General features: G+C 43.6%; 2 protein-coding genes and 2 pseudogenes across 9 annotated transcripts in view; 2 read left to right on the forward strand and 2 right to left on the reverse strand.

Moving 5' to 3' along the window:
* The window catches only part of LOC147016745 (stabilizer of axonemal microtubules 2-like), a 15,025-nt pseudogene extending 12,977 nt beyond the window's left edge, over positions 1 to 2,048 (forward strand). The window contains exon 4 of the transcript XR_015049161.1: positions 1 to 2,048. This exon is cut by the window's left edge and continues 146 nt beyond it. The product of XR_015049161.1 is annotated as a stabilizer of axonemal microtubules 2-like (transcript).
* Positions 2,049 to 6,567: 4,519 nt separating this feature from the next.
* On the forward strand, positions 6,568 to 42,013 carry LOC147016746 (stabilizer of axonemal microtubules 2-like). Of its 5 annotated transcripts, none has more exons than XM_085845690.1 (4): positions 6,568 to 6,589; positions 12,938 to 13,117; positions 26,433 to 26,638; positions 40,473 to 42,013. In XM_085845690.1, the coding sequence occupies exons 1-4, from the start codon at positions 6,585 to 6,587 to the stop codon at positions 41,474 to 41,476; spliced, it is 1,395 nt and encodes a 464-aa protein (XP_085701816.1). In that variant the 5' UTR covers positions 6,568 to 6,584; the 3' UTR covers positions 41,477 to 42,013. The 5 variants fall into 5 exon arrangements, with proteins under 5 accessions (XP_085701816.1, XP_085701819.1, XP_085701814.1 ...); XM_085845688.1 differs by lacking the exon at positions 6,568 to 6,589 and adding an exon at positions 8,167 to 8,529; XM_085845689.1 differs by lacking the exon at positions 6,568 to 6,589 and adding an exon at positions 8,541 to 8,776.
* A 514-nt stretch (positions 42,014 to 42,527) lies between these two features.
* On the reverse strand, positions 42,528 to 43,389 carry LOC147016747 (histone H3-like; annotated as a pseudogene).
* Positions 43,390 to 67,794: 24,405 nt separating this feature from the next.
* Positions 67,795 to 72,089, reverse strand: part of LOC147016748 (methyl-CpG-binding domain protein 2-like) — a 59,518-nt gene continuing 55,223 nt past the window's right edge. For all 3 annotated transcript variants that reach the window (XM_085845709.1, XM_085845706.1, XM_085845707.1), the window contains 3 exons: positions 70,874 to 71,051; positions 70,211 to 70,311; positions 67,795 to 68,637 (listed from right to left, as the gene is read on the reverse strand). In XM_085845709.1, the coding sequence (XP_085701835.1) occupies positions 68,627 to 68,637; positions 70,211 to 70,311; positions 70,874 to 71,051 (290 nt within the window). In that variant the 3' untranslated portion in view covers positions 67,795 to 68,626. The remainder of the gene's footprint in view (positions 68,638 to 70,210; positions 70,312 to 70,873; positions 71,052 to 72,089) is intronic.

A 72,089-nucleotide genomic window follows, 5' to 3' on the forward strand; every position in this document is an offset into this window, starting at 1 on the left:
CCTTGTCCAGCTCTGAAGATTTTTAATGGCAAGTTTGATGGACAAACAGTATATAAGCTGACCTATGCTCCAAAAATAGTTGAACCATGGCCTCGCCGTGAGCCAGCACGCTATGAACCGAGCAGTAAACCCCTGGATGGCCTAAGTGTATACCGGAGAGATTACACAGGCCAGGTTGGGAAACCAGTGCAAAGTTTCAAACCAAAACCACAGATAGCAACCATTGGTGCCCCCTTTGAAGGGATTTCTGAGATGCGTGAGAAATTCCAAAGATAGCCAATACCCAAGCGTGAAGTACGTCCGACGAAACAATACAGGCCTCCAACTGACACCATGGACTTCAACTCAACATATAAGATGAACTTTGGTCCTTACAAGACTCAGGCTCGAGTCCCCAGCATGCCAAAATTTCCAACCTTACAAATAGGAAAAGGGCCTTTCAAGGGTCAGAGCACATACAAACATGACCTACAAGTGGCCATTCAGCTGACGTGACCCACTGCAGCAGTGTCAGAAGTTTCAACCTCCTGGAGGAAAAGTGGAAAAACCCTGACCACCGTCAGACAGCATTTTGTACCACACCCCCTCGTGAAGACCCAGAATTTGAAGCCACCAAATGTTGTCCTCAATAGTGAAATACCTTATGGTGGAACAATTACTTACAAAAAGGAATTCACCATGAAACACAAGGAAGTTTGCCTGGCAATGTACCCAGATCCACCAAGCTATGTTTACCATTCGGAAGATCCTCAGGGCCACCGTAAGTATCACTTAGTTTCCAACGAGGCGGCCAAAAACCACCATCTGCCTTCTGACATCACATCATCATCTCAGGAACATCATTTGAGACCCTTAATAATCATAACTTTACATTCACCATCTGGTGTTATGTTCAATCTTAAACAGATGGCAATTTGAAATGATATTTGTCACCCTGTAAATGAGTCTGAGTTTTGAAATGCCAGCTCGATTGGCTTACGCAAAGCAATCCATATGGAAACTTGTCTAGAAGTAAATCGTTTTTTTTTTTTTTATAACAGGTATTTTTTATGTTTTACGAAATGCACGGTCACATTAAAAACAAAATCTCACAAATTGGATTGCAATAATACTATAACAGAAATTCGAAAACGTTAAAATGTTTTAAATGATGGTGATTGCGCACAATCTTGAACACTGTAACAGGAGTTGATCATGATTCCTTGCCTATTATAGAACATGATGACACGTTAGCACTTTCGATCTGCACTGGTGGAGATAGATAGTCCTTTGATTTATCGGTATGAACAGGTTGATGTGCAAAAAAGAAAAAGAAAAATCAATGAATTCCACATTGTGGAAGTGCTGCACAACTGTGTTGAATTACACAGCATGTAGTGTGTTCAAACATATCCCAAGAAACAGCACCTTTTTGTGCACAGAGTCAAAGCTCATGGAAGACTGCAGAACGGATCAGGCTGCAACAGAACAAGATGAACAGTAGAGGGAGGGGGGAAACAGCAACAGCAGAGTGGAAGGCCAAAATGGAGGGAGAGTACTTGGACAAACAGTTGGTGTGGGTATGAATGAGGGGCAGGGGAGAATGCATACGGTGGACAAGATGGATACAGAAAGAAACTCTTCGGAACGAAAAACTGGAAATTTGGAAGGAGGAGGGGTTGGGGTGAGGTGGAAGGTGGTTAAGGAGGGTGGAAAAGATAATGGTTTTGGATTGGTGATGATCTGAGATAGTGGTGACCAGCTGTCTTGAAGCCCTGGAGTAAGGAATGACATTGAAGAGAATGTGGACGTTGGTTCCACAGATGGGAAAAAGGGGATCGAATGAGTGGAGGTGAGCAGTGATCCTGGATTTAGGTAGCTTCGCTAGAATGGGGTTGATGGTGGACCATGTGAGCCCTGCAGAAACCTTGAGGGTCTTAAAAAATAGAAATTAAATAATCCTCATATCCAGATCTTTACCAAAATCGAATCAATTCTTTGTTGTCACACACCCAACTTGTCCTCAAAGTTTCATCCTAATCCATCTACAACTTTTTGAGATATCGTATCTAAACACACACACACACACACACACACACACACACACACACACACACACACACACACACACACACACACACACACACACACACACACACACACACACACACACACACACACACACACACACACACACACTTTAGAGCTGAGCCAATATTTAAACCCAGGCTTGATAGTTTAGAGGGGAGTGTGTGTGTGTACCTCAAAGCCATCCTGCCAGCTCTGTGGGCAAGTACCCTGGCAAAATGACAAATTATTGCTGTATTATGCAGGAGCACTGCATCACCAGCACAGCTGCACCTCAGAAATTATGTAAACAGCAGAACAAACTCGTGAACGAATCACGATCCAGTCCACGTTCAAGCAGCTTCGTGATTGGGTAAAGCCATGTTGCCCGACCCTCCCTGTCTGGGTTCAATTTCCATGGCTGCTCAGAAATCTAAGATTGGTACCACCGGATCCATTTGCCTCGAGAAAGGCCATAATGTTGCCCCAACAGTTGTGTTTATTGGGGGTGGTGGGGGCAGGTGTAAGGGCCATTACAAAATGATACGTACACGGGTTGAGGTAGGGTAAAAATAAAAACTTCTGCTTTAGTTTTGTGTCATCATTTGATGACCCCTTTTACTAAAACAATAAGAACAATGGTTCCATTTAGTGTGGTTGCTGTGTGGTTGATGTTGTGTGTGTTTTTTTTTTTAACGAAGTCCATGCCCCCTCCCCAGGGAAGAAAAAATATATAATAACAAAATACAAAAACTACAAAAACTTTAAAAAAAAACACAAAACACTTTGCATTTTGGTATTTTGATCTTGTGTTGATAAATTCATGTGGTGTTGTTGTGGCACAGGCATGATGCGCTGAAGATATATATATATATATATATATATATATATATATATATATATATATATATATATTTTAAACCTTCAAAAATTCTCTGAAATGGCTGAACATATTGAGGTGAACTTTTCAAGTAAGACCACCTATCCATGAGGAACAAAAGGTTCTCCCCCTATGATATCATAGATCACATGGTTTGGCAGCTATATTGGATTGAAGGAAAATCTTTAAAATATATATTTCTCTCGAACCACTGCATCAATAGATGGTATTCCAAATTATTATCTTGTAGTCATGTGTAATACATGTTTTAAATTTCAACCTGATCGGATGCATGGTTTGGCAGCCAGAATTATTAAATTTTTTGAATCTGGGTTTTTTTTTTGTTTTTATCTTGCCAAAACGAAGTTTTTGCAAGATATGTTAGTGAGCTTGTATGTTTTTTTTTTGTTTGTCTGTAATCACGTATAAAAAATTCTGCAGAGCACAGTTATCATTGGAAATTTTTATAACTTAGCATATCAGAGGCCTATAGAGGTCCATTTCAGCGCATGAAATTTTGAAGGTCAAGGTCAAAGGTCAAGGTCACTTTGTCGCAAATCACGGGAGTCGACAAAACCCTTATTTTTTGAGTAATTTTGATCGGATAGTCTTCAAACTTCATGGGAATATACTTCATGGTCTGGCGCTCAGCTGATTAATTTTTGGTGGCGATTGGCCTTGACCTTCATGGTTAGCGCCGAAGGTCAAACATATTTGACCCCAAGGTCAAATTTTCAAGTTTTAGGAACCATATTGTGAAGAACCTCAAATTGAACACCTCGATATGTCAAGCTTGAGACATTATGACGTCATTTGGTGACGTTATGAGCAAACACATATTTTTATGGTTACTCTGTAGAACGATTGTCATCGGAATCTCTCGTAGGCAGATATTCCTCAAGGAGTTGCTCCTGGTGGATAGCAGCTCTGTTCACCTCAGTGTGACCTTAAAGAAGTCACACGTGGTCACCTTTTGGCAAGATACGGGTCACCCTGCGGGTGACATTGGTTTATTTTTTTTGATGAATAAGGCTCACTTGTTTGTGCCTGGATGGGTTTGATTGTCCAGAAGTAGCAGCTGAAACCCAAGTCCTATTCAGGTTCCTCCTGATGACTTAATCTTTGCTTTTTGCCTGTTTGGGTTCCTTCTGATGACTCCAATACAGCGCTTCAGCCTTCATTGTGCTCGGCTGGTGAAAAAAAAGCGAAGAAGTAGAAGTACAATTTGGCATTGTAACGATCTCCCCATTTATACTTTAGCAATTTATTCTGGCGTCTTTATCAGCCTTGGTAGTTACCCAAACATTATCAGCCTTGGTAGATCCAATCATGGTGGGTTAGAGTTTCTTCTTCTTCATTATGGTTCCAGTATTGGCTCGAGTGTGTGTTAAATGCAAACAAATTTTTATCTCCCGAACATCCATTGGGACCAGTAGTGGACATGTATTGCAAAGCAATTCTCGCTCTTTGTTAATTATGATTGCATTCATAGGTTACATGGTGATGCGAGTATTGAGGATGGGTTTGGGAACTTAACCAGTCAGGAGTTACTGGAATAATGCGTACATCCCCAGAGTTGCTGGGAAGGGATGGAAAGCTGACAGAACAAAGGAATAGCTGGACATGACAAAAGACAGGAAAAAGTAGAGAGGCTAAATACTGACCTGCCTGTGGTGTTAGAGGAACAGGTCTTGTGCTTCAGCCTCTTTAAATGGAGATACCAATAATGTTGAGAGCTTTACATGCAACACAATCCAAGAGAGATATGTGATGGTGGGGTGACATGACAGGTGAGAGAGAGGTAGATGGTGGGGTGATGGTGGGGTGATGGTGGGGTTCCATCGCATCACAAAGAGTAGTGTTACATTTTGCTGCAGACAAAGGCCCAATAAGCTGAGAGGAGTTCTGATTTTTCAAGGAAAGACTTGGAATGACAATACATGACCACTCAGTGGCTGGCTTTGGAGGCCAGCTTTGCCATATGGTCAGCCCAGGAGAGGTCATGACTGAGTGAGATGTAAGACTGTATCTCGTCCAGTGGCTGGCCATGGAAATTTATATCTATAGGTGGGCTCATTTTATGATCCTTTTTGAGTTCTGTTCTGTTCTTGCATACGGCAGCTATCATTTCTTGGAAGCGCAGCTGTGCCGCTGATACTGTGCCCCTCCACCAGGACACTGATACTCATTTCACTGACCTCAGAAGGATGACAGGCTGAGTCAACCCCACCTTGTGTTAATTCAGTGGCCGACAGGGCTCAAACTCAGGACCCTAAAATCCCAAGCCAGCCACCCCAACAACAAAGCCAACATCAGGCTTCCTTCTTGAGTAAAGGAGTGAGACTGATATTTTGCAGGATTGAAAGACTTGCTCCATTTATCACACCAGTCGATACTATAAGAGAGATGTTTGTCTGTGTGTCAGCACCAGGCAACGTCGGGTACCTCTGCTTGTATATACATACATACATAGTTGTATTTTCTGTCTGTCTGTCTGGTTCTCTTTTTCTAAACTCTAAAATCTTTCCACACAACCCAGGCAGACGACTGTAGTTGGACCTGTTACCAACTATAGTATATGAGAGTGCAACTATACCAACTATAGTATATGCAACTACAGTTCTAGCTGCTGTAGCACTTTTACTTGGGAAGGTGTGGGTACCTCTGCTAGTATCAAATAAGTTTCAGATCAGCAGAGTGTTACAGTCACTGTTTGTCTTCCATTGTGGGGGGGGGGGGGGTGGGCTGTGTCGGGGGGGGGGGGTGGTGGTAATGTACAACACATTGATGTCGTCTACCAAAAGGAAGAGAGGGTTTTCCAGAGAATTCACAAAGAAGTTATTGATGTCGATGAGGAACAAGACCTGGTCCAAGACATTACCTTGGGCAAGTCCAGCCTCCATTGGGAGATGAGAGGAGAGGGTTCCATTGATGGCATCACTGATGAATGTGTGGGTGGAAGAAATCAGAAAGCCAGGCATGAATGCAGTCTTGTGTGCCACAGGGCAGGCAGAGAGCTTGGCAAGCTGAGCAGGATGCCAGACCGTGTCGAATGCCTGAGATATGTCCAAGGAGACGGTCTTGACCACCTGATTTAGATGATTAGGGTCAGAGACGAGCAGTCGAATGTCCAGAGTTTAGTAACTGGGACAGAATCCAAACAGATGGACAGAGATCCAGGCTGTTTAAAAGAGAGAAGAGAATCCGAAGCATTCTCACTGGTGTGCAGCAGTGTTTGCACTCTACTGGTGGTTTGCTCGTGGTGTTCACGGATTTCCCAGTCGCGGGGAGGCAGCCAAAGTAGCTGCACTGTAGCTGTTGCTCTCCTGAGTTTCACTTTCATTCTGGAGTATTTAAACACTGCAGGAGCTCGAACATCCATAAGACATGGAGAACAATCGGATATTGGGAGACTTATTGTCGTTTGACTTGAATTATAAGGACATGAAAAGACAACGGCTTAGTGAATGTGGTGTGTATATTATGGCCTGTTGGATATAATGCATTGAACCTATTAGGATCCCTTTGAGGTTCCGTGCAGTGTCGAGGAGACACACACTCTGGGACCACGTGATATGTTTGTACAACACACCTTTATAATTGTTTACCTGGTTCGTTCGTTACACTGTTGTTAACAACCGCGCCGGTCCGGATCATAATGAGGTTTGAACATTCGTCGCTCTCTTTCACCTGTACATGTCTCGTTTACCTGTGTTTGTGGCTTGTACAAAACCGTGCTTGTAATTCCATTAATACTCGCTGTCCTTCCGGCCTACCTGTATAATATGTGTGTATATATAATCTGTATGATCGATCATACAGCCTGTCGATGTCATTATAACTCCCAGTCATGTTTGTTTCAACGTTCGATGAATTGTAAAATAATATTTATATATATATATATATATATATTTTTAATTGACGAGTGATCTTATTAAATTAAAATTGGTTGATATGTTTAATACATTATTATATATAATAGTGTTTTTTTTAATCACTTTTATAAATCAACGCAATTTCAGTGATCGTTATAATAATAATAACGCGTCGACCACCATCAAAAAATTTGTCATTATTAATTGATTATAATTGAGGTACATTAATTTCGTTTGGTAGTGTTTCGTGCGTTTGTACCTTTTTTATGGTGTGCATTAACTATTGCTCTGAATTTGGAGGCGCGGGCGGCGTGGCGCGCACGTGCTCCACCATTGATCAGTTGTCATGGCAACTGCGAAATTCCCAGCGGCGCACGACAAACACTGACAAGGTGAACCTCGCTCTGAGCAAATTAGCACGGCGCTTTCTTCTATCTATAATTCCAGCAATGGTGTGTGTGTGTGTGTGTGTGTGTGTGTGTGTGTGTGTGTGTGTGTGTGTGTCTGTGACCGCTGTTTCTCGACAACCGCTGGTCCGATCTAATTGAAACTTGCCAGGTATATTGCTGGGGACCCGAGGATGTGCCTTTTCAAGGTTTGATATTAATCAGACAAGTGGTTCCCAAGATATGGCCATTTATTTACCAAACCAATGACAGGACACGGTGCTATGACGTTACAATTAACGTCACAATTGTTTGTTTGCTTTTTTGTTTATTATATATATATATATATATATATATATATATATATATATATATATATATATATATATATATATATATATATATATATATATATATATTTGCACGTTCGGGCACGCACTCGTATATTATGAATAAATATATTTAATGGCTGCCGAATTTAACTCAGCCTTTTAAGATGGAGATTAGTGCATGCATGGAGTTGATGTAGATGTGGGCCCTGTACTGAAGACAGTCTTGACAGAGCACCACGGGTAAAGAAGCGATCCCGGGCAGGGACAGGTCGCCAGGTGGACTCCGTCGCAGGATATGGGGAATTTTAACTGAGCAGCCGTGAGAATCCAGGGACGTGTGCAGTTACCACGTTTCTTGTGGAGCGCTCGCCAAGTGGCTTAAGCACTCGAGCAAGCGCTCCATTCGAAACCGTTCATAAGGAACGGCAGGCTTGGCAAGCGCTAGCGAGCTGCTTGATAACTGAACACAACCCCGATTGGGGACATTGTAATCACGCACTTTAATTTATACGCACTCCTACACAAATCTCCTTCTCTTAGTAGATTAAGGGGCTGTATTTCTATTTTCACGGACGTCTTTATTTTGATGACGTCATTCATCCGGCACGTGGCGAGCGCACGGTAACTCGGGCGGCGCAGGTGGAGTGATTTCTCATTACACCGCTAAAAAAATCGAATCCATGATGCTTTAAAATGCAAATCGTTTAATTTCGTTCCCTCTAGCGGAATGAAATATAAAATGAAGAGTTTTGAGTATTTATCTGTTTGATTTGGTTCCGTTTTGTTAATTTATCCTTCCCGCTTTATGAGACTTTCTCACTACATTGTGACCCCAAGTTCCAATCCGCTTTTTATGTCCGCATGTCGGAGTAAGAGACGCCGCAGGGTTAATATAACAAAACACGGGGTTTAATGAGGCCCCACCCCCACGTGGACAAGGCGTGCTCGAGACAGGAAGCACGTGATGTTTGCCAACAACGGTTGCCATGGAAATGGCTTCATATTGAAAGGTAAACTTGAAGCGCGGATACAACGGCTGAACACGAGGGTGTGAGCAGGAGAAGGACGCGGCCAAGATGCGGTGTTAATTCCTGAAACATTGTATTCCTTCGTATTTGTAGACTATAAAAGCTGGGTAATATATATATATATATATATATATATATATATATATATATATATATATATTAGTGTAAAAACAGTGTCGACCTTTGGCGCGGACAAGATGAAGTGTGTCTGCAACATCTGTACTTGCGGGTGAGACGTTCGGCGAATCGAGCTTGCTTTGCCAGCAAACTTATAACTACAATAGTCATTGTAGCTTTCTACGTACAAGTCGTGGCATGACGGAGTGCCGTACTTCACACGACGTATCACGGCACGGCTCACGGCACGCTTGGGTAGTGGACACACGTCCCAACCGACTCGTGAGTTCTCGGCACGACTTGCGCATGTAAATGTCGCTTAAAGGAGCCTATTTTGTAGCACTTGTACTCACTTTGACGTTTGTGCGAAACCAGCTTCGTTTAAGCACGAAAACTCTCGTTTAATGCTCCAATTTTAAATCCACGCAGATTTTACAACTGACGATAATAAATTAATAACTAGCAACAGACAACATGATGTAATCTGCCGATTGTGACGGTCTATGCAAAAGCGGAAGTTTGTTTTATATTGGTATTTAAATAAGTCTTGGAGGGGAGTGAAATGCGTACGTACTTTGTCAACGAGCATACGTGTGCCGAATGTAATGGAGATGGAGTAGCGGGCCACGTGTTCCACAGATCCGGCTTCCCTTCCCCCCCCCAACTCACATTTATTAGTTTGTTTGGTAAGTGTCTCTCCCAAGGAGGCTGCAAGGAGCGTTGGAGCCTCGAGGGAGTTTGTGGGTGGCAAGAACGGTCCCTGACGATCCTCCAGTTGGACCTCCGCATTATGGTGTACGACATCTCCCCTCCAGCTCTGGGGAGACTGTCCCTCTGGGGAGTTGTGGCCATAGTTAGCGTGTGTGTGTGTGCGTGCGTGTGCGTGTGCGTGTGTGTGTGTGTGTGTCCTGGCCATAAGATATATATATATATATATATTTTTTTTTTTACCATTTGAGCTTTTATTATCAAATCTTCAACAAACCTAATGAGAATATGAAGAAAATAATTAAAAATTGGGTGAAAGTGGGAAAGGGCAAAGTCATAGCAATTATAAATCGCCCTTATTAGTCCCACCGCAGCTCTGTTAGGGTTAAAAAATAAACAATCGTTGAACAATCGCTTCTGCGTTTGTATATTTATTTACGTCGGATCTTCAGTATTTAGATTTATCTTCAGTGTGTCTGTCCAGGCCACAACATTTTTACCAATTGAGCTTTTGCCATCCTTTATGTATTAATTAATTATTTAATTAATTATGAGAATATGGAGAACACAAATGAATAAAGTGTACAATTTGTTTTTGAAGCTGGCGTTTTCCTCAAGTTTAGTTTTGAGAACAAAGCGGATGCCGACGGGCTTTGCATGTTGAGATGATTTCTCGTTGGGGTCTTGGAGATTGGTTTTTCTATCACTCAATAAGTACGTGTTCCTTGTGTCTTACCATGGAGACCCAATGGATGTGTATCTCAACACAATTGTGTTGCTTGTATTTATTATTTTCAAAACTATGCATCTCGAGTTGTCATAAATGAATCATTGTCATCATTATAAGGCTTAAAGTTGCTTGACGTTGCCTTCTTATTCTGCAATCATTGGTGGCGTCAGCTTCTACAATCCGTTGGATTTTAGGCCTGAAGACCATTTGCTCATCAATGGCTTTTAATTGGGACTATCAGATCCCACGTACCCACAAGACTCGATTACATTGAGATACACGTGACATTTGTGGATATACAGTATCAGTAAAATCGTGTCTCTGTATACATGTGAAGAACTGAGACAAGTAAAATAACCTTCAACAGAACGGGATGGACGTTAAACTGGATGTCCTGTCTGCCGGCATCAGTTGGTGGATGCTAAATATCCCACAGTGTCCTTTACGAAGAGTAGGTGAGCTATCTCTGGTGCCCTGAGCAAATTATAAATTCTTGCTCTAACCTCCAGGGGCCACTGCATCAGCGGCACAGCCACACCTCCAGCAAATGACACAACCAGCAGCCGTGTGCTGCATACTAAAGGAAAGGAAAACCAGAGCTGGAATTTAAAAAACGGAAAACTGTACTCGCACTTCAGTCTTTTGTTTGGAATTACAATTCAAGATTGATAGTAGTAAATTTCACACCACCAATTTGATTAACGAGACGCTTTCTCATCTATATTGTACGAATGCTTGAATCATTCTTGGACAGCAACATTCCTGAAATGCTCTTCGATGGTAAAATTGCATGTGATTACAAGTGAGAATTGCTTAGCAATACATGTACCCTACCGTTGACGAAATGCCCTGAAACTCGAACTTGTTCTGTAACTTATTGTAATAAAACCGTGTCCCAAGTTTCAGTTGAATATGTTAAAGGGTTAGTGGGAAAAAGTGTGAAAAACCACAGGTGGGACGGACGGATAGCAGACACACGGAAAGCAAACCTCGAGTCCCCTATGGTGAAACCAGAAGGGGACTTGTAACCAGAACATGAACAATTACATACGTATAAACTAGAAGGGTACACGGTAGAGTGCATACTTCCACCCTGTAATGCATGATCTACGAGAACATATCTGGCCCAATACATTTTTTAGATATCGTGTTGTATATATCGTTTTTGAGCCCTATCTCGCAATGGTGAAGAATTACTTTTAAAATTCTCGTAGTCGGATCCGGATCCGGATCTTCACTAAAATCTAATCAGTTCGTCCTCGTCACACACCCAACATGTCCACACAATTTCATCCGGATCCTTCCAAAACTTTTTAAGATATCCTATACACAAACAAACAGAAAGGGGTTACGGTGGCAGAGGTAATCAATTAAAACACAAACTCGCACATTTGCTAACACAGGGAGCTGCAGTCCGCAGATTATAGCCAAAGCGAAGTTAATGGCGCGCCATCGCAAATATACACGTTTCCCACCAAAAAGCATTGTTGAAAGATGGCAAAGGGTTCCACCATGAAAGACCCAATATCAAATTTTGAGATAAAAAAAAAATCTTCTGTTTTGACCCCTGGGACCACAAGTCACCACAACCTGGGCATGAACTGGGGGTCAAATCCAAAAAATAGTTCCACATTTCATGTGGCCCCAATGTTGATTGTATATGTGAAGTTTCATAAAGACTGTGCCTATAATTGCATTTTTTTTTTGGTATTTTATTAAAATCTTTGACCTCACACCAGGACCCCAAGGGATGGGGTGAAAAATGATGCTGCTCTCAAACCTTCTTACCATGTGATTATCATGACTACCAAGTTGGTGAATTTCTGCACAACCGTTTTGGAGGAGATAGTGTGACAGACAGACAGACAGACAGACAGACAGACAAACAGGCACGATTGCAATATCCCCCCCCGTTATTTATTTATTGATTTATTTTTTTAAAGCGTGAAGATAACAAGTGTTCCTTCAAGTCACAAAGTGACTCTAAATGGAACTTATGAAATACAATGGGAAAACATTGTTGATGAAACGTTCAAATAAATACATTTTGAAGCATTTTCAGTTTACCACGAGACTCAGTAGAGAACGTCAGAAATCCATTAAAAAGACAGTCTCTCTATTTCAAGCAGCTCGATTCAGTGGTAAGTAAATGGACGTGTGAGGTCATGTACGTGTAATATGCAAGGTAAGGTGCTATGTGTTCAGAGGTAGTGATAGGCAGGGTATGTATCATTACATAATGGAACATGCAATAAGTATTATAAATGTATGATAAGACATGAAAATCTCAATCAATAAGGTAAACTTTTCAAGGGAAGCACTTATTCACAGGCTGGAATTCACATGGGACTGCCAGGATTGCTGAGATGTACTCACACTCACCTCTAAGTTGTGTAGCCTTCTTTGGAATCTCTGCCCAGCTATTAAAAACAAGCTGTCGTCCTGGTGTTTCATAGGCAGGGTGATTCATCAATGTGTGTGCCATCCCTTGGATGGACGTTAAACTGGGCGTCCCATCTGCCGGCATTAGTTGATTGATATCAAAGATCCCACGGTGTCCTCTGCGAAGAGCAGCCGAGCAATCACATACACCGCGGCCAAAAAATTCCAAAATTCCTGCCCTAACCTCACATTTCCCCGGTCCCAAGGGAACGAAGTGCAAAAGGGTCAACCCCCAAGGTGGTCGTTCTGCCACTTATTAACTGGGCATCTGGATTAGTAGTCGTCACATTAGTAATTCACATGGATGAACCGCCTCAATGTATGGCTGGCTGGCATGAGGAAGCATGGGTTGGTATGTTCTAATGGTGTTGACTCGCACATTTTGTATTGCAGGCGACATCGCTGCTCGACCAAAACTACATTCATCCATGAAGGCACTGAAAAGCCAGTCAAAAAATCCGAGTACCTGGAGAAGTTTTCCAACCACATCTGGACCAAACCCCCCTCTCCAATTAAACCCAAGCAGGAATACAAGGGTAATGAAGGCCGAATGGAAGGCATTACAACAACCAGGTAGGCAATACTATTTGAGCAGGAATCACTGCCATCTCACATTGAAGCTCAGTGCCTGTTGAGATTTTTCTTTCCATGTTTATCAGCTAAAAGCTTGATGTTGTGGTAAATTTAAGCATTAGTAAATGCATGTAAATTAGTGATTAAAATTGATGGTTACATGTTATAAGTTTCGTTTTGCATGGATAAGTAAATTGTAATATAAACTGCTTGATGTAATGAGAATTTTGGCTTGTAGATGGTGGTATTGTACTGTAAACTGCCTGGTGAGATTCGTGAAACTGGAAGTTCTGGAACGTTCTCAAATGAAACTTTCAGTCTGGACGAGAATCGCATTGAACTAACGTACAGGTCAGCTACCACTTTAATGGATCTTTGAAAGTTGGTGACTATGACTTCTGAATGGCGTGACAATGACCACATCAACAGCATAACGTCTTTGAAACTTGTATTTCAAATAAACACACACAAAGTCAAACGAGGAAGTTCACCATGACATACAATGTCCAACTCCGATTCCCACTTTGGGTTGTTTCTGCCCAGTGTCTCTGTCCTGCCGGCTCAACTCGCGCGTGTTCACCTCGTCCACTGAGGCTGTTGAACAATTGAGTCTTGTCGCGTTGTTCTCTCTCACACGCTGGCCCATCCATGATTGAAGAGCTCAAAGGAATTCTTTCCCAACACACAACTGTAGTGTATTGGCAGGGAGCGTTGAGCGGGGCGTGGAGGAGTGGTGTGGTGGTCACGTGTCTGCAGGGCATATAGCTGTTCGCGTCCGCTAGGGGTTCATGGTAGTCTACAGTAGTGTACATTCGGACGGGCAATAAACAGAGTTCGACAACCCTCACGACTCTCCGTGCCTCACTGCCCTCCGGACATTACATTGGCGACGAGGCTGTTTCGGATCAACGTGTGCAGAGTGCCTGGTTTTCCTCGGTATTGACTTGGAGTCGTTGCCAGAGCAATTGGATTGTGGGGCGCACGGAGCGTCGGGAAAATCAGCGCAGCTAGCGCGGTTAGAGTTCGATCACCTGGCGAGGAGCCCAGGAAAGCGCATCGCGAGTTTCGCGCGCACGCGGCCGCACGCACAGTCTTCGGTGCGGGTCGAGTCCTGCAGCCAGACATCTCGCCGTCGCCTGCGAATTCGCGTCGAGTGAACGGCAGGACGGCTCGAGGATGGTGGAAGGTCAGGGCACGGCGCACGGACGAGTGCCGGTTTTCGTCGGAGACGACTTCAAATTGTTTTCGGAACAATTGGGGTGCTATTTCCACGCGAATGATGTGGTCGACGAGAGCAAACAGAAGTCGATCTTGCTCGCCTCGCTGTCGGCGGAGCATTATCGACTGCTGAGTGATTTAGTGGCGCCAGACAAGCCCAGTGATGATGGGCTGTCGTTTCAGGACGTGGTGGGGAAGATGAAAGCCCACATGGCGCCGGAGAAGTCAGTGCAGCTGGCTCGATACCAGTTCGTTCACCTCACGAAGGGTGCGGAAGAGCGCGTAGCAGATTTCGTGGCGTGGGTGAAGCATTCGGCCGTGGCTTGCAAGTTCACGGCAGAGGAGCGTCCAGCTCGACTCAGAGATCGCTTTATTTCTGGGCTGCAAGATGCGAAGATGGTGTCGGCGATTCTGCGAATGTCGACGTTACATTCTACTCGGCGGTCGAGACTGCTTCAGCTGTCGAGCAGACACTCACAGATGTCCGCGCCATCGCCGGCCAGGGCATGATGGGTGATTCCAACTGGGGCATGTCAGGTGACCCCGGGGTCCACGTGATGACCCAGGTTCCCCAGGCCACGCGCACGCCTTTCCGTGCGGGCCGGGGCCGCACCCTGCAGCGCGGCCGCGCGGGCAGCGAGATGAACACAAAGGGGTGCTGGGGATGTGGAGGACAGCATCTGCGGCGGGTGTGCCTGTATAAGAACACCGTGTGTTTGCATTGTCACAGGGTGGGACATCTGAAGCGTGTGTGTCGAATGGCGGGGGCCGCCGTTAAGGTCTTGGATGGCGAGGTGCGGGACGACCCCAGCGACCTGGAGCGCGGCCTGCAGCCTGGGCATAGCGATCCCGGCGGCCCGGAGCAGGAAATGCAATCGATGCTGAGCCTGTTTTCAATTGGTCCAGAGGTAACAATACCAATGACAGTGGAGGTCGAGGTGAACGGGGCACTGATCGTGTTCCAAGTTGATACTGGGCCGCGGTGTCGGTCATGGGCGAACGGAGCGCTCGTGACCTCCGCGGTATTCACCTGGTCGAAATGACCTTTTCGCTCTACACGTACACCGGCGAAGCGATTGCACCGCTTGCTGTGACAGACATATCGGTGATCTACCAAGGTCAAAGCGCCCTACTCTCATTGTTTGTGGTACGAGGGGAGGGGCCCGCCCTTTTGGGCCGGGACTGGCTGGCTCGCCTCAGGCTAGACTGGATGGCGCCAGCCAGTGGCCTTGGACGTCCCGTGCCGAGCCGATTAGAGTTTCGGCGGGAAGAGGAGGAGGTTCCTGTTTCGGAGTTCGTACCTCCAGGTGCACCTGTGCCTCCTTCGGGGCACGTACCTCCGTTTGGGCCCGGGCCTCCCTCGAGACCCGAGGGCGAGGTTCTGGCGGCAGGAGCCGCGACGATGCAACATGGGTTTCCGGTCATTGCTTCCGGCAACTACGATATACAGTTCCGGAGCAACGGGGGTCATGCCAGCTGCGACTGACTCTTGCGCTTGCGCTGCGCTCATGAAACAGTGCACACCCGTGTCGTTCAGGCGATTTCAGCGGGGGATTGGAGCGAGCCGGTCACATTCAAGAAGTTCGCGGAACGCGACGTCGTGACAATCAAGAGGCGTGCGCACAATGTGGTTCATAAATTGCTAATTGTTGTGTATTTGATTCTCGCGGCACGAGTGATTCCGCGTGACATTGTTAAAGCAAATGTCGACAGTCCGCGTGTGAGCATAATGTGTTTGGTTGGGATCAATCAATATGATGATCAATGTGATGTGAAGAACTTGCGGACGATCGTTGCGAATAAAGAGGTCTTTCTGATCTCCGGCTTCGAGGACAGTCCGTGGTTCGCTGCCCTCTCATGTGTGGGAATTATACTGGGGGAACGTGCTGTACGTGAAGGGAAGTTTGCTTCTGCGCAGACGATGTTTTTGCTGCTTTATGACATGGCTGTGCGTGCAGTGTACGCTGATCGTCCGTGTGGACGTGCGTTGAAGTCTCAGCTGGATTTGCTGCGGCCTAGGCGGTTGGTGGCAGGGGCGTTGTTGCGCCCGGGGCTGATGCGCGGTTTTGGTGTGGGACGGCTGGCAACAGAGCCGGCTGATTGCCTGGTTTGAGTCGATGGGGGGGGGGGGGCGGTTCGCTGTTCAGCGTCACCCTCCCGTTACTCTCGCGGGGGTCGAGTGTTATCTTCCCAAGGCCGCTCTCCCCGCTGCTCCCGCCAGCGGCGGCGCCCTCATGTCTGGCGGACTCAGCGTGTTTACCTGTTTCTGTCCGTGGGGGACGAGCAAGCTTGTCGGCCAGGGGCGCGCGAGGTTCGTCTGAGCATGTCACCTCGACCTCGCCGGGAGGCGTGTAAGCATGGGCCGCCTGGGGGCGCTTCTACAGTCTGCTGCGTTTGGAGTGCAGCTCACTCGCACCGGCGCAGTATATGATGTGATGGGGTCAGACAGATGAATTATGTGCCAGGTTAGAACAACGGCATTATTGTGACAAGTTGTGCAGATGTAGCACGTTTTCTTTTGTGCCATATCGTCTGGGAGATTTTACTTGGTTGATGTCGTTTTGTTCCTTTTTGCTTTTGTGTCGTAGTATTCTTTGCCAATTTTGCTTGTCATTATAGTTGTCATTTTATACTCATACTTTTAGGAGGGAGGAGTGTAGTGTATTGGCAGGGAGTGTTGAGGGGGGCGTGGAAGAGTGGTGTGGTGGTCACGTGTCTGCAGGGCATATAGCTGTTCGCGTCCGCTAGGGGTTCATGGTAGTCTACAGTAGTGTACATTCGGACGGGCAATAAACAGAGTTCGACAACCCTCACGACTCTCCGTGCCTCACTGCCCTCCGGACATTACAACAACCTTCATGAGTTTTAATCAACCTGATTGTAATCGGCTCCACACTTTAACAACCGCTCTGGGCATTAACACCTCGTTCACTCATGAGAGTTAAATCGACCACGGGGATGATCAAAACTTACGGCTTGTCACATATCACCCATCTCGATACACCTCCCTCTCACGGGTTTATATAATATCACAGAACAAACGCGTGCATTCAAGCAAATTCGATTTGAGTCCACACTGGAAGTTTCGACAAAACATTCCAGCACCTTCACAAATCTTACCAGGTCGTTTACAACAGTACAATGCTGCTATCTACAGTCAAAATTAGTTCATTACATCAAACAGTTTATACTACAATTTACTGACATGTGCTAAATGAAACTGAAAACATGTAACCATCGGGGCGCGAACCATCGGGGAAAACATGTAACCATAACATAACGGGGCGCGAACCACTCGCTCAGGGCGACGGGGCGCGAACCACTCGCTCAGGGCGACGGGGCGCGAACCACTCGCTCAGGGCGACGGGGCGCGAACCACTCGCTCAGGGCGACGGGGCGCGAACCACTCGCTCAGGGCGACGGGGCGCGAACCACTCGCTCAGGGGGACGGGGCGCGAACCACTCGCTCAGGGCGACGGGGCGCGAACCACTCGCTCAGGGCGACGGGGCGCGAACCACTCGCTCAGGGCGACGGGGCGCGAACCACTCGCTCAGGGAGACGGGGCGCGAACCACTCGCTCTGAATGACATGGTGCGGCAAAAGCGTCCACAGTGAGTGAAGAATTTGCTCAGAAGGACGTAGCGCGGTACTACTTTTGATTGTAAGGTGTTCGGCAAGTGGATTAAGCACTCAAGCAAGCACTCCAATTAAATGGCTGATCAGGAATGGTTGGCCAGGCTGTCGCTGCATATCATGTCGGATCCCTTTAACTTTAAAGCTGGTATTCACCGTGCACATAGTAGTTAATGAAATAAAATGAATTCATTCAAATAATGACAATGCAGAACAACCCTGGAGACACCGCAACGTTCAATTGCCCATGAAATATTCATCGTAGATAATCCGCCATCTTGCCTGCTCGTCTGTGCACGCGTCACATGGTACATCGGTTTGGGGTCCATGCAAACGTTCTAACTTTTTTTTTAACATCCATTTTTTACCAGATTTTCTTTGATCCCCTGTTGAGCACCTCGTGATACCTCTGAAAATATAGACACTGATCTGGCAGACGCTATGGATAGGCAGTCCCTCGGGGGACAGGGCGTGAGGTCCAGCAGTCATGCATTAAATCATGTAGCTCAATGAAGCTGATTAAATTTGTCACGTTCCTAAATTTTTTGTTCACTCAATATAATTCTCCAAACAGTAGTAAAAGGTAAGTTTAGTGCATTGGAAATTTCACATTTTCTTGTGTTTGTATGGACAAGGAGGGAACATAACCTTACTTGCTTAAAGTAAATAGGTATATCAGCTTAGTTGGAAGATTCATTATTTCTTTAAATTATCAGATTTCACAACAGATTTCGACACTGATTTGGTCCAGACAATAACTGATCCTCAAAACCGAAATAATATCTCAATTAAATACTTTAATTAGTCCGTGAGAGTAGATCGTGGGAAATTGCATCATATAATGCATGAAATCCTTCCACGTTCCAAATTTGAAAACTATCGCGCTTACAAAAGGGATGTACACAGTGATTAATAGATATGATGAACAAGCATTCAATAATGAATGAGGAAAGTGGAAAAAACTTTATCGTTAAGAAATCGTTGTGGCCTGTTCCAAGTCAAGGCATGGTTGAGCAGGCCAAAAAACATGGCGGCTTCAGACTCCAGCGAGGTTACCCAGGAAATGCCTTCAAACCCCAGGCAGCGTGGTCGCCAAGGATCGTGAAGGATATAATTAAATAAGGCCGTTAATTTTCTTAAAAAGAGGTGTTTTAATTAACCCAAACACCCAATATTCACTCTTGCACTTCCTTGGAATTTTCTTAATATGCCTGCAAAGTTTCAGACTGTTAGATTTTATAGTTTTGGGGTTATGGAGGAGACACACTGACACATTGACAAACACACATTGACATTTATTTGTGTCGATTTTGAATCTGGGTTCAGTGATTTAAATTAAACTTGGTCCAAGTATGTATAATGATGCAATAATGTGGGCGGAGGCATATTTGGCTACCGAAGGTTGTCATCCTAATCTTTTTTGAATTGATGAAAATTCAAATAAAATAGAATTTTATTTTCAAATTGTTTTGTCTCGCAGCTTCTTCCATCGTGGCAGTCTATCTTTCCCAATATTCCATTCTACTCTTTACGAAACACTTTGTTAGTTTCTTATTCTCTATTTTGACTCTTCCTTGGGTGTCTTTCTGTGCCTCTCTTATCTCTGCTTCATACATCGTTTTTGTTTGTCCTAAACTATCTCCATCTTTTGTGTTGTTTCTCCTGAAACCCAGGATATGTAAGAATGTTTCCTATATCAGATCCTCCACATTTCTGTGATACCTCATTCAAAGCTTGATGCATGAAGGAAAACTCTCCATCTGGGTTTCCTATCTCGTCTTGTAAAATTTCAAATACATTTTCCACCTTAATATATTGAACTTGGGTATACAATCTGTAAGATAAGATGTCAACATTTTAAGAACTGGTTCAGAGATAGCCAAACAGGATTGAAGATGGTCAAGTAATATATTGTTACAGCCCGGGGTTCGGGGCTCGCCACAATGGGAAGGACTTGAGTTTCTCCTGAACACCCGGTCCTGAGGCAGCTGACCACAGATTACTCTGCGGTCAAACGGGCTGTAGTTATGACACAGCCGTAGCTGCATAACTTTGACTACTGGCTTAGCAGGGTTACGCTTTGATGTTTCCACGATACCTTTCTATTGGCACAGCAACCTAACTTTAGCCCATGCCCTCAGCCCCACACCTGGTGATCTTCTGCCAAGGGGAACAGATAGGTGCAGCACTGGCTAACAGAGCAAAAAAAAAAATCATCTGGGGTACAACTTCTCGTCTAACTCTACTTGTACACTGTGTCGGACCAATGAAGGAAAAGACAATCGAGACAGATTGGAAATAACAACCAACAATTATTTATTTACACATACCAGCAATCATTTAAAAGCAAGTATTTACAGGCAAGAAAGCAAAAGGCACATAAGAGCAGATTGAACAAACACATATTCTTTCTTATATAATCTTAATTACACAAGAGACATTGCCATCATTCAATCAGGGGAGAAGAAGACAAGAAGAAGAACATGAGAAGTAAAGTACGGAGAAAAGAAAAGTAGGGTCCACTGTTTTTCCCTCACCTCACACAGCCCAACGGGGCTGTGGCAGTCCAAATATAGTGGGGAAAGGATGGGGAAGACGGGCAGCGATGCCGTGTGATGGGACATGCAACCGTGTCTCTGAGGCATCCAGACCCAGTAGGCAAGTCCTCTCTGGCATGCAAGATATGCGACGGCAAGCAACTCGCTCAGTTTCTGCTGGGCCCCCACATCCAGCAGCTCCCCACAAACCAAATCGTGTTCTGGGCTTTCCACACTATCCTTCTTTGCATTATGGGCTTTCTGCTCCTTGCAGGACAAGCTTTTAGGACATGGACAAGCAATGAGCTCCTTTCTGCCTGCAGGACATTGCTTTTTTTCTCCTCTTGTCTCTTGCACTCCTGTCCTTCCTCTTCCTCTCAGGATCTTGCTTTTTTCACGTCTCAGCTCATGCGAGCCTCTTCCTAATTGGTCCACTTCCTATGTGGGTGGGTCCACAATGCAGCTTGTGGAAAATGCCACATCATTCTATGGGAACTTTCAATGCAGCCCCCACTCCCTCCCTCACACGTAAGTATTCATTGTACGGTCCCCACTGTAACCTGCCTGCAAGATGTGCCGCACCCCAACATGCATGGGAAAAGCACCGCACCTCTTGCCACGAACATGCGTGTGAGAATGGACACAGTCCCATGCGGTGAAGGTAATTTGATCGACCCGAAGGATTAATGACCGCAGACAGACCAAATGCACCCAATTAAAACAAAGCGCAAATGACTTGAAAATGGAGAGGGACGCTGCTGAACCAAGGGTGGAAGGAACGGCTGTGGGTTGAAGGTAAGACCGATGGGTGAAGGAGGGATTGTCAAAATGATGTTTGGTGAAGGGGATTATTCGTGGATTGAGAAACGCAGAGGGGCCAACAGACCGATGGTGTAAAGGAGGGGTTGTTGAAAGGAGCAGGTGGGAGTGGTGGGGGAGGGGGGAATGGATAGATGGGGATACAGGAAGGATTGTTTAAATGAGCCAAGAAAACAAATGGTCTTGAGTGGTGCCAATAAAAGTCCTGACTTGGTGGGGGAGGAATAAATGGACTGATGGGGTAAAGGAGGAAAGATTGAGAGGAGTAGAGGGGGCGGGGGGGAGGAAATGGATTGATGGCGTAAAGGAGGAAATATTGAAGGTAGCGGAGGGGGGGGGGTAGGGACGTTACGGACTGATGGGGGTTGAAGGTAGCGGAGGGTTTGGAATGGGCCGATGAGGTGAAGGAGGAAAGATTGAAAGGAGCAGAGGCGGGGGTGGGGTGGGGGGGGGAGAGGTTGACATTACACTGGGGAAGCACAAACTAACCAAAGCATGCCATCCGAACAACCCTTAGACAAGGGGCCAGGAACTATCTACACAAAGACAAATGAAACTAGAACTGCCACTTTATAACTGCTGGCAGTGATGACCGGGTACCCAGTCCGTCCGCCTTTGACACAACTGATACAACATGAGACTTAAATCATAGTCGCAAAGTTTCGCATTCATCGGATAAGCGGTGCCAGAGAAAACATTATTTAATGGTGATACAAACACAGGCCTGCTACGAGACGGCGCGGAACAGACGAGTTACGAACCGGGCAGCACAAAGCGTTCAATTTCCTTATTACTGGCGAACAGATTCAAATAATTAAATAATTCTGGCTGCCAAACCGTGTGACCGATCAGGTTGAAATTTTAAACTTTTGTTTCGCATGTCGGCTAAATTAAAATCTGAAGTTTCGTATATATAGAAGCAGCGGTTCCAGAGTAAACATGAATTAATATTTATCCTTAAATCCAAGATGGCGGCCAAACCATGTGACTTGTGATGTCATAATTTTCACCAAATGTGCAAACACGATCGGAGACGATAAGTGCAAATTTTCGCTTCGCTTGGTTAAGCAGTTCCAGAGAAAACATTATTTAATATTTTTCTTAAAACCAACATGGCTGCCAAACCCTGGGCCCGATCCCGTTGAAATTTCAAACCCTCATTCCGCATGACTGTTCCACCATAAAGGTGATGTTTCACATTGATTGATGCAGTTGTTCCAGAGTAAACATTAATTAATATTTTTCCTTCAATCCACTATGGCTGCCAAACGTTGCGTCGTACCTCAAAAGGGGGTGAGAACTTTTTATTCGTCATGGAGAGGCGGTCGTAGTGGTGGAGTTTCGCCTGGATCTGTTCAGTCGTTTCAGAGAAAAAGACGTTTTAAGATATTATTTTTCAATCCAAGATGGCTGACGAACCATGTGACCTATGACATCACAAGTTATTATTCTGCTTCCAACTGGGTATTGGAACATGTGTGTGAAGTTTCGTGTTAATCGGTAAAGGTGCGTTTTTCTATCCAAGATGGCCACCAAACCATGTGACGTGTGACATCATAATTTTTAACACTCGTGCACACACGATGGTAGATGATAATTGCAAACTTTCGATTCGTTAGGTTAAGCGGTTCCAGAGAAAACATTATTTAATATTTTTCTTAAATCCAAGATGGCGGCCAAACTGTGTGACTTATCAATTCGAAATTAACAAACTTATATCGCCTACGTGTCCCGAATATACTTCTGAAATCTGCCCTTCATCCGACCAGCGCTTCTGGAGAAGAAGATGTTTGAAGGTTTTAGGGTTTTTTCAAGATGGCCGCCAAACCATGTGACCGATCAAGAACAAATTAACAAACTTGAGAAAGGACCTCATGGGGAATATATGTGTGAAGTTTCGTCTTCATCTGTCTTGCCCTTCTGGAGAAGAAGATTTTTAAAATTTATTCATTTTCAATCCAAGATGGCTGCCGAACCTTGTGACCTATGATATCATAAATTTAAATTCTGCTTTCCATCGTCGACCCGAACAAGTGTGTGAAGTTTCGTATAAATCGGATAAAGTCTATTTTTCTATCCAAGATGGCCGCCAAACCATGTGACTTCTGAGGTAAAATTTTTTTACCATGTATGCAGACTTGAGCGAGGAAGGCACTTGCAAATTTTCGCTTTGATGGCTTATGAAATACCAGAGAAAACATTATTTAATATTTTTCTTAAATCCAACATGGCGGCCAAACCATGTAACCTATCACTTTGAAATTAACAAACTTGCATCGCATACATGTCACGAATATAGTTCTGAAATCTCGCCTTCATTGGACCAGCACTTCTGGAGAAGAAGATGTTTGAAGGTTTTAGGGTTTTTTCAAGATGGCCACCAAACCATGTGACGTATCAACAATAAATTAACAAACTTGAAAGAGGACCTCAGGGGGAATGTGCGTGTAAAGTTTCGCCTCAATCTGCACAGCCGTTCTGGAGAAGAAGATTTAAAAAAAAAAACACTAAAAAACAAGATGGCGGACGAATTACGTCACCGATGACGTCAAAATTTTTTTTTTCTACGATGAATTTTTGTGTAGATGATGCTCAAGAAATTTCAAATTTTTGCCATGTGGCGTTCTACTTGACGAATTTTTACTGGGATACCTCTTCACTGATGACGTCACGAAAAATCACACGTATTCCCGAGAGGGAGCTTGTTCAAATGTATCAAGCGAAATTTTTTTACCCTAGAAGGTTTCCGGGATACAGAGGTCCAAAGTTTATCTGTTTTTTCAAGATGGCGCCCGTACCACGTGACCTATGACGTCATAATTATTAATTATGTATGCTATCAAAAAAGATACATATTTGGTGAAAATTTTGTGTCGATTGGTCTTACCATTTCTGAGAAAATGGCATTTAAAGCGAAAAAAATTGGAAATTTTGCAAATTTACGGCGGAAGAAAAATAATAATAAACAGAAGAAAAACAATAGGTTATCCAGTCCATTTGACTGGATACCCTAATAACATCCTCGGGTCACCTACGTGTCCATGTACGCTCTCCCCCTGGGGTGAGTTTCGAAAACCATAACAATATCGTGGTAAGTTGTGTCCAGAAGTGTTAGGATTGCCTAGAATCTTGGTATGCTTTGTACAGAACATCGTTTGCGGCTATCAGGAGAGCAGTCTCAATTTCTATGTAACTATTTAAAACCAGCGAAATATGCTTCCAGAAGAGAATGTTGGTGCAGGTATTCCAGAATAATAAAACACCATTGCCATTTCTTGAACTGTTGTAGCTCGTTTTAATTTTTTTTGTTTTTTTAATGTCCTCATATATGTGTCAGAACTGCATCTGATGTATTCCAACCACAATGATTCCATAAAGATTGCTCGATAAATCAGGTAAAACGAGGTCCTTGTATTTAAAACAACTCTGACAAATCTAAACTAAGGATCCGTGTACAGTTGCCTGCAAAAGTATTCACCCCCCCTCCAAAGTTTTCACATTTTGATGCCACCTGAGTTTATTTCACGATGCCTTCAAATCAAATTTAATATACATCGTCTTCACAAACTACCCCAGTGATAAAGGTACAAAATGCAGATAAGATGTGAATAAGTTAGATTAACATAGAAAATCAGATGATTCTCAGTGGCATCAGTATTCAACCCGTTTCACGAATTAACTCTAAATCACTTCAGGAGCAAATTATTTGTTTGAAAGGTTACAAAATAAGTACAGTAGGCTTCACCTGTATTGAATCAGTGGTTTCACTGAAAAATGAATCTCCCTCACTTATCTAAGGAGTTTTAAGGTGCAACTCACTTGGTCAACCAACAAGGAAAACATGAAGACCAAGCAGCTTCCCAAATAAATCAGACAAAGTGGTGGAGAAGCAACATTCAGGAGAGAGTTATAAGAAGATTTCAAAATCACTCATTATCCCATTGAGTACGGTAAAATCCATCATTAAGAAGCGGAAGGCATATCATATCATCCAGACTCTACCCAGATCAGGTTGCCCATCCAAACTCAGCAGCTGGGCAAGCAGGAACCGGTTTTGGGATGTCACAAATTACTTTGAAAGATCTGCAAGGCTCCATGTCGGAGATGGGGGTCAGTGTTCATCAATCAACAGTATCCCGTTTCCTTCACAAAAATGGCCTCTATGGACAGGCGACAAGAAAGAAGCCATTACTGAACAAGGACAAATGTGTCCAAGAGCCGCATCCTAAAGGTTTTGTGGAGAAGAAGAAGAAGAAGAAGAAGAAGCTCTCTTAGAGCCAGCGTTCGCTACGCGAGACGCGGCTAAAAAGACGCATCTAAAAGCTCGTATGGAGTTTGGGGAAAAGCATCTTAATGATCCTGCAGACATGTGGAGAAGAGTTGTATGTTCAGACGAGACAAAAATTGAACATTTTGGTCTAAATTCAAAGCGTTACATTTGGCGCAAGCCGAACACTGCACATCACCCAATCAGCGCCAATCCTTACCCTTAAGCTGCAGGGCAATGATCCGAACCACACTGGAGTGGCTGAATAATAAGAAAATAAATGTTCCTGAGTGACCCAAAGTTGTAACTTGAACCCAATTGAACATTCATGGCGAGACTTGAAGATTGCGTCCATCGATGATCCCCCAAAAAACTTGTCAGAACTAGAGCAATTTTCATGTGAAGAATGGGCAATGATGTCACCATCTCACTGTGTAAAGCTCGTAGAGACCTACCCACAAAGACTCAGCGCAGTCATTGCTGCAAAAGGTGCTTCCACCAAGTACTGACCTGAGGGGCAGAATACTTTTACAACCAGTGAATTTTGATTTGTACATGTTTTTTTACAAGTATTTTTGACATGTAACCTCCTTCAACTAGAACAGTGTTTAGTTTGATTTCTTCAGTTATGTATAAAATAGTTCATTTGGAAAAAAACTGTTTCTACATAATTCGTAATTCATCTAAATGTGGCATTATTGCAGGGGGTGAATACTTTTAGTTACAGGCCACTGTAGTCCATTATATTGGTAAGGATGTGGCACTGTCCAGATAGGCAGAATTGCTGGAAGTTTCCTTGTTTGAACGATCTGTTGCACAATTTTTGACCTCATCCTGCAGGCTCAACTTCGTGCCACACAAGTTACAGCCACGTGTTACCCGTGTTCCCGAGGTGTACAAGTCCCCAGAAGGCAAGCAGAATGGGATCTCAACATACGTGTCTGACTTTCAGCAGAATTCCACGCAGCCCATACCTCCATCAATGCGTCCAAAGGAACAATTACACCTCTCCAGCGAAAAGATGGTAGCAGTGCCGACTTATGCAGGTGGGATACTTGTTAAAGTACAGGTCACAGCACACACATTAAAAAACAAAAGTTTGCTCCAATTTTGAAGTTTGCTGTTAAAAACAAGAGATTTACATCCTTAAGTAAGAGGACAGATGATTGCAAATGACAGGTGTTTTTTGGTCTGACACATGTCAGAGTATAATCTGACAGTGACATTTCCAGAGATGGGAAGTGACTTGATAATACAGTAAATGTTCCAAACGATGCATGATACATGCTATTAGCTTCAAAGGACCTATCATGTCATCGTCGAGCCGGTGCAACGTTTTAATTATATTGTTGCTGATTCGCGCCCGCCGGCGTGCTGACGGCCACGTAACTCGAATCGCGGCACGTCGCCCACCGGACGGACAATCCAGTCGTGACCCTCTCGGACTAACGCCGGGAACCAGTCACGGGTGGACCTTTCGGTCTCACCGCGATCGAGCCAATCAGCCCCCGCGTGGGATAGGGTTGCTCGCCAAATTCGACCTACCTAAGTACCCACGCGGAGGGTAGACCGGGCGATCGCACCTCGCCGCAGGTCGACTTCGGACACGGGCCACTTAAGCGACCCGTTCCGTACTATCAGAATAACCGAGCGGTGTTATCGTCGACCTCGACGGTTCGATTAATTATCGGGCGTATTCAGCCCACTACCAACCCTTTACGTGAAGCAAGATGGGGATTCAATAGAGGAAAAGACGAAGCGAAGCGGGAAACAGTTCAACACAAAGCACATTTATTCGCGGCACACGGGAGCACACATATACAATTCCACCAAATGCACACAGAAAAGACACAATGTAATTTACACAAAAAGCAAATGTAAAAGCGAAAACACAATGCAGAGCTAATACCGACTACCGAGCACACGGCAACACTTATACAATTCTACTTCACAGACGGCGCCGACAACACATACCCAAAACCAAGGAAAAGAATACCCTCTAGGATGAGGCGGGCCTGAGGCCGAGACCGGGTCGCGCCTACCCGTCTGGTGATGAGACGCGGAGCGACGATGGCGCCTCAACTCCGCGGGCCTCGCGGACAGTGTCTGGTAGGGGGTGGGAAAGGGGCCCCCTTGGTCGCACTATCTCAGCGCGGGGGGAAACAGGAGGGGGTTGCTGATGCTCGGGGTATAGAGGATTTTTATTATCCCGCGACGAGCGTCTCCACCTCGGCCAGGTCGCGCTGTCGGCCTCCCTGGGGTGCAGCTCCCGACGCGAGCACCCCCTCGTCTGGTGTCGCTGCCTTTCCACAGCTCCGTCCCCTCCGTTCCGACTCCAACGCACACGCCGACCAGCTCCTTCTTGCCAACTCCACCGCCCGCGAAGTCTTGACTCTCTGTTTCCGACTCTCCTACTCTCCGCCTCTGGACTCTCTGGACTGCCGAACACGGTCCTTTTATCAGCCCCGTAGCTTCGCCCTCTCATCTTTGACCCCCTCCCTTCGACCTTTCACCTCGCTCCCCATTGGCCCGAGAAAAAGTGGGCGTGAAGGCTTTTTGATCCATAAATTTGCATATATCGATCGCCCTGGGGGCGGGGCCAATTCGCCCCTCGCTCACCGATTGGACGGCAAAAAGTGGGCGTGTGTCGTTTTTGATCCGTTTTTGAAGCACAAAATCCGTGATTTTGTACACGCTGTTCGGCGCGCGCCCTGCACGAGTCCAACACCGGTACCCACAGCGGGGCAAGAACGGTGGTGATGCGACGGTTGCGAGTTGTGACGGGAAGGTCGTGTCGGTTGTGGTGAAGCGGCGTTGTGGTTGGTGGTTGTAACAATGGCGGTTGGTCCAAATTAAAGATAGTAAAAGAAAAACGGCTATCCTGAAGAGTCGCAGCACGCATAAATGACATGTATTCCCACTAGACAACGGGTTTGGGCCTAACTACACATGTACTTACCGAGATACCTCACCTGAGGGACCTGAATGGTGGTTTGCGAATTTGGTAACCACAACAATATTGTTGCATATTTCCATCAATTGACATGGCTGGCAGGATATACATACTGTTACGGATCTGGAAAGCATTTGCATTCAACATACAGATGTTCCAAAAGTCAGTTATGTCGTTAAGTATGTGTGTAGTCAGATCCCCTCCTTTTGTCTAGTGGGAGAATCAAAGGCGTGCGTTGCGATTTCTTTTTAGTTCGGTTATTAAATCTTTACATCCAACGAACCCTCCAACTAACAACCAACAACCATTCCATTCCCCATCACCATCCACGACCCACCCGCTATCTACAAGCACTCTGACTTGCCAAGGCATGGTCTTGCAGCCGTTCCTTGCCGCTTCCACCAACGTTCCTTCCACAAACGTTGTAACTCTTGCACGACGGCCTGTGCAACATTGATACTGTTACTCGTTAAGTATGAATCCGCGTGTTAGACTGGCTGGGGTTTCCCGGCAGGGGCCATTGCAGCGTTGATACTGTTACTCGTCGAGTGTGGGCCTGCGTGGAGGAGTGGCTGGGGTTTCCCGGCAGGGGCCAAGGCCCTGCCCCAGAAAGGTGGGCCGTAGGACCTGTCCAATCAGAGGCGGACAGCGAGGTGTGTTCACCAAGGCCCCTCCCTGCTGAGGGAGGTCCATAAATTCCCGAGCACTCTCTGAGGCAGGTGGTCTGTTTGAGGTCTTGGAGGGTCTTTTTGAGGTCTTGGAGAGTCTTTTGGGGGTCTTGGAGTCTTTTAAAAGTTCTTTTGAAGAGTTTTTGGTGGGCGTTGAGGCGGCGAATGTGACTCTGCTGGCCCTTTACGAGGAAGGGAAGAGCGACCCCGACCCCCCTCTGTGGACCCCGGCCATTCACCAGCCGAGCTCCACCACGAACCTCGAGTCCCACACGTACGACTGGGGACCAAACCAGTAACCATTGTCAGGTGCCGCATCGTGGAGCACGCCCTTCCTCCAACGGTCAGGTACACCACCGAACTCTGGCCCCCAGCTTGTCTCTCTCCACGACTGTGAGGGTCCAATAAAGACTCTGGGTTTCTTTTCATTTTGTGTGTGTCTGCGTGTGGGTCCGTCTTTAAGTAGAACTGAATAAGTGTTTTTGGATCATTGTAAATACTTCTTGCATATTCACATTAAGTCTTACTTTGTCTTCATTTACTGCAAATAAAACTTGTTAGAAATGTTCCCAGTTCGTTTCCGTCCCTTCTTGAATTGGTGCAGCATAGCATGGTTCGGATCTGAGTTTAGGCGGGGTTTTATCCCCGATAATCCGTTCATTCCAGCCGGTTTACTGACACAACTTGAATGAACGGGTTGCGTCACAGTCTTTTGCAACATTCCAGCAATATATGTGATTGGTGATGGTTGACTGCGCTCATTGTGTGATTTTTTTACAGGTCGTGCTTTACACGTTATCTAGTCTGAATCGTCACGCTATGAGTCATGAGCAGAGAGCCAATCTGAAGTTTCTTGCCAAGCTTGGCAAAACACCTTCCGAATCCTTCGCGATGTTGAAGCAAGTCTACGGGGAAGAAAAAACGTCACGTACACATGCATTTGAATGGCACAAGAGGTTCAAAGAGGGAAGGGAGGAGGTTGAACATTATCCACGGTCTGGAAGACCTTCAACGAGCAGAACGGCAGACAACATTGAGAGTGTGAAGCAGGTGGTGCGCGCAGATCGTCGACTCATCGTCGACAGATCCGAAGCAATCGGATGATTGCTGAGGAACTTTCCATCAACAAGGACACTGTCTGGAGCATCATCACTGAAAATCTCGAAATGCGCAAGGTTTGCGTCCCCAAGCTGTTGTCCGAGAACCAGAAACAGCAAAGAGTCACTGTCTGTCAAGACATTATCGAGAGCCTCGAGGATGATCCAGACCTGCTCGGAGAGTCATTACTGGCGATGAATCGTGGATATTCGAATATGATCCCGAGACCAAACGGCAGAGTTGTCAGTGGAAAAGTCTGGCATCACCAAGACCAAAGAAAGCAAGGATGTTGAAGTCGAAGGTCAAGGTGATGCTCATCGCGTTTTTTGACATCAAGGGCATCATCCATTCGAGTTTCTACCACAGGGTCAAACAGTGAATCAATACGTGTACAAGGAGATCCTCCGGCACCTCATGAGATCAGTCCTGGACAAGCGGAGGGATCTGTGGGAGAACGCCTGGGTGCTCCACCATGACAACGCCCTTGCTCACAGTGCCCTGAGCATCCAACACTTTCTGGCAGAGGAACATGCCAATTCTGGAGCAACCCCCGCATTCGCCAGAGTTGGCTCCTTGTGATTTTTTCCTATTCTCCAAGCTCAAGGGGATGACCAAGGGGACCTGATTTCCTGATGTGGAGGCCATCAAAAGGGCCGTGACGAAGGAGCTCCAGAGGATTCCAGAAGAAGCCTTCCGGGGGTGCATTGAAGTGTGGAAGAAGAGGATGGACAAGTGTGTGAGACGAGAAGGAAACTATTTTGAAGGGGACAAGCTGTGATTTCAATATATTTTTGGAAATAAAATTTTTGTGAAGTCAGTCCTGTTACTATTTAAATGGACCTCATATGTGTGTATATATATATATATATATATATATATATATATATATATATATATATATATATATATATATATATATACCCATCTTCTTCTTCTTCTTCTTTCGGCTGCTTCCGTTAGGGGGACGCCACAGCGGATCATCCGTATGATCCGCATAGTGATTTGGCACATGTTTTACGCCGGATGCCCTTCCTGACGCAACCCTGGTCGCCTCTTATGACACAGGGATATGGTACACCTATTTTAACCGGGGTATACACCGGCCCAGTACACTGGTACTCACTTCGCCGACCTCGGAAGGATGAGTCAACCCCCTGGTGTATTAATTCAGTGGCCCAACGGGGCTTGAACTCAGGACCTTTTGGATCCCAAGCCGCTGCCCTAACCACTGCGCCAACACCAGGCTGTGTATGTATGTATGTATATATATATGTATATATATATATGTATATATATATATATATATATATACATATACATATACATACATACATACATACATACATACATACATACATACAGATGCAAACAAACACGATATAATAGTGACCGAAGCTTTTCTTGCTACACTCTTCAGGGTAAAAATCACAGCAAATGAAGGAGGAAGTGAAGGTGCATGCTTATATAAGCAAGTCTCAATAAGGGAGACACTAATTGGTTCAACCGTAATGACGTCACGGTTAATCCGAACGCCCATTGGTCGGCAGAGGAATAACGCCACATCCTTGCGACACACACACACACACACACACACACACACACACACACACACACACACACACACACACACACACACACACACACACACACTAACACACACACACAGCTCTGGAAAAAAAAAATGAGACCACTCCAAAAAAATTTAAATCAGCATCTCTACATGTATGGCAGCCATTCCATTCCAGTGTCTGTTGAATTCCAACACAGGCACACCTCATTCTACTTAGTGAGGTACTGATTATGTGATCCCCTGAACCGAATCTTATTTAAGAAGGAAAAGTATAAAAACCACTGCTGTGGTCATCACTATCCTCTTGCAAGAGGACCAGCTGGATGGTAAAAACAGTGCTAGTAGTACCTCAAAAAAAATAACTATTGACCATGCCAAAAGAGTTGAAAAGAAAAGTTTTGAGTGAGGAAAAGAAGGGTTCAATTCTGGTTTTACTGGCAGAGGGATACAGTGAGCGTCACGTTGCTTCCATCCTTAAAATTTCAAACACGGCGGTTCATAAGAAAAAGGTCAAGCAGCAGACATTGGGAACAACAAAGCTACAGACTGGCAGAGGGCGAAAACGACTTTACACTGACCGGGATGACCACCAACTCATTAGAATGTCACTTAACAACCGAAGGATGACATCAAGTGACCTACAAAAAAGAATGGCAAATGGCAGCTGGGGTGAAGTGCACGGCGAGGACGGTTCGAAACAGGCTCCTCGGGGCAGGGCTGAAGTCATGCAAAGCGAGAAAAAAGCCCTTCATCAATGAGAAGCAAAGAAGAGCCAGGCTGTTTGCAAAAGACCATAATGATTGGACCGTAGAGGACTGGAGTAAGGTCATCTTCTCTGATGAGTCCAATTTTTAGCTTTGCCCAACACCTGGTCGTCTAATAGTTATACGGAGACCTGGAGAGGTCTACAAGCCACAGTGTCTCGCACCCACTGTGAAATTTGGTGGAGGATCGGTGATGATCTGGGGGTGCTTCAGCAAGGCTGGAATCAGGCAGATTTGTCTTTGTGAAGGACTCATGAATCAAGCCATGTACAAGGTTGTCCTGGAATAACACATGCTTCCTTCTACTCTGACAATGTTCCCCAACTCTGAGGATTGGTTTTTCCAGCAGGACAATGCTCCATGTCACACAGCCAGGTCAATCAAGGTGTGGATGGAGGACCATCAGATCAAGACCCTGTCATGGCCAGCCCAATCTCCAGACCTGAACCCCATTGAAAACCTCTGGAATGTGATCAAGAGGAAGATGGATGGTCACAAGCCATCAAACAAAGCTGAGCTGCTTGAATTTTTGTGCCAGGAGTGGCATAAAGTCACCCAACAGCAATGTGGAAGACTGGTGGAGAGCATGCCAAGACGCATGAAAGCTGTGATTGAAAATCAGAGTTATTCCACAAAATATTGATTTCTGAACTCTTCCTAAGTTAAAACATTAGTATTGTGTTGTTTAAAAATGAATATGAACTTGTTAACCTCTGCCATCGAAGATCGGAGGTTAATGTTTTCACCCCTTTCTGTTTGCTTGTTTGTTTGTGAACAGTATTACGGAAAAACTCCTCGACGGATTTCGACGAAACTTGGTGGGGGGGGGTTAGGTATGGTCCAAGGATCATACCATTACATTTTGGACCTGGTCCAAAATCCAATATGGCCGCTATGGCGGCCATTTTGAAAAAATCGTTGAATTTTCTTTTTTTTTGCATTTCTACATGTTTTAAGTGATTTCCAACCCCCCCCCAAAAAAAAATTTAGAGAAAAAAATTTTTTGCAACTTTTTTTTCAACAAAATTTCGATTTTTTTATTTTTATTTTTTTTGCATTTCTACATGTTATAAGTGATTTCCAACAAAAAACATGCCAAAATTATAATTGCGGCTGATTTTGGAACTTCAGGTGGATATACCCACGTAAAATCAATTTCTGTCTCAAGGAATCTCGTTATGACGAATGAATTGAGTATGTAAAAGTTAAAAGTAAAACGGAAAGTTGCAAACTATAACTCTGTGAGCACTGTTGACGTCAAATTGAATGAATAGGATATCAGGTTCACTTGAGTGACCTCGCAGTATTGGCGGCGGAGGTTTTGCACTCTACCGAGTGCTCCCCCTCAAGTTTTGTTTGTATTATTTGAGGTCTGAAAACACTGAATCTTTGTTGTTATTTTGACCAGTTGTCATTTTCTGCAAATAAATGCTCTAAATGACAATATTTTTATTCGGAATTTGGGAGAAATGTTGTCAGTGGTTTTTAGAATAAAACAAAAATGTTCATTTTACTCAAACACATTACCTATAAATAGTAAAACCAGAAAAACTGATAATTTTGCAGTGGTCTCTTAATTTTTTTTCCAGAGCTGTATGTACATATATATATATATATATATATATATATATATATATATATATATATATATATATATATATATATATATATATATATATATAATTACTCTGCAAAAATTTTTGGCCACCTTGAAAATAAACGTGTTTATTGTCACATTGACGTATTATGATAAATAAAAGGTAATATAATGATCATACTTTATCAAAGAAACAAAAATGAATTTTATTTTGCAATATTAATACATTAAATTTCAATATATTGTATATCAGACTGCATCGAATTTTCGAGATGAGAGGATTCTCCAGACAACCATCCCTGATCTGATGTCAGACATTGATGGCCTCCATCTATTGTTGAGAGGATAGAAGCAGCATGTCCAAGATAGAGTGACTGAGTTTGAATCTGAATTGATGTGAGATGAGTCTGTTCAGGAAAAGGAAGAATTTGATGTCACCTGCGATGAAGGACTCCATGACCTTGCTGTTTGGTCTGTTGTTAAGGGGATCAGTTGTTGCACCTTGTTTCTGTTTTGTTGTGATGCTGACTTCCAAGCAGCTGTAAGATGACCTTGGGCGAACAGAGCAGAAAGAGGATATACAAGAGCAGCAGAACAGGGTTGTTTTTGGACATGTGAGCTGATGCTGTCAGGTCCAGTTGCAGAATCAGTCGAGGGTTGCCAGAAACATCTCTCCTTTCATTGGTGCAAAAGACAGAGTCCAGGAGAAATTGGGTATGACAGGGTAGGGTGGGTACAGAAAGCAAGAGATGGGAGACACAATGTTTGGAAGAAAACAGAATTAAGGCATTCGTCCTTCTCACGAGCACAATCGGCTGTGGTGCAGTGTGGTGGGGGAAGCTGAGAGGTGCAGTGCTGGGGGCTGGGGGAGAAGCTGGGAAGGTGTGATGTGGAAGAAGCTAGGAGGGTGCGATGTGGAAGAAGTTGGGATGGTGATGTGTACAAAAAGCTGGGAGGGTGCGGTATGGAATAAGCTTGGAGGGTGTGGCATTGGAGGGGGGGCAAAGCTGGAAAGGTGTGGGATGGAGGGGGAACTAGTAGGGTGTGAGATGTGGGGTGGGGTGAAGGGATGCAGTGCAGGGATGTTGTTGAGGGGGATACATAGAAGGAGTGTGGTTTGAAGGACATGGGCATTTTGGAGATGTGGAGGAGGGTACTGACATGGAGGGGTTTGACACCATTTAAAGAACGTGAAGGGGAATTGATTGGCATGAGCAGACAACCTCTCAAAGTTGGACTTCTCAAACTTCCCAATCTGTATATACAGAGACAGACATCATGGGAGGGGTGGAAAGAATGATTGTTGAAGGTACAGTGGAAAGTGATGCTGTCGGGAGGAGGGTTGATTAAACAAGCGTTTACGAGTGAGATGGGTTTGGAAAATAATCCTTGTGAAGAAGAAGAAGAGGAAGGAATACATCGTAATGAAGAAGAATGTGGAGGATTCTTGGAGAAATAAGGAAAGTTAAGCATTTTCAAATGTATTTAAAAGCTTTTAAAGGAAGAAGCATTTTGTTCAATGAAGATTCAGTTTGGAGGTACAGTTTTGAGAAAAGGAAGGAATAAAGTGAAGGAAGTACAGGCAGATTGAGTTTGATTTTTATTTTTGTAGTGAAAAATATTTACCTCCACCACCGAAGGTGAAGGAGGTTATGTTTTCACCCCTTTCTCTCTGTTTGTCTGTCTGTTTGTCTGTGTACAGGATATCTCAAAAAGCTGTGGACGGATCCGGATGAAATTTTGTGGACAGGTTTGGTGTGTGACAAGGACAAACTGATTAGATTTTGGTGAAGATCAGGATCCGGATTTGACTACTATAATTTTAAAGTGATTCTTCACCATTGAGAGATGGGGCCAACATGATATATAGCACAATATCTCAAAAAGTTGTGGACGGATTCGGACGAAACGTGGTGGACACATTGGGTGTGTGACAAGGACGAATTGGTTCGATTTTCGTGAAGATATGAATCCGGATCTGGATATGAGAATGATTTAATTTTCAAAGTGATTCTTCACCATTGAGTGATAGGGCTAAAAACGATATAGTACTGTACAGCATGATATTTCAAAAATGTATAGGGCCCGATATGTTCTCTTGGATCAGGCATTACATGGCGGAGGTATGCACTTTACTGAGTGCCCTTCTAGTTTTGTTTGTTTTGTTTTTTTTTTGAAGTGAGGAGGGGGGAGAGGATGAAGTTTATGAAGCTGAAAGGACAATACTTGAGAGAAAAGAAGCAGAACAATGCACTTGGCATCAGAGCGGATACTTTGCATGCTGACTCGATGAGGCCGATGCGAGTAGGCCACACATTCACTTGGACACAGATTTGACAATACAGCACAACAAGATATGGCTTAACATTGGAAAACTGGAGGAAAATACAAAAGCAACACAGAGATGCGAATATAACAAACATGTGATGGATCTATGCCTGGCGTTGGCTCAGTGGTTAGGGTGGTGGCTTGGGATCCAAGGGTCCTGAGTTCAAGCCTCGTTTCCCGCTGAATTAATTCACCAGGGGGTTGACTCAGCCTGCCATCCTTCCGAGGTCGGCAAAGTGAGTACGAGCTTTCTGGGATGATTAAGTCATTCGAGTATCCTGCGTCGGAGTGGTGACCCGTCCAGGATTGTACCCAATAGCCAAGGAGACTGCTTCGACAGCACCAACGCTCTGTACAGAGTATGGTCCCAATGGGTGGGATGGATCTGATTCGGAAAACTTAGTTTTGATGAACTGGAAAAATGTACTGCCGATCAAACTTCCATGGAATTAGAAGTCAAATCAGAAGTGTAGAAGGCGATACATCTACAACCGACTGTGAAGCATGGTGGAGGTTCTGTTCAGGTTTGCGGATGTATTTCTGCTGCTGATGTTGGTAATTTGGTGAGAATTGAAGGAATAATGAATGCTGACAAGCATATCCTAATCCACCAAAGTATCCTGTCAGGAACGAGGCAAATTGGTGACAACTTTGTTTTCCAGCACGACAATGACCCCAAGCACACTGCAACCGTCATTAAAATACATTTACAAAGAAAAGCAGTCAGGAAGTCAACACCTATTAGAATGGCCTCCTCAAAGCCCTGACTTGAACATCATAGACGCTGTCTCGGATTATTTGGACAGGAGGAAAGATGAAAAACCACCAAAAAGGTTGTCCTACCAAATATTGTTTTGTTTGCTTAATAAAATATAATCATTATAAATTTTATTGCCAGACCTCAATAATTTTTTAATATATCAGATTGAAACTTACACAGCTTATTTGTACACATGTGTCATACTGTATATATGTATAAAATTTGGTCAAAATTAGTCAAAAGGTCAAAGTCATTGCCATCCAAAACATGTAAAACACCTCTTAGGCTGCAATTATAGATGATACATACTTTTATTGTTACTTCTACTTTTCATCCTAATTCTTTTTTTTTATCCATCATTTTAAGATGGAGTTTTTAAAAAGAAAAAAACAAACAAAACAAAATAAATGAGTAAACCCCCACAATGCCCCCCAAAACAGACTTTGAAATGGTGTTAATGTGGGATTTTGTTCTTTCCATGCCGAAGCCAGAATACTAATAGCGTTTCCCCGCTGGACGGTCAAGCTCAGTCACTGCTTGAACCTGACCAGTTGTCTTGTATCGCCAGTGGATGCAACGAGCCTTCTACCACTATCACTAATGCTGTTGGACATAGATCGGCCATACACTCTGGTTGTTTCGATGGCAATTGGTTTGAATAAATAAGTTTGGCTGAGGCCGGTGTATTTATTGCGTTTCAGAACTTCCTCATCGGTGGCGGCCGCTCCAGCCATTAAGGCTGTATTGTAAACTTGTGATTTGGCAAAAGTGTCGATGCAAGTGCAATCCCAGGTTTAGTTTTTCCCATTCTTGTATGGGACAATGGTCAAGCCATCCGGGCGGGTGTTTTTTTCAAGGTCTACACCAAGAGGTTCCAGGACAGATGGTATCCCTGCCCCATAAAGGGCATGTTTGACCACATCGTTTAAGGCCGAATGTCTAAAAGATTGACCGGCACTGAAATGGCACGACTGACCATGGTGTCCAAGTGTATCCATCATACTGCCTCATCGACATTTATGTCACTCACAGACTGATGCTCCAACTCGTAGTGCAACCGTAACATGTAAAGACTCAGGGTGAAGCTGTGTTCCCGAAGAGGGAACAGGGACTGCATGAAGCCATTTCCCGCTTTCCTTAGTGGCTGCAGCCAAAAGACGGGCTCTGGTGACCTGATCCGCACTGTTCAACAGGCTGACATAAGACACTTGCCACCTCAAATGTCCCATGCTTTTTGGCTAAGCCGGCACAGGCCTTCGGGTATCAAAATGTGACAATGAGAATGTATATTTTTGAGATGGCCTCAGACTTTTGCACAGTACTGTATAATATATATTTTTTAATATAAGTATTATACATTTTCCCATTTATAATATATTGGAAAATATGAAATATTTTCCCATAGATGGTCCAAATGTAAATACTGTACAGTACTATATGTAGGGTTGAGAAAAAAGAAGGTACAATGTCAGGTATGAATCTCTGGATGACTGGACTGCTGTGCATAGCAATGCTTCAAAATCAGGACTATTACATTTTATCACGGCAGAAAGACCGATATAATTAAATGATCAATCATTATATGATTACAGCAGGAAGTCGGAGCTCCACCTGGTGTTTTTGAAAACCTGAAGAATACAATCTATCCTGGTACTTGCAGCAAAAATTCTGTATAGCCAATGTATAGTAAAAAAAAAACAATTTGGTAGAACATCAGCATCACATAATTATGTCAATGCGTTTGCAGGATGCTAGTCGTATCCTTGAAAAATATTATACAGTCCGATTCAAAATGAATTTCCCTTACCATTGTGGTTTTCACATTACCCATGATTAAAGCATGAGTCACATTTGCTCTACGGCTAGGATACGGCGGCCGTACCCCCCCCCCCCGAATTCACAGAAACGTGCGGCAGCCGCAGAGTTTCTGAAGTAGTCTCAGGGTGTCCCTACGCCATATGGCTGTCTTTTACAGGCCGTAGGGGTCTCTGTGGAATTAAAGCGCGGAGTTATAACTTTTTTCATTTCTAGGTTGGCCGTAGCAATTCGACAAGCCGTAGCCATGACGTAGATGTGTTCCACGTCGACCGTACGTAAGGCGTGCGGTGGGCTTGCATTATTCGTGCGGCTGCCGTAGGCTCTTATCAATGAAAAATGAATTTTGCCAACCCCCCAAAAATTACGGCGGCCGCACTATTTCCACGGTCGCCGTAGGGTAGTCCTAAGGCGTCCCTGTGTTCAACGTACGGTGGCCTTGTGGTCTGTGTGACTACCTGCGGGCAACGCAGGGTCAACGCACGGTTCCCCTACACCCACCGTGCGTCCTACGCACGGCCTCCGTGGCAGTCTGCGTCGACCGTGCGGCTGCCGTAGGCTCTTATCAATGAAAAATGAATTTTACCAACCCCCCAAAAATTACGGCGGCCGCACTATTTCCACGGTCGCCGTAGGGTAGTCCTAAGGCATCCCTGTGTTCACCGTACGGTGGCCTTGCGGTCTGTGTGACTACCTGTGGGCAACGCAGGGTCGACGCACGGTTCCCCTACGCCCGCCGTGCGTCCTACGTACGGCCTCCGTGGCAGTCTGCGTCCACCGTGCGCTACCACTAGAGATCGGAGTATAGGTGTTTACCACACACATCATCACATTTCATATTGTATATTATTACAGCATATTATACAGTTTATACAGCACATCTGTATATAACCTGGTCCACAATCTATATGACAGATATGAGATATGATATACACATGAAAAAGAACTGGCATATATACCCACTCGTTACCGTCCGTCTGGCCGCACGTTCACCTTAGGGTCCCCCTGCGGTCACCTTGAGGCTACCTTGCATCTGCCTTAAATTCTATGGCCGCCGCAGGGACGCCCTAAGGTCACCGTGCGACATCAAATCAAAGACCGTACGGCACCCCCACGTTTTCAGTCTCCATAATTTCTAAATACCCCCTGCGGCTACCCGAAAAATAAAAACATATGTGACTGTTACATTGTGTGACCGTGGAACTACTGCGGCCGCCCTATAATTGCTAGTGGCCGTAGATTTTTTTTTAGACCCTACGGCCACCGAGCCAAATGTGACTGAAGCATAAGCAAGTCTAAAATTCCATCACGTGTGATTCTGTTGCAGATGAATTCAAACGATGGCCGATCAGCAAGAATGAGTCAACAAAACCAGAATGTCGCTATGTGCCACCCAGCTCAAAGTTTGGACATCTTACCACAAACCAAATAGATTTCACCTCCAAGGAAGGGGCCCCTCGTCAAAGCTGCCGCCCTGGTCCAGATAACAAGCTTTATGATGGCGATTTTGATGGGCAAACAGTGCATAAGACGACTTTTGTTGCAAAGACAGTTGAACCATGGCCTCGCCATGTGCCAGAGCCATATACACAAAGCAGCAAGCCCCTGGATGACCTGACGGTACACCGGAGAGATTTCATGGGCAAGGCTGGAGAACCTATACAAAGTTGCAAACCTAAATCTGAGATAGCAGATACCAGTGCCCCCTTTGAAGGGCTCTCTGAAATGAAGGAGAGGTTCCCCACATGGTCAGTGTGCAAGCGTGAAGTACCACAGGCCAAACCATATGAGCCTCCGACTGGTGACATGGACCTGACCACAACCACACAGCTGATGTTCCGTCCATTTGAAGTTCAACGTCCAATCCCTGGCAAACCGCATTCGTCCACAATAGAAATTAGCAATGGGCCTTTTGAAGGCCAAAGCACTACCAGAGAAGACTACCGCCAATGGCAAGTGAGCAGGCGTGAACCATTCCGTAAACCTCAAGCAATCCAGCCTCCCATCGGCAATATGGAGAACTTGACCACCTTCAGACAGCATTTTGTGCCGCACTCCCCACTGACGATGCAGAATTTTAAGCCACCAAACGTTGCCATCCAAAGTGATATACCTTTCGATGGAACAACCAACTACCAAAACGAATTCACCGCAAAACACAACGAAGTTTGCCCGGCAATGTACTCCGTTCCACAAGGATATGTCTACGACTCGGAAGATCCTCACGGCCACCGTATGTATCGCTCAGTTTCCAACTCGGTGGCCACAAACCACCATCTGCCTTCTGACATCACCTGTGACAACTGTGAAGTGTTAGTTGCAACTACTTAACTGCATTGAGAAAATTAATAACCAAATCAAGAATTTAATCATATCATCATCATCATCTCAGGAACATCATTTGAGATCTTTAATAATCATAGCTTTACTATGTTTAATCAATATTACTATGTTTAATTATTATATTTAATTACTATGCTTAATAGGTTTAATAATCAAACCCTTGCTGGGTTTGCCTCACTGGGTTTCGTTTTTGTGAAGCTTCAATCAGAGGATAATTTTAAATTATATTTCTCACGTTGATCACATTTTTCTTTTGCAGTGATGATTCTAGATGTTTGTGCAAAACAATCACTTAATTATCTATGTACATAAAACCTTATTGCCAATACATGGAACATTTAATCAAAGTTGAATCGATATTTTATGAAACACTTGGGCACTTTCGAAACGCCACAATGTGGGTAGTTAACTGTTTATTTCACCACCTTGTAGAAATAATATCATTTGCTTATGCTTTTTACAAGCTGATTATCACCCTTCCATTAGAGTCGCTTGTATGTACAAAAATTAAAAGAACATTAAGATTATTGTGCAATACCAGCAAGTTTCCCATGCTCGCGCGGGATTCTAAACTGGGTAGGGATGGAGGTGGCAAAACTGCAAATGGTGTCTGTCATCAAGCCGGCAAGCTGGGAGCATCAATTCACATTTATCACATCTGATGCAATTTAAATGCTCTAATGGCAGTGAGGTGCTTCATTGGAAACTGTTTGTTCGATATATGTAGCTTTTTGATGTCGAGCGTCTGTAATAAAAATTTATATTGGTATCAAAGCCAATGACCAATTACAAATTAATAGTGGCATAAAAAAACATTTTGAACACAATGTCGAGGCTCGTATACGATTGCAATCCATTGACATCACAGAATGTACAAGGGGAGTAGGACACGAGAGGGGCGGGAAAAGGAAGGACAAAACAGTGGGGACAGAGACATGAGGATGTCTGTGGAAGGGAGAGGGATGGGGCGGGGTACACAGAGTAAACAAGATGGACATGACAGGGACTTTCAGGAAGGAAAGCAGGGAATTTGAAGGAGGTGGGTTTGGGGTGGATTAGCTTGGGTAGAAAAGATCGTGGTTTTGGATGGGGAAAGATGAGAGATGGTGGTGAACAGCTGCTTTGAAGACCTGCAGGGAAGAGTGGGATTGAAGAGAGTGTGGGAGTTTGTTCCAAAGCTTAGGAAAAAGAGGAATGAAAGAGTGAAGGTGAGCAGCAATTCTTGATTTTGGTAGTTTTATCAGAAGGGGGTTGCTCGCGGACCTTGAGCGCCCTGCAGAAATATGGGAAGGGGGGGGGGAACATATGACATATCTCACACAGAGCAGGGGAAGGGGGCAAGGACGGAGAGGAGAGAGGAGAAGACAGATAGCAGAAGCAGTTCAAGCTCGCTCCCCGGGGATTTGTCGTGCTTGCTGGATGTCCTTAGGCATGATGGTGATAAACTTGGCATGAATCACGCACAAATTAGTGTCCTCAAACAAACTGATGAGGTAGGCCTTGCTCGACTCCTGCAGTACCATCACAGCGGAGATCTGGAAATGCAAGTCGGTCTTGAAAGGCGCTGAAACAACAGCTTGTGAATGAGCAGCTCAGTTGACTTTTGGTAGTGATGGTTCTCACGCAGTGCCACAGTTCCAGGCCGGTAACGATGTGGTTTTTTCACATCACTGGTGGCTGACATGCTTTTCCTTGCCGCCTTGGTCGCCAATTCCCTTCGCGGCACCTTTCCACCAGTCGACTTACCGGTGTTCAGTTTCATCCGAAGAAAAATTCAAAAATATTCTCTCAACAAAAGGAAGCAAATGAGGCCACTTCGAGGTTGTATTACATCCTAAGTGGATAGAAAAGATCTATATATAATCTCTGATTTCTATCTTGTGGATAGGAGCGAAGGTAGATTTCCGAGAACCACCCCCCCCCCCACCCGTTCCCTTCGTACTTTCATCAATCCAGTACATTTATACACTAGTGATACATACTCCCACTGGGAGCAAAATATGGTGTCAATTGTACCCCTTATGCCTGGTGTTGGCTTCGTGGTTAGGGTGGTGGACTTGGGATTCGAAGATCCTGAGTTCAAATCCCACTCAGCTGTTGAATTAATACCAGGTGGGGTTGACTCTGCCTGTCATCCTTCCGAGGTCGGCAAAATGAGTGCCAGCTTGATGGTATCTTGTGTCGGAGTGGCGACTCATCCAGGATTGTGCCCAATAGCCAAGGAGACTGCTGAGGTGGCACCAACACTCTGCACAGAGTATGGTCCCAATGGATGGATGGATGTACCCCTTCCCTGTTTGAGGTCCTGCTTCTTCTTTACGTGGTGGACAGATGGACGCGTCTCTTTTTTGTAACAGTTACACCCATTCCTTCCTGGAGTGAAATAATGTGTCAATACTCCCTCCCTCCAGCAGGGGTCAGTGGTTAAATCACTAACACTATTCTCTGTGTGCAGATGAAAATCACTAGTCCAGGGTGAGGGTTGGGGGTTGGTAATTATTTTGCACACACGACATGCCGCTGGGTACACCAAGCATGTCTGTAAAATTTGGTGGTGATTGGGATAGCAATTTTCGATTCTACAATGATCATACATACAGTGGTCTGCAAAAGTATTCACCACCTCCAAAGATTTCACATTTTGATGCCACCTGAGCTTATTCCATGATGCTTTCAAATCAAACTTTATATATATATATATAGTCTTCACAAACTATTCCAAAGTGATAAAGCTAAAAAAAGTAGATAAAATGTGAATAAGTCAGGTTAACAGAGAAAATCAGATGATTCTCAGTTGCATAAGTATTCAAACCCTTTACCTAATTAATCCTAAATCACTTCAGGAGCAAATTATTTGTTTTAAAGGTTACAAAATAAGTGTAATAGGTTTCACCTGTGTGTAATTAGTGGTTTAACTCAATTTAAGATTCCCCACTTATCAAATGAGTTTTAAGGTGAAACTCTCTTGGTCAACCAACAAGGCAAACATGAAGACCAAAGAGCTTTCCAAATAAGTCAAACATAAAGTGGTGGAGAAGCACAGTTCAGAAGAGGGTTATAAAAATATTTTAAAAAGTCACATTATCCCTTTGAGTTTGGTGAAATCCATCATCAAGAAATGGAAGACGTATCATACCGCCCAGACTCAACCCAGATCAGGTCACCCATCCAAACTCAGCAGTCGTACAAGCAGGAAACTGGTTTGGGATGTCACTGTAAATCCAACAATGACTTTGAAAGATCTGCAAGGCTCTATGTCCGAGATGGGGGTCAGTGTTCATCAATCACCAATCTCCCGTTCACTTTACAAAGTTGGCCTCAATGAACAGGTGGCAAGAAAGAAACCATGACTGAAAAAGATACATCTAAAAGCTCGTGTAGAGTTTGCGAAAAAGCATCTTAATGATACTGCAGGTTTGTGGAGAAAGGCTTTGTGGTCACACGAGATAAAAATTGGATTTTTTGGTCTAAATTCAAAGAGTTACGTCTGGTGCAAACCTACCATTGCACATCACCAAATGAACACCATCCCTACTGTCAAGCATAGTGGGGGCAGCATCATTTAATGGGACTGCTTTTTATCAGTAAAACTGGCAAACTTGTCAGGATAGAAGGGAAAATGGACAGTACAAAGTACAGGAGAATCCTTGATGAAAACCTGCTTGTGTCAGCTATTAATCTGAAACTGGGTAGGAGATTCACATTTCAGCAGGACAATGATCTGAAGCACAAAGCTAAAGCCACACTGGAGTGGCTGAATAAGAAGAAAATAAATGTTCTTGAGTAGCCCCAGTCAAAGTCTTGACTTGAACCCAATTAAACATTCATGGTGAGATTTGAAGATTGCAATTCATCAACGATCGCCATCAAATTTGGCAGAATTTGAGCAATTTTCACATGAAGAATGGGCAAAGCAAAGAATGGCAAATGAAGAATCTCACTGTACAAAGCTGGTAGAGATCTACCCAAAAAGACTCAGCAGTTATTGCTGCAAAAGGTGCTTCCACCAAGTACTGAGGCTGAATACTTTTACAACCAGTGAATTTTGATTTGTACTTTTTTTTTTGCACATATTCCTGACATGTAACCTCCTTCAACTATAACAGTGTTTAGTTGGGTCTCTTCAGTTATGAATAAGAAAGTTCATTTGGAAAAACTGTTTCTCCATAATTTGTAATTCATCTAAATGTGGCATTATTGGCAGGGGGTGAATACTTTTGCAGGCCACTGTATGGATGTAGACGAAACTCCAGGGATTACATTTTTCTTAAATTAAAATGAGTACATGACTTTTGGGGGGAAACTTAAGCTGGAAGTCAATTGTAAAGATATGTGCTCACAAAATAATTTAATTTGAAACCATTTAAATAATCCAATTATCACAGAACATGGTTATATGAACATACATGCATACAGTACATCCAGCCAGGTAGTGAACCAAAAAAAATAGGAACACTAATGTAATGTCACTTAATCAGGTGTTGGGCCATCACGTGCGTCCAATACGGCCAGTATTCACCATGGCATAGAATTCACCAGCATCTGGAATTCTGCAGGAGTGATGCGGCACCATTCGTCCACGAGAAAGTCATTAAACTGACACCTGTTTGATGTAGGTGGAAAATGTTGTCTCAGGCGTCGTCCCAGATATGCTCGATTGGTCTGGGGACTGAGAAGGCCATCAATTATATTGACAACATCAATATCATGCTCATCAAATCATTGGGGCACCAACACATGCTCTGTGGATGGTGGCATTGGTGGTGGGGAGGGGGTCTCTTCTTTCAGCCATGCTTGCCATAATTATGGCAACCAGGCCTGCGCCGCATTTTTATACATGTCCCTAACCATGCTGGGATTTTATTTGCTTAATAGCACATGGGCCACACTTGTGTGGAAGCCGTTACTTGGTGTTGCTCATTTACCCAGGTGTTTCCACTTTTCTGTCCACCACCTGTGCATACATACATATTGTAGTGTTGATGGCTCGACTGACGTCAAGCTCATCGTGGCGGGATGTTAAAATCCCGCGATGTCCGAGTGGCTTAACTCCTGAGGGGACGTTCCGAATTGATGGCTGACAACGCGTGTGTGGGTCGTGAGGAGAGACATGAAAACCTCAAAGTTTTTGTAAAACCAACGGGTTTATTTCCCATAACCCAAACAACCAGGGGAAGATTGACCCGATGAAAGGAATATGACGGCGGGTTGGGAAGGAAGGAAGGGAATACTAGTAATAAATAATTATATACAAGGTTAATGTAAGAAATCTAAAGACCAAGGGCACCACACACCAGACTCAGTCACTTACGTCACTCAGACAAAAAAAATGGGGAACTCAGCTCTGGTGGTAGTGGGAAACAAGCAGGTGATGAGGAGGGACGAGGAGGATGACTAGGAGGTGAGCAGACAATGGGGAGACGAAGATCAGGACAATGAGATGAAGGCACATGGGCAGGTAGACAAACAGGGCAAGGCAGGAAAGAAGAAATGTTGGGCAGACAGGTAGGGCAACCTCCTTAAAACTCCTTTTCATCTGATTTTTCCTCCTTCTATCGTGTTCGCCTCAGACTCGCACACCCCACTCCCAGCCACGTTCTCCTCAGACTTTCAAATTCTCCTCCATCGTCTCCGACTTCCAACTGCCTGATTACCTCCACCTTCTTCTCTTGGGGTAACGAAAAACTCCCCCTCCCCCTCGAGGCGATCCGACCTCCACCCTTTGGGAGGCGACAAATACTCTTCTCTCATGCCAAGTCTCCCGGCACCTCCTGGTCGAGGTTGACATAAAGGTTTTACACACAATTTCCTTACCATAATCCCGAATTATTACCATGTACCACCCCCTGTATGGCACACATTCAAACAAGACAATTCTTAAGCTAAGGTTTCCCTACTTATTACATCAAGATGGGCTAACTACTCGTATATGGACCATGCTACTATGTACATTCCAATCTGCTCTATGGTGATATCTACCCTCCCCTCCCCCAAACAAACGTAACAATACATATACATCCTCTGGTTGAAGTTAATTTCAGAATAAATCAGGCATATCATTGTGGTATTCAACAATGATACTTCAAATCATACCTGTACATATATTGCATACTTCACTGTTAAACTTTTTACTTGATCTATGGCTCATAGTGGAGCTGGCACACACCCAAACACACACACACACACACACACACACACACACACACACACACACACACACACACACACACACACACACACGAATGTTAGACAAGACAAAGACCACTGAGCCTGTGGGAAGGGCTGTCACTTCCCAGGGCACTCTGGGTACCAGCGATGCCACAACAATGGCCCTGTTTTTCTCACCTTACTCAGCAGGCATTTTCGAAGGGGAATTTATTTTCCCCATGGATGCCAACCTCTGGTGATTGTCCATGCTCTTAACCTTTTAAATGATGAACGTCAAGCAAGGGAGCAGCACGTACTTTTTTTTTTTAAAGTCTGGTATGACTCGCTGGGGTTTGAACTGCCGAACTCCAAGACCTCCCAGCAGAGGTTCTAACCATTACACCACCAAGTCTGTTAAATTTGTTTGTTGTATTTATCAAACAATATCTGACAAACAAGTATTGTATCTGATTTATCAAACAATTTCCCTGACAATATCTGCTGCTCTTCCTTCGCTCCAATTGGTTCTTCTGACCACGTCCTTGTTAAAGTGGACATCTCTCTGGCTGTCATCAGAGAACCACCTCACCGCCGTCGAGTCTGGCATTTCACTCAAGCCGACTGGCAGGGTCTCCGAGCAGCCATCAAACTTACAGACTGGTCTCCTATCACTACTTTCTCAAACATCAACTCATCCTGGGAATTCTTTCAAAGAAACTTGCTCTCCCTCATGCACAGATTTATCCCCTCTCGTGTTCAGTTGTCTTACCCTTCCTCCCGCCCTTGGTTTACTGAAGCTTGTGGTGAGGCAGTTGTCCTGAAACAACTTGCCTTTGCCTCATGGAAAGCAAACCCAACTGAGGGCAATCTCAGTTCTTTCCACAAAGCTCGGAACAAGTGTGTATCTACCCTCAGGAGAGCCAGAAAACAACATCTTTCTCATCTCAAGTCTGAACTCTCAAACCTCTCTCCCTCCTCAAAATCCTGGTGGCGTTTAATCAAATCTGTTTCTGGTGTATGTTCCCCCTCCATCCCCTCCCTTACCTCAAATGGCCGCACTGCTGATTCCACACGTGATAAAGCTGAATGTCTAAACTCGGTGTTTGCAGCTAAATCTTGTGTCCTAAACCCATCACTATCTCTACCCACTTTACCCAGTCGCACCCAACTGTCCCTGGACTCTGTATCCTTTTCTCCTGACAAGGTGGAGAGCTTGCTTTCAAACCTCGAGTCAGATTCTGCAACCGGTCCAGACGGCATCAGCCCACGTGTCCTCAAAGCCTGCTCTTCTGCTCTTGCTCACCCTCTCTCTGTTCTATTCACCCTCTCATTTTCCCAAGGTCATCTGCCATCTGCTTGGAAATCTGCTAACATCACTGCCCTGCATAAAAAGGTGCAAAAACAGATCCCTGTAACTACAGACCAATCAGCCTTCTCCCAATCATCAGCAAGGTTATGGAATCCATCATTGCTTCAGACATGAAATCCTTCCTCTTCTCCAATGGCTTGATTTCCAATCATCAATTTGGTTTCAGACCAGGTCACTCTACCCTGGATATGCTGCTACTGCTCTCCCATCAATGGATGGAGGTCCTCAATGCCAGACAGGAAATCCGAGCCGTATCCCTGGACATATCACGTGCTTTTGACACAGTCTGGCACCCTGCCCTACTCACCAAACTCTCTTCCCATGGTATTCAAGGCCATCTCCACTCATGGCTCGCAGACTTCCTCTCCTGTCGCAGTCAACGTGTGGCCCTAAATGGAGTTCTTTCATCCCCTCTTCCTGTGCAGGCTGGAGTTCCTCAAGGTAGCGTTCTGGGCCCTGTTCTTTTTCTGGTTTTCATCAATGATCTCTCGGACTCTCTGGAAAATCCTCTATTTCTCTTTGCCGACGACTCCACCCTCTGCCGTACCATCTGTCATCCCTCAGACCGGCAAGCAGCAGCTTCTTCGCTCACTGCAGATCTGGATAAAATCACAAACTGGTCCAACACGTGGAACATGTCTTTCAATCCACACAAATCTCACACTCTCACTATGTCTCTTCGAAAGGACCGTTTACAAAACCCCCCATCCACTTTCTCAACAATCCTCTGGAAGAAGTCTTTTCTTTCAAGCTTCTGGGTCTCACTATCTGCCATGACCTTTCCTGGGAAAGTCACATTTCCAACCTTGCCTCAAAAGCCAGTCGCCGACTGGGAATCCTCCGTCGTGCAAAGTCCTTCCTCGGCCCTCTTGAGCTCCTGACTACTTACAAAGCTTTTGTCCGTAGCCTGATGGAGTACTGCTCTCCCCTCTGGGCTGGTGCTCCTGCCTCCCACCTTTCTCGACTTCACGCTGTCGAAACCAGGGCTTTTAAGATCATTGGCATCTCCCGCAATGAAGCTGAGTCTTTGGGCCTCTCACTCAATCACCGCAGGTTGGTCGGTGGTCTTTCTGTCTTCTACCGACTCCTCTCCAGCCTTACCCCCAATGCTCTCTCTGCGATTTGTCCCAACGACATTACCACAGGGCGCTCAAGGTCCGCCAACAACCCCCTTCTGGTAAAACTACCAAAATCACGAATCACTGCTCATCTTCACTCTTTCATTCCTCTTTTTCCCGCCTTTGGAATAAACTTCCTCACTCTATTCTTTCCCATTCTTCCCTCCAGGCTTTCAAAACAGCTGTTCACCACCACCTCTTATCTTCCCCCATCCAAATCCTCGATCTTTTCTACCCCCGATAATCCACCCAAGCCCACTTCCTTCAATTCTCCTGCTTTCCTTCCTGAAAGTCCCTGTAATGTCCATCTTCTCCTCGCCATGTTCCCCGTCCCATCCCCATCCCTCTCCCTTCCACAGTTCACCTGTGTCTGTTCCCCAATGTTTTGTCCCTTCCACTCCCACCCCTCTTGTCTCATGCCTCCTTGCTGTGAGTTGTGTGTTAGCTCTCATACGAGCCTCGACCAAGGTATACAAAAAAAAAAAAAAAAAAAAAAAAAAAAAAAAACATTCCAATTTTAAATGTTACATATATCCCCATTAATATTTACACTAACCTTGTTTTTCCATATACGTTTGTTTTGCAAAACCATACAGGTTTTAATAAGTACATTAGGTTACTTCAACGTAAGTTCACTTGCACTTGTTGCAGGTCTTGTGCACATGCTGTCTCTCTTTTTCTCACCTACATGCAAAATGACAAACACACAGGGACAGTGACAGTGACAGGAGAGTGCCATCTTGAACGTTTTGGCTGGAAATGTTCGAACATTCGCAGTCTGGTGACAAGGAACTGCTGCATCTGGCTATGGTTTAGACAATTGAGTGTGTTGTTTCACAGCAGGTCTTACTCAGATCTCCTTCTTCCAAAATGCTTGTGACAAATGACAATGCAGAGTCTAGAGTCTGATTTAAAAAATTTAGTTTGGCATTGGATTGGAGGTGTGTCAACAGTGAGCCGGTTCAATGGTCTGTGCAGCAGACTAGCAATGATCTGACGAGTGTCCGCATGCAAACATGCGACAGGCTCCCCACTACATCACCTACACTTGGTTCACACACAATACTCTGTGGAACAATTCAGTGGTTCCACTATTGTAGATCCACAACTCATGTTCTACAGGGAATTGTAGTTTCTCCAACAGGCACGTATCCTGCAGAGTTCCAAGAGCTTGGTGTTACTACCGTAGAAGAGCCTGAGCGATATTTCTGTCACCAAGTCAATATTGTGCTTTTTCTATCTGCTTCATAAATAGTATACATATATATGTATATAATATATAAATCATATATGTATATATATTAAAAAAAATGTATACATATTTAAAAAAAACTAAAAAATATATATAAAATAAAAAAAACGAATATACTGTTGCAGTTTTGAGAAACCGCTGTTGTAAATGTGCACTCACGACACGTCGCTCCTTCAGCGTAGTTATTTCCATAATAAATGTTTTGACTAGTCCCTTACCTTTAGATGGGTTAGTGGGATCCAAACCGTGTTGGAACGGGGAGATTAGGGTTCACCCCCTATTTTTATTTTGCTCATGGAAGGTTGGCGGCAAGGTGTTGGCCGTCATTTGATGTGGGCGTGTGCCGATCCCTTCCTTACATTCCCTTTATCATTAATTTCTCTCTCTTCTTTATCGTTAATTTCCTCTCCCTTTCTCTTTTCTCACACCACACGTAAATACACACTTTTATCTAATACAGACTGTAGTTTGACACGATCTCTTCCCCCACGTACGAAAGGCAATCAAGACATTAAGTACAGTTACATAACCTCAAACTCCCCCCCTCTAAAGGAGATCCCTCATCCCACAACCCTCAACCATTAACCCATTGTTAGCCTTCGTGATGGTGATCACGTGCCTGGGCGATGTTTGGTCAACATTGACCTGAGAGAAATCGGCTCCGTTCGTTTCCCCATAATCGTTCTTGCGCGCCACAAACCAGCCGAATACTCGCTCGCCTTAAGCGGTGGCAAGCGAGGTCCGACTCTTACGACAGCCAGAAACCCCGACTGAGAGGACTCGCTGCAGAAACTCGAATTGGCGGGGCTTGGGAGTAGGAACCCCTATCTGCGTGCAGGCCCCACCCAATGACGCAAACATTCTCGAAGCTTCCAGGTCGGCCTTACAAAAGAGCAACGGTTGTTTACACCTGTCTTTGCAACGGTTGTTTACGAAGCCTCCTTTCAACGGTCATTGAGGCTCTTTGGTGGCTCCTTTCAAAGGTCCTTGGCGGCTGTCTTTTGCAATGATCATTGGAGGCTCTTTCTACGGTTGTTTACACTGGCTCCGTTCAACGGTCGTTTGCAGGTTCCTTTCAACAGTCGCTCGAGGCTTCTTTCAACGGTCAATCAAGGCTCCTTTCAATGGGCACCCGAGGCTCCTTTCAACGGTCGTTTACACTGTCTCTCTTTCAATGGCCATTTGCGGACACTTTTTCAATGGGTGTCCGCAAACACCTGTTGAAAGGATACTGTTCCCTGAGGTCGTGCTGCTGGTTCTTGGCACCTTCGCTCCTTTGGTTTTTACCTCATGAACTGTCATCATGAGCGAGGAGCCGAGGCTGCGAGGGGGCGGACGGAGCCAAGCCGATTAAAAGGACCAAAAGCAAGCTGCACTACAGACACATCTGGTCGGATCGCACACCTAGGCTATCTCCTCACACAACTTTTCTGCTGCACCTTTCCCAGTTTCCCTTTTCAAATACACTCGCAACACGCACACCCACAAGCACGTCACTGTTCTTCCATGCACCCGAGACACCTCACAGTCTTTCTTCCCACTTCTCTCCCTCAGCGTTGAATAGCGGTTGTGAATATTTGACCTGTGTACTGTGTTAGTGGAAGGTAAGGCTCTTGTTAAGCTTGCTCTGTCTCTTTTCTCTTTCTCTGATCTCATTGCTGTACAAATTGCTTAACCCTCATTTCTCCCCATGCTATTGAAATCCTTATGTTCCCTCCCCCCTTTTTTCCTGCTCCTGACTTGTGTAAATAAACCTGTTCTTGTTTAATCTATTTCCGATCTGTCCATGTGCGTCTTTTCCACCATTGGTCCAGCACTGTCCACACGTAGATAGCTTGGGAGGTTGAGATTCCTGACGGTTCAGTTTGCAGGTTCCGGCGTGTGCTAGCAGTACAGCTCGGCCGCATTCAAGATCACCAGATAAGGTAAGTAGCACATTTGCCAAGGGTGCGTTCCCCAGTTGGGAGGCCATGGGACCCCCAGTTAAACGGTTTTGAGACGGACAGACACTGGGACTCGTGGTCGCCTCATTGGCATTCGTAGTTGTGTTGCAACCCACCGTGAGGTGAAGTTATTCGCTCCCAGTGGCTTCAGGTCCGTGTGACTTCAAGCGAAACCGGGGATTTCCCCCTCGTAGTAGGCTCGAGCCCTGAGACCACAACAATTATATATATACATATATATATATATATATATATATATATATATATATATATATATATATATATATATATATATATATGTCATAATTACAAGATGGGGGGAATATTTCCAAGGACAATAGCTCATTCACAAGGAGGTACATTTTCAGGGTGTTGGGGAGAATACTTCCTCGGAAGTCTTTCCACCCACCAGGGAGGATTTCATGGTGCAACAAGCTTGTTTATATGGACAGTATCCTCAACAGTGCATTGTTTGCCTGTGAAGCACCAGGATGATGATTAAGGCAGATCACGAATTGAACTCAGACGAGATAGCTGAAAGGCATGCACTACCTCTTGAGGAGAGATATTGAGGAGAGACCTCTGGGCTCTATCAGCCCTGATTGCCAAATATATGACATAATGTACACAAAATGGCATATCTGACCTCCGCCTTCCACTCCAATTTTTTATCAACATTATGATTACATATAACCTCTTACATCATTTGTGTAGTTTGACCCTTTGTTCATGATTCTTGATTTGTTGAAGTGGAGCATTTAAAGCCTTGTATGCTGGGTGACATGTTTACTATTGAATATTTATTTCCCTGATTGGGTCATGTGAAGAGGTTGGTGTGCAATTAAAAAAAAAATCGTCATTCCCAGAGTTGTTTTGAAATCTAGTAATTACACATTGGACCACAATTCCATTATGAATTAGTACCGCTGGTTGCATCATTATGCCTGGTGTTGGTTTAATGGTTAGTGTGGTGGGCTTGGGATCCGAGGGTCTCGAGTTCAAATCCCACTCAGTTGTTGAATTAATAGCAGGTGGGGTTGATTCAGCCTTTCATCCTTCCAAGGTTGGCAAAATTAGTATCAGCTTGCTGGGATGATCGAGCCATTTGAGTATCCTGTGTTGGAGTGCTGACCCATCTAGGATTGTGCCCACTAGCCCAGGGGACTGCTTAGACAGTACCAATGCTCTGTACAGAGTATGGTCCTGATGGATTTGGATGCATCATTGCAAAGGTACAGCTGTGCTGGTGATGCAGTTCCCCTGCACATCAGAGAGAACTTGAAATTCAGTCAGGGTTCCAGCATACAATGATTACCCCTTTGTAAAGTCACGGTGAGATATTACACATCCTCCAACGAATGCTTGCGGATCGGGTTACCCAGTTTAACATCCCTCAAAAAAGGGGAACGAGCTGTCTGCGTGGGTGGCACAAAGGAATAAAAACAAGAAGAAAATGGTTGATTTATCTGCCATGAAAGATGAAAAGGCACTGATGTTTCAGACTTTACCCCCTCATCAAAGCAAAAGAGAGAGACTGGAAGAAGAAGAAGAAAAAAAAATTCCCATTTTCCCATCTCTCTTTTGCTTTGACAAAGAAGTTTAAAGTCAGTCTGGGTATCGAATGAGACAGTTCAAAGTCCAGTACATTACTTCTGATCTGTCCTGCCAGTTCCCTGCAAGGAAGTAAAATAATGGCTAGAGTAGGAGAAAAAAAATTGAGGAAAGGAATGGAAGGGAGGATCATGGCAAAGAGTAAAGATTATGCGAAATGTGGGAAAATGAGAAGAGAAATGAAGTTTAGAAGAGAGTGAGGGAAAGTAAGTCACAGGTTGTTCTTGTATTTATCACATTCTCTGAGCGGCACCACAAAAATGTTTTTTCTCGAATGAAAGATTTTCAGCCTTTCTCAGAAGCTTTGAATTGGAGATATTTATGTAAAACTATTTTAGGATCAATTAGACACAAATGGAACAAAAATGATATTCAATTTGGAAATAATGAATAAATGGTGTCCCATATTCTGTATAGGATACCAGGCGATACCCAGCCAAAAAAAAAAAAAAAATCTTCTTACTATCATATCCTTTCTTTGTGCTACTCTGTATGATACCTTGAAGAATGTCACATGGACTCCTTTCTGGCATTTTTCACGTTTTGTTTGTTTTTTTGATGGTAATCTGCACATCGGGTTTGCTTTTCTTGTGGTACCTCCCAATGTGTAGTCTTGTCATACTGTGTGTGGAGCTGAAAACCATCTCTCACCGGTAGCATCCTGATGACAATGACGAATGAAACTTGGACGTATCCTCTGTGATCAGACACATTAGCCATCAGTTTTCTGTAATGAGAACTGGAGAGTTCAGAGAACATGATACCCCATGCAGTGTTCAAGTACAGGATATACAGACTACAGTACTGTACTTCAATTTTAATAAAATGATGATTTTTACCTATCGTTTAAAAAAAAAAAATCTGAGTTTTGTGCTTATTGAAGTAGTCCAGGAGCAGTCCCAAACAGCATCCTTATACGCCACCTCATTGAACCTTTATTTAAATTGAAGTACTACAAAACTGGAGGTTCTTGGAAGTATTAAGACAGGTGATTTGTGTACTACAGTCTTCGATATATAATTAAATTTAAATCAAACTAGTGCGGGCCTGTATGTGCAGCTTTGTTCCTTCGCTCTCGTTCCTTCGTTCCTTTCAATAATCTATATAACTCTCCCCCCCCCCATCGCCCCCCCTCTCTCGCACCTCCTCTCTTCCTCTCTCTTGAATTGTGATGCCCCCTCTCTCTCGCCCCCCTTCTCGCCATCCTCTCTCGCTCCTTCCTCCTCTCTCGCCCCTCTGTAAATGTATTCACAAATGTCTACCTTTCCAACACTGAAAAAAGCAATAAAATGGCCGTAACTTGGGAACCGCTTGTCCGATTAATATCAAACCTTGAAAAGGCACATCCACACCCCTCGCCCCCCTCTCGCCCCCTCCTCTCTCGCCCCTCTCTCTCACCCCCACTCTCACACCCCTCTCCCATCCCCCTCTCTCCCGCCCCCTCTCTCCCGCCCCCTCCTGCCCCCCCATCTCTCCTCTCTCCCCCCTCCTCTCTCGCTCCTCCTCTCTCGCCCCTCTGTAAATGTAATCACAAATGTCTATCAAATGTCTACCTTTCCAACACTGAAAAAAGCAATAAAATGGCCGTAACTTGGGAACCGCTGGTCCGATTGATATCAAACCTTGAAAAGGCACATCCGCGGGGCCCCGGCAATATTCCTGGCAAGTTTCAATCAGATCGGACTGTCAATCGTGCAAAAATAAATAAATAAAAGAAACATTAATTGTGACGTCATTCGTGATGTCTTTGCACCGTGTCTTGTCATTGGTCGGCAGATAAATGGCCGTAACTTGGAAACCGCTCGTCCGATTGATATCAAACCTTGAAAAGGCACATCCGCGGGGCCCCGGCAATATTCCTGGCAAGTTTCAATCCGATCGGACTGGCGGTCGTCGAGAAACTGCGGTCGCACGCGCACACACACACACACACACACACACACACACACACACACACACACACACACACACACACACACACACACACACACACACACACACACACACACACACACACACACACACACACACACACACACTGCTGGAATTAGATAGATATTAATACTGAAGGACCAATTTTGTGCTCCTCCTAGCGGTCGCGTCACGTTATTCTCGGTACTGTGACCTGGACTGAAAGAAACTTCGTACCTGTAAGAGTGCATTGCACATAGTGGCAATAGTCAACCTTCAACTGTGAGGCAGAATAAACACTTTTCGTTTTACATTCGTTTACATGGCGACGTGTGACGTCACCGCTGAGAGGTGCAAGAACGTCATGACATCATCGGTCATTCGCTGACGTCATTACGTCTGTTGTCCACAGACCGTCACTACTGAGAGGCGTAATGCCACTCCTCGAAAACAGCGTCTGCAATGTAAAACCCTCTTCTGCACATGCTGACTACCTCAAAATGTGATTTTGACACAAAAAATGTAACAAGAAACATTGTTTATAAAGAAATTCGATAAATCACATTGTGAACACTGGATATATTGACGTCCGAACGAACCCTCACTCTAGAAACTTCGCACAGAGCGTGGGTTTGGCTATCTATATATTAATACTGAAGGACCAATTTTGTGCTCCTCCTAGCAGTCGCGTCATGTTTTTCTCGGTACTGTGACCTGGACTAAAAGAAACTTCGTACCTGTAAGAGTGCATCGCACATAGTGCCAATAGTCAACCTTGAACTCTGAAGCATCCGTCTGTGACGGGGTTTCGGCTAGTTATTATTAATTTGGGGGAAAATGACATGATAAGGTGGAACGACACTTCAGCTGCGATATATACACCTTTCCAACACTGAAAAAAGCAATAAAATGGCCGTAACTTGGGAACCGCTCGTCCGATTGACATCAAACCTCGAAAAGGCACATCCGCGGGGCCCCGGCAATATTCCTGGCAAGTTTCAATCTGATCGGACCGTCGATCGTGCAAAAAAAAAAAAAAAATAAACATTAATTGTGACGTCATTCGTGATGTCATAGCACCGTGTCTTGTCATTGGTTGACAGATAAATGGCCGTAACTTGGGAACCGTTCGTCCGATCGATATCAAACCTCAAAGGCACATCCGCGGGTCCCCGGCAATATTCCTGGCAAGTTTCAATGAGATTGGACCGGCGGTCGTCGAGAAACGGCGGTCGCAGACAGACAGACAGACAGGCACACACACACAGAGATTGCTGGAATTATAGATAGATGAAGACTGCAAAATTCATAAATTAATTAATTCTGCTTTTTACCAGCACTTTCCAGTATCTATTACACCACCCTGTCTAATGCATTACATTAATTATTCATGCCTGTTGTATGTGTCCTTTATGACGTCTTTAAAAACAGAGGGTCTCCTGTTTGGAATGATTTTCAATTTTGTTTGACTGCCAGACAAGCAGAGTAAAAACATTATCTCACTTCTCTCTGTGCATGTGCAGTCGGGATAAATTCTGAGCCAACGTACGGTAAAACAACAAACAAGTTGTTCCTCGATCATAAACTGATAAGACAGACAGACGGACGGACATGAAGCAATTGCTTAACCACACTTTTCATTTCGCGTGTGCTGTGTAGTTACTGGGAGACCATTTTCTTTAGGTGTATTATATGTAGGATACCAGGCACAAAAGGGTCAAACAGCTCAGAAGTGAGTGTGCTTACCTCCAGGCCATCCTGCAGTCTTGTTTAACCAAAGAATCGTAATTTTTGAAATCTCACCTCAACCCTTGGTACATTCTCTTTGCTGATGACTTCATCCTCTGCCGAAACATGTCATCCCTCAGACCGGCAAGCAGCAGCTTCATCGCTCTACATATCTGGATAAAATCAAAAACTGGTCCACATATGGAACATATCATTCAATCTTGACAAATCTCACACTCTCACGATGTCTCTCCAAAAAGACCGTTTGTAAAACCCCCCTCATCCACTTTCTCAACAATCCTCTTGAAGAAGACCTTTCATTCAAGCTTCTGGGTCTCACTATCTGCCACGGTCTTTCCTGGGAAAGCCATATTTCCAACCTCGCCTCCAAAGCCAGTCGCCGACTGGGAATCCTCCGTCGTGCAAAGTCCTTCCTCGGCCCACCTGAGCTCCTGACCACTTACAAAGCTTTCGTCCACAGCCTAATGGAGTACTGCTCTCTTCTCTGGGCTGGTGCTCCTGCCTCTCACCTTTCTCGGCTTCACACTGTGGAAACCAAGGCATTTAGGATCATTGGTATCTCCCGCGATAAGGCTGAGTCTTTGGGCCTCTCACTCTCTCACCGCAGGCAGGTCGGTGGTCTTTCTGTCTTCTACAGTCTCCTCTCCGGTCTCGCCCCCCCTGCTCTGTCTGCAATATGCCCCCCCCATATTTCCGCAGGATGCTCAAGGTCCGCCAGTAACCCCCTTCTGGCAAAACTACCAAAATCACGAATCACTGCTCACCTTCACTCTTTCATTCCTCTTTTACCCTGCCTTTGGAATAAACTCCCACACTCTCTTCAATCCCATTCTTCCCTCTTCAAAACAGGTTGTGAAAAAGAAGGATCTTTTCTCTTTGGAAAACAAACTGATTGAGAAGATCTTACCAACAACAGCATTAAGTTGAATACTTGTGTTTGCTCATTCCATTAAAACTTGGGCTCAAGGACCAATGAAAGGTTTTCCCCAACCCATACCATGTTTGACTGGTCCATCAAAAGATGGCTTTCTGAAAAAGAGAAGAAAACCATTAGTTACAAGAGATATCCTTTCCAGAAAGGTCATCAAGGTTCACCATGAAGCATGAGAAGCAATGCAACTGCATATCGGAGAACATCAACAGCCACTCTGCCACCCCATCCTAGTGTCTCTGCATCATGTGAACATATCACACTGTGTATCATGTCAACATATCACACTGTGTATCATGTCAACATATCACACTGTGTATCATGTCAACATATCACACTGTGTATCATGTCAATATATCACACTGTGTATCATGTCAATATATCACACTGTGTATCACATGCACATATCACACTGTGTATCATGTCAATATATCACACTGTGTATCACATGCACATATCACACTGTGTATCCCGTGAACATATCACACTGTGTATCCCGTGAACATATCATCACTCTGTGTATCACGTGAACATATCACACTGTGTATCCCGTCAACATATCACACTGTGTATCCCGTCAACATATCACACTGTGTATCCCGTCAACATATCACACTGTGCATCACGTCAACATATCACACTGTGTATCCCGTGAACATATCACACTGTGTATCATGTCAACATATCACACTGTGCATCATGTCAACATATCACACTGTATCACGTCAACATATCATACTGTGTATCCTGTGAACATATCACACTGTGTATCATGTGAACATATCACACTGTGTATCCCGTGAACATATCACACTCTGTATCCCATGAACATATCACACTGTATCACGTCAACATATACTGTGTATCACGTGAACATATCCCACTGTGTATCCCGTGAACACATCACACTGTATCATGTCAACATATAACACTGTGTATCACGTCAACATATCACACTGTGTATCATGTCAACATATCACACTGTGTATCACGTCAACATATCACACTATGTATCCCGTGAACATATCACACTGTGTATTCCGTGAACATATCACACTGTGTATCCCGTGAACATATCACACTGTGTATCCCGTGAACATATCACACTGCATCACGTCAACATCACAATGTGTATCACGTGAACATACTGTGTATCACGTGAACATATCACACTGTATCACATCAACATATCACACTGAATCATGTCAACATATCACACTGTGTATCACGTCAACATATCACACTATGTATCCCGTGAACATATCACACTGTGTATCCCGTGAACATATCACACTGTGTATCCCGTGAACATATCACACAGTATCACGTCAACATCACACTGTGTATCACGTGAACATACTGTGTATCACGTGAACATATCACACTGTATCACATCAACATATCACACTGAATCATGTCAACATATCATACTGTGTACCACGTGAACATATCACACTGTGTATCACATGCACATATCACACTCTGTATCCCGTGAACATATCACACTGTGTATTCCGTGAACATATCATCACTCTGTGTATCACGTGAACATATCACACTGTGTATCCCGTGAACATATCACACTGTGTATTCCGTGAACATATCATCATTCTGTGTATCACGTGAACATATCACACTGTGTATCCCGTCAACATATCACACTGTGTATCCCGTGAACATATTACACTGTGTATCCCGTGAACATATCACACTGTGTATCACGTGAACATATCACACTGTGTCACGTCAACATATCATCCTGTGTATCATGTGAACATATCACATTGTGTATCCCGTGAACATATCGCACTGTATCACATCAACATATCACACTGAATCATGTCAACATATCATACTGTGTATCCCGTGAACATATCATACTCTATCCCGTGAACATATCATACTGTGTATCATGTCAACATATCACACTGTGTATCACGTGAACATATCACACTGTGTATCACGTGAACATATCACACTGTGTATCATGTGAACATATCACACTGTGTATCATGTCAACATATCACACTGTATCCCGTCAACATATCACACTGTATCACGTGAACAAATCACACTGTGTATCATGTCAACATATCACACTGTATCACGTGAACATATCACACTGTATCCCGTCAACATATCACACTGTATCACGTGAACATATCACACTGTGTATCATGTCAACATATCACACTGTATCCCGTGAACATATCACACTGTATCCCGTCAACATATCATACTGTGTATCACCTGAACATATCACACTTTGTACCACGTGAAATGTTGAGCCATGCGAAACAAACTGCTTCATGCAGGTATAATGGAGGGAGGGATTTCATGGATGCAAAGAAGGGTGAACAAATAACAGCAATTTTAGTGAGGGGTGAAGGTTTACATGTACTGTATTTAAAAAAAAAAAAATATATATATATATATATATATATATATATATATATATATATATATATATATATATATATATATATATATATATATATATATATAATAAAACCACGTCAGGGTGCCAATGCCAAAAAGTATGGAAACAAGTTAAGTATGGAAGCATGAAATTAGCAAGGTGCATCCACATGCCTTTTTATCCTGTCGCCCGGAGGGAGGGAGCGGGATATTGTAATCGTCCGGTTTGTTACTTGACAAAATCTACGATTTTGTCAAGTATGTTGGTCGGTTCAGTTTGTTTGTTTGTGTGTACGCCTCGCTCTACAGGTCGCATTTCGAGTCGGAATGTCATGTAACTTCACCAATGGACTTATTGGCCACCAGAATAGAACCCTATAACTTTTGGCATGTCAAGGTCAAAGGTCAAGGTCACAGTGAGGTCAAACATCCAAAAAAAAGTTATAACTCGAGAACGGAAGAAGCTACCAATGTCAAATTACACCACATGATTCAGGAGGGTGATGGCTATCGCTGATTAGATTTTGGTCAAAATCGGTCAAAGGGTCAAGGTCACAGTGAGGTCAAACATCCAAAAAAAAAAACTCGAGAACGGAAGAAGCTTCCAATGTGAAATTACACCATGTGATTCAGGAGGGTGTTGGCTAGCGCTGATTAGATTTTGGTCAAAATCGGTTAAAGGTCAAGGTCACAGTGAGGTCAAACATCCAAAAAAAATTTATAACTCGAGAACGGAAGAAGCTACCAATGTCAAATTACACCACGTGATTCAGGAGGGTGATGGCTAGTGCTGATTAGATTTTTTGTTACTTGAGGAAATCTACGATTTTGTTCGTTTGTTTGTGTGTACGTCTCGCTCTACAGGTCGCATTTTGAGTCGGAATGTCATGGAACTTCACCAATGGACTTATTGGCCACCAGAATAGAACCCTATAACTTTTGGCATGTCAAGGTCAAAGGTCAAGGTCAGGAAAAATTCCTGAAAATCGTGAAAATCTGCATCTTTTTGCATGGGCCGATTTTCAAAAATTCATGTCTCCGCCAAATCTTAACGGATTCCTTTCAAATTTGAAACACGGACGTAGGAGGGGAGTATCTTTGACTGGATTAAAAATTGGTCACATCCGTTACGGATTACAGAGGTGACAGGTATTTTAATTTAATTTTTTTGTTTGTTTACCCTAAAAACTATGTTTAACCCCAAAAATACCTATTATCGCTCAATATTCTCGATGGTACGCGATCTTGTTGAATTTCGTCAAGTCCTGGACCTATGGGCCATTTTTATTTGTCTCTGTTTGTTTGTCTGTCTGTCTGTTAGCAACTTTACGGCAAAACGGCTTTAGCAAACACTATCAAATTTAATCCACAGGTGGGCATTGAACCTTGGGCGACCCCATTAACTTTTGGGTCTAATTGGATCAAAGGTCAAGGTCACGGTCACGAAAAGATCAAAATCGTTTTTCACTCATAACTTCGTCAAAAAATGATCTGATTTACTTAAAACTAAGCTTATAGTGAACCGTATTCTATTTGTCACTTATAATCCTTCCCATTCCTATTGTGAAAAATGGATATTTGTGAAGATCGGTAGGGTCCGAAGTTTTGGGGGTCATGGTCATCGGTCAAAATTACAAATTTTCCATTATAAATCAAAAAAGGTTAGGAATATGCGTGTTTACGATGGAAGACATATATCAAGTCCTTTATTGGCTTTCATTTGACACCATGACCTTTGACCTAACGTGGCCTTGAAAGGTCAAAATCATTTTACGGTCATAACTTCGTCAAAAATGTTTTAATTGACTTCAAACTAAGACTAAAATATTCCTTCTTCTATTCCTTATAATCAACATTCATGTTCAGGATGTATCAAATTTAAATTTGATCCCCAAAATAACTTTATGCCTTAAATGAAGGGGATTTGTTGTGCCTGGCACCACTTGTTCTTTTTTTTTCACCCTTTAGGACCAAAGGTGGACGGAGGTTATGTTTTCAGTTTTTTGTCTGTTTGTTTCTTTGTCTGTGAACAGGATGGTGAGTCTGTTTGTTGGAGCAGGATATCTCATAAAGTTATGGATGGATTTGGAGGACAGGCTGGGTGTGTGAGAAGGACAAACTGATTATATTTTGGTGAAGATCCGGATACCAGAATTTTAAAGCTATTCTTCACCAGTGAAAGATAGGGCCAAAAACGATATACACTATAGAACAATATCTCAAAAAGTTGTGTACAGGTTATGACAAAACGAGGTGTACGAGCTGGTTCGGTGACAAGAACAAGTTGTTGATATTTTGGTGAGTAACAAGGACGAATGGTCCGGATCCAGATCCGGCCTATCAGTGGGGTTTTAAAAAAAATGGAATTGGCTCGTGTTCAGCAATGATCGATTTACAAGATTCATAAGCACATGTCATACACACATACCAGGTTGGATTCATTAATAATCGATTGCAATATTGCATTGCTGCCTTGTGCCCTGACAATTCTTTTACCACATGCAGGTTTTTCGAGATGGTAGCATGTAAATTGCTAAAGCTCGAGTACAGACTAGATTGCTTCATACACGACCAATCGAGTCAAATTCAGGAAAATGGAACTGATGAGTCTCCAACCACATACAGTGCCGATAGAAAGTCTACACCCCCTTTCAAAATTTTCACCTTTTGTTACCTTATAGCCTGGAATTAAATTGCATTAAATCAGACTTTTTCCACCTTTATTTACACATCATAACCCGCAACTTCCTTGTGAAAAACAAATTCTACAAATTTCAGAAAATTTATTATGAATACAAAACTAGAATATCTTGATTGGATAAGTGTTCACCCCCTAAAAATAGCAACTGTAAGTGTAACCAATCACCTTCAAAATTACACACCAAGTTAATTGGCCTCCACCTGTGTTAAATTGTAGTGATTCTGGTTATTTCAGAATAAAATCAGCTGTTCCTGTAGGTTTCCTCTGCTGGGGAGTGCATTTCACAGCAGGTTCAACCATGAACACCGATGAGTTTTCAAAGGACTTCCGGGATAAAGTTGCGGAATGGCACAGATCAAGGAGGAGGAGATTGGGACCATACTCTGTGCAGGGCGTTGGTGCTGCTTAAGCAGTCTGCTTGGCTATTGGGTACAATCCTGGATGGGTCGCCACTCCGACACAGTATACCAGCATGCTGGCACTCATTTTGCCGACCTCGGAAGGATGACAGGCCGAGTTAACCCCACCTGGTATTAATTCAACAGCTGAGCGGGATTTGAACTCAGGACCCTAGGATCCAAAGCCTGCCACCCTAACCATTAAGCCAACACCAGGCATACAGATGAAGGGATGGGTATATAAATATTTCAAAGGCCTTGAATCTCCCTTGGAGCACAGTCAAGACAATCATTAAGAAGTGGAAGGCGTATGGTGCCACCGAGACCCTGCCTAGATCAGGCTGTCCCTCCAAAGTGGATGACCAAGCAAGGAGGAGACTGATCACGGAGGCCAACAAAATGCCACCTTTGAAAGAGCTACATGCCTATATGGCAAAAACTGATCACTGTGTGCATGTGACAACAATATCCCAAGCACTTCACAAGTCTGGCGTGTACGGTAGGGTAACAAGAAGGAAGCCATTACTCAAAAAAGCCCACCTTGAGTCCCGTTTGAGATGTGCAAAAAACCACTCTGGAGATTATGAAGCCACATGGCAAAACGTTTTGTGGTCTGATGAAACCAAGATGGAACTTTTTGCCTAAATGCAAAACATTACATTTGGAGCAAACCCAACAGCCCATCACCCAAAGAACACCATCCCTACTGTGAAGCATGGTAGTGGCAGCATCATGTTACGGGCAAGTTTCTCATCAGCAGGGACTGGGGCAGTTGTCAGGATAGCAGAGAAAATGGATGGAGCAGAATACTGAAGCACTGGAGTGATGATATTCACACAACCAAAGCTACACTGGAGTGGCTAAGGAACAAAAATATAAATTCCTTGAGTGTCTCAGTCAGAGCTCCGATCTAAATCTCATCGAAAATCTGTGGCACGACTTGAAGATTGCTGTCCATCAACACTCCCCACACAACTTGACTGAAATTGAACAGTTTTGTGCAGAAGAATGGGCAAATATTGCCCAATCAAGGTGTGTGAAGCTGGTAGAGACCTTTCCCAACATACAGCTGTAATTCCTGTCAAAGGTGCTTCCAAGTATTTCCTCAGGGGGGTGGGCACTTATCCAACCAAGATATTCTAATTTTGTATTTTTAATTACCCTCGCTAAATATTTTTTAATTAAAGGAGAAGGTATTGCGTTTGGGTCCGTTTGTTTATCTGTCTGTCTGTCTGTCCGCACAGAACTTTCGTGTTTTTCTCTGCAACCGCCTGTTGGATCAAGACGAAATTTAAAAAATAGGTGCGACTACTCATGTAGAATGTTTTAATCATAATTATAATGTTATAGGTCACGTAGTGTGGCAGCCATGTTGGAAAAATCGAAAAACTTTGGACCTCCATCTCTGAAACCGCACCAAGCAAAAAAAATTGAAACTTGGCACACGGCAAGTACTCCTCGTGGGGAATGTGATTTTTTTTTCTATGATATCAAAAGTGCCTTCATTATGACATCATAATTGCATATGTAGAATGCTATGTCTGATCAGTATGAAAATTTTTGAGGGTCCTCTCAGGATAAAATGGTCCACAGAAAAAATATTGATGACGTCATCGGTCATGTGATTTGGCAGCCATATTGTTAAAAAAAAAAACCTTCAAAAGTCTTCTCTGAAGTGGCTAAATAAATTGATAAACTTTACAGGTATAATCGCCCATCTATGAGGAACAAAACGTTCACAAATATGACATCATAGGTCACATGGTTTGGCAGCCATATTGGATTTATCTTGAAACCTATAAAAAATCTTTTTTTTCAGAACGGCTGAACAGATCGAGAGGAAACTTCACACAAATGTTCCCCAAGCATTAGATGCATAAGTTTGTTTAGGAATATTTGATAGGTCACATGGTTTGGAAGCGGTATTGGATTGAAGAAAAACATTAAATAATGTTTTCTCTGGAACCGCTTAATCAATTGACATGAAACTTCACAATTATGATCAAGTAGTGATGTGGAATACGTGTTTTAAATTACAATTTGAATGGATGCATGGTCTGCCATCCAGAATTATTTATTTTTGATTTCAATTATTTTTTGAATAAGGCTCACTTGGCTGTGCCTGGATGGGTTTGAGGGTGGAGGAGTAACAGCTGAAATGCCTAGCCTATTCAGATTCCTCCTGATGACTTCATCTTTGCTTTTTCCTTGTTCGGATTCCTTCTGATGACTCCAATGCAAGACTGTACCTATTTGATTTGGATTGAATTTATTTTAATCCCATTCTAAATTAAATTGAATAATAATGAAAAACGTCATAGGTCAGGGTCAGGTGTCCAATCAAAGCAGGATGTCTTGGTACCCGGTCATCACCACCAGCAGTTATAAAGTGGCAGTTCTAGTTATGTCTCTTATAAATTACTTAATGCACTAGTACACAAACGCCACACAAAACAAGTTGTGGTGAGGTTCTGCAATTTCTGATTATTCTTTCTAGGTGATTTTCTGAAATTTGTAGAATTTATTTTTCATTTGGAAGTTGTGGGTTACGATGTGTAAATAAATTGGGAAAAAGTCTGATTTAATCCAATTTAATCCCAGGGTATAAGGCGACAAAAGGTGAAAATTTTGAAAGGGGTGTAGACTTTCTCTAGGTACTGTAACCTCCCAAAGTCCTTTTGATGGAAATCAAGTGTCAGGTTCATCATGCAAAATGAACATTTTGTTGCTATGAGCAAAGACATGAAATCAACTGAGATACTGATTATTCCAAATATTTTTAATCCGTTTGACATAGTTCAAGACAATAAGAGGTGAACGTTGGAACATGAACATCTGGCACAAAAATAGAACTATTTGATATCTAGAAAAGCTATCATCGAGGAGAATAATAAATACATTTAACAGGATTATAATTTATTAAAAGGTCAACAAAACCTGTTTCATAACAAACTGGGAGAAAAAGTACACAGTTTTATTGTTATTGTATTCCTGCATTAAAAAAGTGTAGTACAAAATTTGTACAAATCTGACAGGATGATACATCTATTAAATATTCAAAAAAAAAAAAAAGATTTTTTTTTGTTAACAAAATAAGATAAGCTAAAGTACATTCTTGGAAAGTCAATAAAATAAGAATTCTTCAAAAGTTATTTTCCTGAAGTGCTCGTCCACTTGAACATATTCAGTATATAATATACATACAAAGGTCAAAGACATGTATGAAAAATTTACGTCTAGAAATAAATATTTTTTGTTTTGCATTAATGCAAAATGTACAAAATAAAAAAGACCAAAACAAAAGTGAATTGTGTCAATCGTTGATCGATTGCATTATCGACAATAATATACTGTGTTGCAGAATTTGTGCAATAGAAATATTCTGTGCATCCTATTTTTGGTGGTCGATACAATGCAGGCACTTTCAGTTTCATAATTCTTATGACCAAGCCAAAGATGATCTCAATTAGTCAAAAACAAAATTCCCTTGTACCAACGCTCACATGCAAAGCACCCCCTTCCAAGTTACGTGGGTAGCTTTCCCAGTGACCCTGTACTGCCCAAGCGCAGATAGTCCCAAAGAGAGATCTTCATACTCCGTCTGCAGAAACATTCAAGTACATATGCATGGCTGTAAGGCATTTGGCAAAATGTCCCATCTTAAGAGCTTTTATTTGTAATTTTGATTCGAATTTATGGACACTCTTTACAGAGCGTTGGTTCTGCTAAAGCAGTTTCTTGACAAGGTTTATATAGGGTGGTTTGCCATTGCCTTCCCTGCATTGCTTATCTGTGATCTATCTTTTTAAATGCTGAGCATCAAGCAAGGAAGTAGCACGTACCATTTTTAGCTCGCCTGTTCAAAGAACAGAGCTATAGCGATACCCCCGGCGTGAGCATCAGCGTGAGCGTGAAAATGTTAATTTTTTTGTATTACGGGAAAACTCCTCGACGGATTTCAACGGTGGGGGGTGGGGGGGGGTTAGGTATGATCCAAGGATCATGCCATTAGATTTTGGACTTGCCCCCCCCCCAAAAAAAATTGTTAGAGAAAAAAAAAATTTTTTGCAACTTTTTTTTCAACAATATTTCGATTTCTTTTTTTGCATTTCTACATGTTTTAAGTGATTTCCACCCCCCCCCCCCAAAAAAAAATGTTGGAGAAAAGAACTATAACTCTGTCAGCACTGTTGACATCATATTTAATGAATAAGATATAAGGTTCACTTGAGTGACCCAGCAGTATTGGCGGCGGAGGTTTTGCACTCTCCCGAGTGCTCCCCCTCTAGTTTCATTTCTAATGTTTTTATTGACCACACCATTTTTTATACGTTATATGTGTATATATATATATATATATATATATATATATATATATATATATATATATATATATATATATATATATATATATATATACATATATCGGGGCGTATTCTGTGATACCGGTCGTCCGTCCGTCTGTCTGTCTGTCTGTCTGTCTGTCTGTCTATCTGTCTGCACTCTAACTCCCAAACTTTTCAACTTTCACATTTCATATTTGGTACATAGGTACAGACTGTGGAGACGGTGTGTTGCGACATACGTTCGTCATCTAAAGTGGTTGCCATGGCAACCAGGATGCTGTTTTCCATCCATTCCTGTCCGCACTCTAACTCCCAAAGTTTTCAACTTTCACGGTTCATATTTGGTACATAGGTACAGACTGTGGAGACGGTGTGTAGCGACATACGTTCGTCATCTAAAGTGGTTGCCATGGCAACCAGGATGCTGTTTTCCATGTAGTAGCACAATTCTGTATATACCTTCTTGTTTGGGCGTATGTATATTGTGCTCACTTGCGCTCTTGTTACTGATTACAATATACAAATACATATATTGCTTTAAAATTATTTGGATCAGACTTCACTGCAATGCTTTATAAAAAAATATTAATTATTAGACTCGTCTTTTAAAAACGATAAATGTATAAACAGGCGAGCATTGGCTGGCTTTGACACCAACTCTGGTTAAAGTCTCTGGTGTGACTCGGCCAGGGCTTGAATCACCGACCTCCCACACTCATAGCGGACACTCTAACCATTGCACCACCGAGTCTGGTTCAATTGTAATATAGAAGTTATAAAATTTACCATGCTCACAAACATGTACTGCATGTGTGCTTATCACCACACCTGTACTCCACTCGGACTCGGCCATTTTGTGCTCCACTGCTTCAGACATCATCGCTTCCTCCAGTCTCTTCCTAACTCGCCGTACTTGTTCTTCTTGTTGCCTTTACCAAGCCACACACAGGTATCATGATTCAGATAAAGTCACATGGGCCTCACAAGTCTGAGGTGACTCAGGCTGCCAGGAGTGGGGGCTCTACTTAGTCCCAAAGGCATGTGAATGAGGGACATGGTCTGGGCAATGCCCAACAAACGAAGCAGGCAATAAAACTTATGATCATTTTAAAAACGAATGTCGAGGCTCATGGTGGAGTTGTGCAATAATGGGGGAAAGAAAGATCACGAGACTGACAGAGGGAGCGAGGGAAAGTAGTACAGATAGAACGTACATGCACCAGTGTGCAAACGGCAGTAAAAAAGAACCTCTCCAATTATAATTTTAATCTTCAACACAACAGAATATGTCAGTATTACAGAAGTTACAAATGACTATCCCTCCTCCTCCAATTTTTCATTAATAGAACATCTTCTTGGGCAATTTTTCAAGGCTATTAACAAAAAAAAAAGATCGATTTTTAAAAATGATTATAGGATGAAAGTATCAAGGCAGTGTATTAGTACGCGGTAAGTTAATGAATGATATGAAACCGGGTTAGTGATACGTGCCAAATATCTTCATCTGTAACGATGAAAGGCTTGCAGAGTGGTTGCTTGGGGTTGAGCCAGATGGCCGGGTTGTTGTCCAGGCCAGTGGAAAGTTGGCCCGTGATGGCCTCGCTGCCCGAATGCAGTGCGCACGCAATGGTAGAAAGCAGGGCATCTCCCGTGATGGTTGGTCCGACACCTGGGAAAGCAATGCACAAGTGCACCGGAATTCAACCCCAAAAGGTTTTGAATTGCACTGAACTGACACCTGTACACATAGCTAAACTGCAACACCCTGGGCTCCCTTTTTTTTCAGCTCATTAAATTTTTTTTTTCTTTTTTAAAAGCCAGAAAATGTCTTCTGCCTCGTATGCATTTTCACACATAAAGATGCATTAGATGTGGCACACAGCCACCCAATGAATAAGCATCACACTGTGGCTATGGAGGCTGGTTTACAAGCTAAATGATGGTGCAAACATTAACATCATGGCTACTAAAGGCAAATGAGTGGACGTTGACAAAGCAGGTGTGCCAGTTGGGGTTTGTAAAAATGAGAGTCCCTTATCCTTGGCCTTTTCAAAGTCAAATAAATGGACTCTAATGGAATTATGCAATGCAATTTGCAAACAAACCTTGTTGGGGTAAACATTTTAAAACCCACAAATGAATGTTGCTTTCAAAGAGAACAATTACTGGTATTTTCTGTATCTTCCAACTTGTTTTATCATACATCAGATTGTACAACAAATAAGTGCTCATCTAAAAAGTTATTATTCATGCTGGAACAACCCTGTGACAGCAAAACCTTCAAACAGTAATAGTGCACCTGGCTGTAAGGACACACACACACACACACACACACACACACACACACACACACACACACACACACACACACACACACACACACACACACACACACACACACACACACACACACACACACACACACCGAACTTCACTCAATGGTCGTGGTGGTGTGGAATAAAAGTCACGACTCGCACATTACACATACAGTGATTACATCACCCACTCACCCCCCCCCTACCTTCAGTGACACAAAATATGGACAATAGGCAATCAAGTGCTATTGGCTTTAAAGCCACATAAGGACACGTTCTCTGATAAGGTACAAAATATCTCCACAAACTCAGAGTTTATGTTCAGTTCAGAAACTTGGCACAATGACTATCGAACACGGAAATTCAAAAGGACATGATGAAAAAAAAAAAAA

Source organism: Eptatretus burgeri, chromosome 11, assembly GCF_056783735.1.
Source record: "Eptatretus burgeri isolate ZD-2024b chromosome 11, Ebu_testis_v1, whole genome shotgun sequence".
Classification (NCBI taxonomy): Eukaryota; Metazoa; Chordata; class Myxini; order Myxiniformes; family Myxinidae; genus Eptatretus; species Eptatretus burgeri.

Bases quoted from the DNA above. Each gene is read 5' to 3' on its own strand.
- LOC147016746 (XM_085845688.1), top strand. From the start codon at position 8,432: ATGAGGCCCCACCCCCACGTGGACAAGGCGTGCTCGAGACAGGAAGCA. The intron at 13,118-26,432 runs GTAGGCAATACT...CTCATCCTGCAG, and splicing joins GAAGGCATTACAACAACCAG to GCTCAACTTCGTGCCACACA. The intron at 26,639-40,472 runs GTGGGATACTTG...ATTCTGTTGCAG, and splicing joins AGCAGTGCCGACTTATGCAG to ATGAATTCAAACGATGGCCG.